General features: G+C 37.2%; 4 protein-coding genes across 5 annotated transcripts in view; all 4 read right to left on the bottom strand.

The window, feature by feature from the left end:
- The window catches only part of si:dkey-225f5.4 (ZW10 interactor), a 19253-nt gene extending 15646 nt beyond the window's left edge, over positions 1 to 3607 (bottom strand). Inside the window, exons 1-5 of the mRNA XM_056234682.1 lie at positions 3555 to 3607; positions 2808 to 2904; positions 1266 to 1389; positions 1024 to 1181; positions 713 to 769 (exon numbers count right to left, since the gene is read on the bottom strand). Coding sequence (XP_056090657.1) covers positions 713 to 769; positions 1024 to 1181; positions 1266 to 1389; positions 2808 to 2904; positions 3555 to 3577 — 459 coding nt within the window. The 5' untranslated portion in view covers positions 3578 to 3607. The remainder of the gene's footprint in view (positions 1 to 712; positions 770 to 1023; positions 1182 to 1265; positions 1390 to 2807; positions 2905 to 3554) is intronic.
- A 6634-nt stretch (positions 3608 to 10241) lies between these two features.
- igf2bp1 (insulin-like growth factor 2 mRNA binding protein 1) lies at positions 10242 to 41373 on the bottom strand. 2 transcript variants are annotated; one of them, XM_056234634.1, is made up of 15 exons: positions 40713 to 41373; positions 39393 to 39453; positions 18373 to 18421; positions 16289 to 16340; positions 16032 to 16095; positions 15115 to 15402; positions 14767 to 14901; positions 13213 to 13335; positions 12960 to 13095; positions 12722 to 12838; positions 12437 to 12553; positions 11971 to 12045; positions 11722 to 11853; positions 10712 to 10825; positions 10242 to 10535 (listed from the first exon to the last, which is right to left on the bottom strand). In XM_056234634.1, the coding sequence occupies exons 1-15, from the start codon at positions 40885 to 40887 to the stop codon at positions 10389 to 10391; spliced, it is 1785 nt and encodes a 594-aa protein (XP_056090609.1). In that variant the 5' UTR covers positions 40888 to 41373; the 3' UTR covers positions 10242 to 10388. The 2 variants fall into 2 exon arrangements, with proteins under 2 accessions (XP_056090609.1, XP_056090608.1); XM_056234633.1 differs by having other exon boundaries at positions 12722 to 12844; positions 40713 to 41370.
- An 8970-nt stretch (positions 41374 to 50343) lies between these two features.
- ube2z (ubiquitin-conjugating enzyme E2Z) lies at positions 50344 to 60294 on the bottom strand. The gene is made up of 7 exons (XM_056234623.1): positions 59561 to 60294; positions 58580 to 58652; positions 57497 to 57684; positions 54189 to 54300; positions 53983 to 54095; positions 53562 to 53652; positions 50344 to 52184 (listed from the first exon to the last, which is right to left on the bottom strand). The coding sequence occupies exons 1-7, from the start codon at positions 59953 to 59955 to the stop codon at positions 52008 to 52010; spliced, it is 1149 nt and encodes a 382-aa protein (XP_056090598.1). The 5' UTR covers positions 59956 to 60294; the 3' UTR covers positions 50344 to 52007.
- Positions 60295 to 61707: 1413 nt separating this feature from the next.
- Positions 61708 to 64470, bottom strand: atp5mc1 (ATP synthase membrane subunit c locus 1). The gene is made up of 5 exons (XM_056234672.1): positions 64345 to 64470; positions 62967 to 63014; positions 62390 to 62464; positions 62110 to 62297; positions 61708 to 62029 (listed from the first exon to the last, which is right to left on the bottom strand). The coding sequence occupies exons 2-5, from the start codon at positions 63003 to 63005 to the stop codon at positions 61915 to 61917; spliced, it is 417 nt and encodes a 138-aa protein (XP_056090647.1). The 5' UTR covers positions 63006 to 63014; positions 64345 to 64470; the 3' UTR covers positions 61708 to 61914.
- Between the last annotated feature and the right edge of the window lie 7619 nt (positions 64471 to 72089).

Below are 72089 nucleotides of genomic sequence, written 5' to 3' on the forward strand. Positions count from 1 at the left end.
CGTAAAAATGTTTACTTGCTAGCTAAAATATTACGGGGCCTTTCCCCCACAAAAACAGCCTTATGCTTCTTCATTCTAAACTTTTCTTCACAGGTTCAAGGAGAGTGATCATTTATGCAAAAAATCAGAGATGAAGAGTATAAGTGTGATGATATGACTTAAAATTTGTCTTATTGTTTATTGTTATGATTATGGGTAATCAGAATGATAAAAAGCGGGAATTTGTTGTGGAAATTTTAATAGTCATTGATCCCTAACAGATATCATAAGAGAGAGAACCTATTCAATGTGTAAAATATAGATGATTCAAAGAATGTCACATGTGTGTCTCTCACTTGTAGTGAGAGAAGATTCTGTTTATGTACCTGGGGAGGCAGAAGAGGGAGACACTCCAGAGAACAGACGAACAAGGACCTCTGACCTAGATGTCAGAAGGCCATTTTGGTGCAGGGGGGCTTATGGGCCAACTAGTGACGTCTATGGAAAACTACTGGGAGGAAGGCTCTGGGGGGAAGAAGGCCTTGAAACTAAGATAAAAGCTAGTTCAGTCTGTCTGGGGGTGGGTCACTCTTCTGCACAGGGTAACAACTGTGTATTAGACTGCTCCTATTCTTGCAAGAATAAATACTTCTATTTTATATAATTTGACTCTGACTGTCTCTTACGCAGTGATGTTTGCTTGAGATGAATTTTTGCCACAACAATGCCTTACCTCAGCTCTCTGATTTTGTTTAGCTGTGATTCTCTCCTTCTCTTTGCACTCGTCCTTCTAAACGAGAACGAGATTTAATGTACAATACAACAGTATGAGAATGCAAGTATGAAGCTCCATGTATAGCTGCATAAAACCACATCATAAAAGTGGTCTCTCATTCTATCATTGCGTTTTTAAGGGCAACAACAATCAGCCAAAAAAATTGGCTTTTAATCAGATGAATCTAAAATCTAAATCAAATTAGTTTGATAAATCAGATAAAAAGCCATTTTTCTTCATGTATTGATGAAATAAAGAAGTCTGATTACCTTTATCTGTAGAGTGGACAGTAGAGTCTCCAGTTTCTGCCGTTTACCCTGAAGCTCTTCCATGCGGACCTGGAAAGCACTGATCAGCCCTTCCACCTCCTGAACTCTCTCCTGATATTCTGCTTTTAAAGCCTTCCATGCAGAACGAGCTTCATTACCTGTGCACCCAAATCAAGGCATAATTTCACTGCTTTGTTTAGCAATAAACAGTCGTGTACAATTATCCATGATGTGTGTGTTACCTGGGTTTTGGGGACATGGCTCATTCAGCAGCTGATCCACTGACTCCAGACCTGCCAGCAGCTGGATCATGTCATGGACCACACACAGCTGCCTGAATATATGCTTCTGTTTTCGCCTGCAGTCCTACGCACACAAACAAATGCCTTAAAGTCAGCATGAAACGCAAGTTGTGACAGTCTTTTCTTCCTTGTTGTGATGTATATGCGAGTGGTAAGGCAAGAAAACAGGAACAATTTAGGGTGAGACTTGATTTTGTCCATCTGGAATTGATTGGATGGTTGTAGTTCATTGCTGTGATGTCATGTGAGTGACAGGTTGCCCCGCCCTCGCGTCAGTAAACACGTCATCAGAGAAAAGAGATGTCATTGCAAACGGAAGGGAAATTTGTTTTGTTTAAAGATTACAGGGGCAGATGAATTTAACAAAACAGTAATTTGCATGAGTAAATCATTTAGAATAAATACTGCAATATTCCATAAAAAAAAGAAAAAGAATTGACCCTACGATAAGCCCCGCCCTCCCTAGTTACTGTTTCTACGCCTGTCAAGTTTTTGTGCCTGGCACGTCTATTACAGTGTGTATGCACCGGTGTCAGATATTCCCAATGAGATAATTAGTAATTTTTGGCGAACATGTGAAATATCTGAGAGAGCAAGACAAAAGGGACTGCAGTATGCATTCGAGGGATATATATTCACGACATAGTATGCAACCGATTAGAGAATAATTTCATAAAAATTTAAGCTAGCTAAAGCCTATAGTCCCAGCGCAAGGCCTCATACGCTGACCATTCAAATGGGAAACACACAAATTGAGGAACAGCTATGTTCGTGCACAGCAGGGTAAGTGATGTGAAAATAATCTAATAATTATAAATCAAACAGGAAATAAATCTTGTGGAATAACACCGGGAGAGCCGCGGTCGGATTGGGTTAAAGTTAACGTTACTCAGTCAGGGGTAGTAGGCTGTCGATTAACAAAATGCCGAAATGTATTTTAAAGTATGTCAGTGAGCCTCCATCTTGTCTTTAATCATCTTATTTTACGTTAAAATATATGCATTATGAACAAAGAACCGTCATTATTTCCAACTTCCAAGCAATAGGTGTTTTTGTTAATCCTGTGGACATGTAGTTGTGAATGGGGTCTCACACACTGCTTGATCCACGCCCGGCATTTCTCCCTTCGGCTTTTAGATTTTCGGGAAGGAAAAAAATTTCACTCCCCCGTCCAAACTTTTAGGATACCGGGTATCAGATTTGCACAATCCATACGCACAACGCTTCGGCATGTTTCCCTTGCTCGAAAGCTTGCCAGACCTCCCGCGCCTAGTTACGGTTGCTAAGACACGATTGGCCAGTGGTGGTTTTCGGGCGTGGCTTAGCGAAGGGTCAATTGTCTACATACTGATTTCATGGTGACTTTAAAACATCAATATTTTATTACATAATTTGAAGGAAATCCTATATTATTTTTTCATAGCAGTGTTTTTTTAAGGGACATCATCGTCATAAACTGCAGTTACATAAATAAAAATTTACCATCAGATAAGGAGCCATAATTTCTCCCTCTCCTGTTTCCTGCAGTTCGGTGGTGTTGCATGATTTCAAGAAGGAAGGGTCAGTCCTTTCCAGAAGTCTGAAATCAGAGACTATTATTTATTCATATACTGTCTTTAAAAACTACCATGGAAAAGGTTTTGATATGCATGAATTAGCAAATCCCAAAGGAAACTTTACTTTAAAAAAAAGAAAGAAACCAAACCCTGTATACACAATTAATTATCAATTAACTTAAGTGGACATGCATTTAGGGTTGTCACTCTCGTGCACATATATTGTCTTACATAATGAAGGAAATTATTTAATTCATCAAAATGATCTTGTGAAAGTTCCTCAGTGTATTTCAAATAGTGACGTAGCAACGAATTTACGCTGTCACAAACATGATACAGAGTTATGAGAACGGGTGGTTTGGATGCAAAACCAAACCCTGAATGGTTAACAGTGATTTAAATATCTACGTAATGACGGCAGCGGCTAATACTAACTTAAATGGCCATCGTTTCACTGTAACAAAAATACCTGAAAACTAACGTTACAATTACAACGGTGACTTTGTAAGAAAGACACATTTTCAGGCCTTTGTACTTTCACCACACACATAAAACCATTTTCAAGTAAACCCTTGATTCCTATAGCATCAGCGTAATTTAAAAAAGTATAAAACACCGTAACATTAGTTCTAATAAACGCCGTTTTCCTTATAGTTTGTAAGATAATACTCACGCTTCGCCTCTCACCGTCGCCATTTGTGTTTTGAAACTTACCCGCCTAACGCTGATTGGTCAGAACTGCGAGGCTTCCTCACAAACGTCAACCAATCATTGTCCATGAATGAACCACGTAGGCCTACTTGAATCATAGACTGTAAAAAATGGTGGTTTATATATATCTATGGAATGTACAGCCAAAAAACAATACATTAGTGTATTTACAATATAGCCTAATCATAACATGAAATACATATTTTTCATTTTGTACATTATATTTAGTCTATTTGTAGTATCAAAACAAAAACGTTTCTGGGTTGTGTTACGTCTTTTACATTGATTTAGCCTATTTAAATAAAGACTTAAAGAAATACAATTTTAATGCGTATAGCAATATGTAGAATATATCAAAAGCTTTGTCATTTAGTAGCTAAAGAAAGTTAAGCATTTCTATTTCAGTCGCTCATCATTACGATTTTTTAGCTGAATAAAACTTGAAAAATTAATAGGCTAAAATGTATAGATGCTGGACAAAAAAATTATACCCTTTAAATAATGAATTCTACTCCACGATTAAACCGGGGGAGAGCACATTTCCGTTCTTACTGGATTAAGGCTCATGTTTTAATTGCAAAACTTCCAAAAGGTATTAAGATTATTAGTATTATAATTATGAAGAATATTAGCCTATATAAGTTTTCTATCGTCAATGCCTGTCTCATTTTTCAGATTAATAGGAGACCATAGCTGTCAGACTCCTAATAGTGGGAACCCGTAGCCTATATGCTTTTCAGCAACATTTATACAATAAAACAATTCTTTAAAAAAAGTAATGAAAAATGCAATAAATGTAACAAATGTTATTATTTTTAAAATATCACAATTTCCCCTGATTTCAAAAAAAAAAAAATCCTTATTCCTTATTCTGAGAACACCTCAGTATAAATCTGTGTTGTCTCTATTATGTTAAGATGCTTACTCAACTATGAAAAAAATATGATATGGTAGTTTGGATGCCAGAATTCTGTCAAATTTATCTATAAGAGCTTTTTAAAACTAAAATACAACATCATAGAGAAAATTTGTGCAATTGGACCAACAATGGATTAATTACAACAAATCCTGTTCTAAATAATCTACATTGATTCTATGATGACCCAATTTCTGAGAAAAATTAGCTGCATTTATGTCAATTTTATACCTCAACCTTAGCATTAACATTAATTCTCTGCTTTTTTGTATTGTGTTCTTCTATAAATTCAAGTGTCAAACTGTAATTTAAATCTTTTATGGACAAAACTGTCTCTAGTCTATTCAGCTTTATAACCTCCTTTACATCAAACGGTATGTTTTTATAAAATATGACAGACAAAGCTAGATGTGCCCAAGTGAACACAAACACAGTCCAGGCACAAGAGGACACCAGTTTACTCATCTTTTATTGTCACATTCATATCTATGCTCTGTATTCTTTACAAGGAGTTCAAACAATAGTGGATGAGAATCAAAGAACATCAGGCAGGCAGAGGCTGAAAGTCCCGATAATGTCTGTGGCACCTGCTGTGAGAAGGGTGAAGGGATAAAAGGTAGTCTCCTTCCTCTCTCATCCCCCTAAAATGTGCCCTATTTAATTCAACCAACCTTCACTCTCTCCTGTTGCATTATTACAGGTGAAATGAAACAATAAAAATGAAAACGATTTCAACATCATGCTGCTCTGTGTGGCCTGAAAAGATACTATGTTGCGGTTCACAGAGAAAAAGAGAGCAGATTCTATTGCAAACATAAGAGATACAATCCTATGTCATTTCTTAAAAAGCCATCAGAAATATAAATCAAATAGAAAGATGAATTTGTAAGTTAAAAAAAAAGTCAGTTTAATAATAATGGGAAAAAAAGAGACTGGATAGTGAAATTGACATTTTTATGTTATTTCCCCTCCCACATATCTATTCCATTTCCAAATTCATCCTGAACAATTTCAAAAACAACTGAAGAAAAATCATCTTTGGAAGTAAAAGACTCCTATCATTATGGAGATGTTGCTACCCAGTTGCTTAAGTAATTTATTATTATTATTGATTCATTAAGCCTAACATTTTCAAAATTAACTTTTTGTGTCCTTTTTTAAATTTTATGTCATGTCCTATATGTTTGTCTTTATTCTAAGAGGTAGATCAACCAAAAAAGAAATTCAAAACACATGGTTACAGGCCTTTTGATTCAGGCCGTGAAATCATAAAATGATTAGGACAGAAAGTTAGTAGAAGCTCCGGGCAGAATTGCCATTTTATTGCTGATTTAAATCTAGTTTCAGCAACAACAAAAAAAGAAAAGAAAGTGAAGTGAAGCTGTTTTTAAGACCAGCTAAACAGGAAGGATTGTTCTTGGGGTCAAGGCTGCATGGCGTGGAGGTAGTGGTGGTGCCATCGAGGTGGGAAAGGACACAGAGAAGATAGCGCAACAGGCACAATTGTGTGTTTCGTCTACACCGAAATCCTCAGTCACTCTACGAATGCTGGCCGAGTTACATCTGTGCCATGATGTGGGGAGAATTCTAACTAACCTTAATTGTGCACTAACCGAATTTCACAGGTTCCTCCTCCTCCCGAGCAAACCATCACACCACACATCCGTTTCCCGTCCTGCCACCTCGCCCAGCTCGAAGCTCGAGTAGTAGGCTATTCTATCCAAACGTCTACAGAAATGAAAAGCTCAAAATAAATTAAAACTCAAAAGTAAAATGTAACATGCACTTTCGCTCTCGTCTGCTTGATAAAAACAATCTTATGGCTAAGTCTTGAGGTAGCGTTCCTAGTTATGTGAGGTTTGAGTCGTCATCTGTAGCACCCAAATGTTTTCCTCAAGGAGAGGCCAGAAACTAACACGGTGAGATACAACAGTGGCATGCAACGTCGATATGATAATCACACCAAACTATAAGCTGCGCTTCAACCTGTGGTCTACATGTAAATCTATGCACTGCAATGCAACTTTTCCCAGTGGACACTTAACAGTCCGTGTGACAAACAACAGCCATTCGTTTGACTCGTCACAGAATTGCATAAGTTAACAACATACTATCTTTTTTCCCAAGCTCAAGTATGCTAGCGAAACGGTTCTACTGCTTGTTCAGGCCCTCGCCACCAACAACAACAACGTGTGGAGGACCTCGAAATAAAAAGGATAGAAGAAAACATTTCCAAGTGCCAAACAGGAAGTCGACTCGCGGTACTCAGGGAACCGTGTATCTCATATATAGCACTGCATCCATTCCTGACTGCATACAGTCTTAATTAGTTCCTTTTTTCTGGAGTAGTACAACAACAAAACACAAAGAGAACCCCAGTTTGGCACAGGTATTACATGAAGAATGAATCATTTGTTAGTATTTCAAATGAACTAGTACTCTGGATTATAGCTAGGTTTCTCCTTGATCAAACTACATAAATGGAGACAATTTGAGAGAAGAAAATTGAATGAGTAAAAATAAATCGCAAAGAAATTCAACATCAAACGACTGAACAGAATGAAGAAAACGGTCACAAACGAGGCCAGCGTGAGAGAGGGCGTTCTATTCCAGAACTAATGTCTCTTTTGAATCGGATACTACTAACGCAAAACAAAAATGAGCGGATGAAGGTAGCGAGTGGTGAGTGGGGGTTGGGGTTGAAGAAGAAGGGGACAAATGTGACATCTAAAACCTTTACAAAATGTCCACTGAATTTGTCCAGGGCATCTCCATATCATCGCTTATACCTTTCACCCAAAGAATAATAATAATAATAAAAAAGACAAAATAATAAAAATGCTATTACAATAACATATCTACTATTTCGTTGTTGTTTTTTTAAACTATGTTAGTTCTTGGAGATCTGCGGTTATGTTAATAATTCTCGCTCACATATATATATTTTTTTTTTGTCTTTTATTGATGAAACAGTTCGCAACCAGATGTCATGTCCAAATAAAGCTTGCTGTCTAAAAGAAAAACAAAAAGGTAAAAACAAAAAGGCTGCTGCAGTCTGAACAGAGCAGAAGTGTGTGAGTGTGTCTTGGTGTCTGACAGAAACCTATGGGCTGGAACAGGACAGACGCTTCTTTCCTGCCTGAAGAGCAGTATGTATTGACAAGTCATTGACAAGTTCAATCCTCAAGCAGAAATTAGAAGACTAGTGTGAAAAAGGGAAGCTTTTGTAAAACAAAAACAAAAAACTAAATTAAAGACCTTGATCTGTTAAAGCACATGAACATGCTGGCAAACCCTTCGCTTTGAATTGAATGGAACCTGAAAGAACGCGGTCTGGCAGTGTCCATCCATCTTTAACGGCTAAAAGTCTTTCCTTCCTTTATCCAATTAGTATTTTATTCTAAAAAAATACAAACAATTATTCCCCCCCCCCCCCCCCCCCCCCCCCCATTATTTACAGGTTTAAATTTGAGAGATGTGAATGCTTTTATTTTTATTGATTTATTTTTTTCAATATTTTTTGCCTCCCGTTTTTCAAAAGGTACCTTTTGTTCTCAGTCAGTTTTTAAAAAATGAGTATGACCGAGGCCATAGTGTTTTTCTATGTGTCTGCCTTTTTAAAACACCCAAACCACTTCCCCAACAAAAAAAAGATTTAACACTCAAACTCAATTAGTAAACGCACTCACGCACACTTGCACAGGACAATGGAGAAGGACGAGACTCCATCCAAAAGAAAAAAAGAAAAGATGTTAAATGGTTCACATTCAGTGTCTTCGGGCCGATGATGGTCGACATGCTTTCGTTTTTTAAGCATGGCGAGTAAGTCAAGCCCTTTCAAGTAAGCCAACCAATGATGTCAAAGTCCTTTAGTGCAGAATGAACAAGATCACACCACAGGTGCAAAAATAAAATGGCACAAGTTAGGAAAAAGGCCATTGTTTTGTTTTCTACAGTCAGCTTGTACAACAAACATACGCATTAGCGTCAATTTAATTCCTGTGGTTTGGCAACGTTCATTATGCACCAGTACGAGATGGTAAGATCCGTCCTACGTCCCATTGGCCAGTGATTTCAAGTGTGACTCTTCAAGGACCCCCAGGCTGGCCTAAAGGCTGCGAGACTCACAAAACAATTCATCATTTTTCCTAGGAGTCCTTCTGAGCTCAGGTGAGGAAAAAAAAAAATCTCAATTACACTCTCCCAAACACGCATACCAAAAAAGAAAAATAATGGGAAAAAATTCAAAATATTTCTTCCTTAAAAAAATAAAAATATTCAAGACTATCAGCTTTTATATAAAACACCAGCAAGCAAAAAAGGGGGGGGGGGGGGGGGAAATAAAAAAGAAAAAGAAAAAATAAGAACAAAATTAGGAATACTGAGGTAACAATACCCTGAGGTAGTTTTTTTGTTTTTACTTAATTCATTTTATCTAATCTGTTCTAGGTTCAGTGAGAAAAGCCAAGACCCTGGCAACCTCATCGGCAAAAGTCGAACAAAGTGGGCGAGAGAGAGAGAGAGAGCACAGAAACCATATTGCTGTCCCCTGTTCTTGACCTTTAACCTTAAGGCAGGTTTGTGGAGGCTGTACCCTGTCAATCAAACCTGGCATTCAGGACGACTGTCCTCAGTTGATTCGGTCTCGGCATATTTTTACAGCATATTTATTCTCAGGAAAAACAGAACACCACGTCTGAAGGCCAGGTTTACAGATGACAAATGCTTTTTAAAAAAGCGAATACGTAAATCACACATTCCTAAAAGCGAAACATGCTTTTAAAAAAGATGCTCTAAGTCTCGTTTTCTGAAATTACGGTACGCTCCATTTCTTCGTCTGCCTGCTCCAATGCAATGAGGGGCCAGGTTAACTCACATATCATATATATATAATATATATAAAATATGCCGTTTGGGTGTGGGCGGCGCTGCAGCGATCATCGCTGGCGTGGTTTAGGGCGGGATTGTTGGGCATCCGCACATCAAAGCTGAGCCACTGCAATACAACTGCAGAGGTCACCTTTAGCCCACACGCTTACTGAACTCTCGCCGCACGTCCCGCCGGTCAAACGGCACGCGGCCTGAAAGGGAAGCCTCCGAAAAATGCCGCAACCCTCTCAAACCAGCTGCGCGATTGCAGACGGTTAAACGTGCAGCGTCTCAACTCAAAGTCATGAAGATTATATTTACAACCTCATTTTTTTTCATCTTTTTTTCATCTCGTCACCCCCACAGTTTAGCGTGGGGGACTTCAAGAGCAGTGTTAACAACTTTGGCCCCTCCCCTCATCTCTGATAGGTAGGGAGAAGTCACCTGATTGGTGACCACACCCACTAATAAATTGGACTGGTTCTCTGCTCTCTTTCTCTCTCCCATCTCTACCTCACTGCATTTCATTAATAATACCTCTGAATAAACATTTCTATACATATATCTCTATCTTTAAAAAAAAAAACAGTTAAAATTTTTGAAGTGACTGCTGATGGCTGAGGGTCCTATGTAGCTGAACTTTTGCGGGACCTTCATTATGCCTTATTCCTAATAAGCGGCTATGTATAAAAGCTCTCACCAGAGGGCGCTCCGCTCTGACGGACCACCTCGCCATCCTCAGTCACTCCACCTGGCCTGGCATCTGGTCTCTGTTTTCTAGTTATCTCTCTTCTTTAGAAAAATCACTCTTTTTTTCTTGTTCATTTTCACTAAACTTGTGTCCCTCTTTCTCTCTCAGGCATGTTTTTTTTTTTTTTTTTTTGTCTTTTTAATTTCCTCTCAGTTTGCTCCTCGTTTCTCCCTGTCTACCGCTGGGTCTGTGTCACTCTCTCTCTCTCAGTCAGTCCGCTCGTTTGTCTGTCCGTCTGACTGGGTAGCGGCCCCGGCCTCTCACTTCCTCCTGGGTTCTTGTGCCAGTCCCTGCGGGGACCCCGGCTCAGTCACGACCTGCGGATGGGGCCCCTGCTGGCCTCCCATACCTCCTTTCTGCTGCTGCTTGACTTGTGTCAAAATGTCCCTGATCTTCCTCTGTGCCAACTAGAGAGGAAACAACAACAACAACAAAAACAGCATTTTAGCACGGTCTGCTGTACCATGTGCCAAGTTTCTGTAACATTCTAGCCAAATAAAATGTCAACCAAGCTCTTTGGGGGTTCACTCCTAAATAAGTGAAGTACATTTGTGCAGAGAATACAGAAAGATAAGCCACTAACCTGACTAGCGTAAAAGTGGCCGATGATTTTGACGATGACCTGGTCTTGTTCATCAGGGGTTTGCTCTCGGGGAACCACTACTTCAGCAGCGGTGAGGTTCTGCAGCTCATTCACCTGACCAATGAAATCAGCCGCAGTCTTGATCAGTACTGCATTCCATCATTTTTTTCTTTTAATTACTAAAGTTCTCATATATACATTTTTCCTTAATTTGATGCGTTTAAATGACATTATTTATATATATACTGTATATATATATATTCCTATACTTCAATATTTTTTAAAGAAATTAAAATGTATTCAGCAAAGATGCATTAAATTGATCAAAACTGAGAGTAAATCCATTTATGTTAAGATCTGAATTTGTATTTTGCAAATGAATCCTTTTCTTTTGAACTTTCTTTTCCATTTTATTCTTCCTAAGAGCCTTGTATCAAATTTATCAGTTTCCGCACAAAAATAAGCAACAAAACCGTTTTCAACATTGATAATGATAATAATAAATGTTTCTTGAGCAGGAAAGCAGCATATTTGAATTATTTCATTAGGATCATATGCCACTGTAGACTGGAGTAATGATGCTTTGACATCAGAGGAATACACACACATTTACATAAATACAGGACCCTTTAATTATTCATATTTCTTGATAAAATAGGCAGAAGTTAAAAGCTGAGATTTAAAAGTAACAAAGCACAAAGCTCTTTATGATTATTAGAAGGGAGGTGAGGTACAAATAATGTTTGATGTATTGAAAAAATGTGAAACTGGCAACCCTGTCTTGGACTTCTTGATTCATCGGGTTAAACATATGTAATTATACACCAAGTAAAATCAGCCACCACATACTGTCTGCCACCAATATATTGTGCACCCCTAATAAGCAATTTTCTCTGTAATAATCGGTCTCCACCATTTCGTTTCATGAAGTAACTTTATGGACACTCTTCCTCTAAGGAGTTGTCATCCTCTGACATCTATCAGCAATATGTTAATGATGTCTGACTTACAGTTTTCCCGCCCTTTCCGATGACCCTTCCTGCTGCTGCAGCTGCTACTTTGATGTGCGTCTCCAACTTCACCTCCTCTTTGGGGCCAAAGAAGTTCTCCTCCTTCAGCTTACCGTATATTCTGCCTTGAGCCTAAAACACACAGGGCTTGTTAAATGACTTGTGTATCTACTGACGGTCTTCCTGACAACAAATTCATTTCAAAAATTTGATCTGAAATGACTTTGCAAACCATGCATTCATGCAAACCTTGAATTGGGCCTCAGGAGGCCCTGTCACGATGACCATTCGCATTTTCGAGTCTGGAGCCTCTGCTGGTGCAATCTAAGGAAAAATGCATTTGAGATGTCCTTCAGGAAAAGGGAACATAAACCTCAATATTTTAAATGACATAACACAATATTTGATCTGAGATGACCCGTGACCACAAAAATATTAAGCCACACAACTGTTTTCAACATTGATGATAATAAGAATTGTTTTTTGAGCAGAATACAAACAATTACCCCCCCCCCCCCCCCCCCCCCCCCCCCCCACCCACCCACCCACCCATTGTTCCGTTGAACAAATTATTTACAGGTTTAAATTTGAGAGATGTGAATGCTTTCATTTTATTGATTTTTAAAATATATATATTTTTTGGCACCCATTTTTCAAAAGGTACCTTTTGGGAACCCAAAGAGATCAAACCACAATGCATTTTCATAAAAGTTACCTTAATAGATGCTCCAGCAAAACGGCTTAGCTGCTTGATATGCTGCCCCTTCTTGCCAATAAGGGCTCCCACGGCTTGGGCTGGGATGTACACGTGGACGGTCTCCTGTTCAGCGGCCTGTAGGGAGACACAAAAATAACTATCACATCGCACCATATGGTGAACAGCCCCGATAAAGACCTGTGCTCACAGACCATAATAAAGTAAAGATGCCACAAGAGGCCTTATGTGACACCAGTATCTATGATTTTTAAAACGAATGAATAATGAGAAAATTGGTCGTACCCCCATAGGGCCATAGGGAGGACCAGGCACAGAGTTTCCGAGGGAAGGAGGCGGCATGGCCGAGGACGGCGGGAAGAGGCCAATGGCTCCCAGGTTTAGTCCAGGGATCAGGTGAGTCTGTTGCTGGATGAAAAGGCAATGCAGATTCAGATTAGGCTTCAAATTCATGTTTCGTGGCCAAGTAAGTTACACTTACAAAGAAATACACTTTTTTTTTTTTTATCTTACGAAAACTCACATTCATTGCAGCGATGTCATTGTCATATGCCTCTCGCACTTTCTTCATGATCTCCTGTTCCGCCAGGCAGCAGGCTTCGATCGAGCCCTTCACTGTAATGGTCCTCTCTGGGTTATAAAGGGTCAGATCCTGCAGTCTGCAGTGAGAGACATTCAGAATATAAATGCTACCAATCGTGTTAAGGCAGCTCAGTATAAAATTAGGCCGCTGGTTGGTTCCTTTCATTTTTTTATTGTGTCCTTTCATTGCTTACGGTGAAATTGTGATCTTGGTATCAGTGTCTTGTTCCACTTTCTTCAGGTTGCGTCCCTCTTTGCCGATCAAACGGCCAACAAAGTTGTTGTGAGCAAGAACCTTCAGAGGCACCTCATCAGCACTACCAGAAATTAATGAAGATTGTTAACAAAGATCTGAGAGCAGACATGAATCAACACTGACAACTGTAGGATTTGAGGGAAATTAAATTTTTTAAAGACCCCCTGTGGTCAAAATCAAGTTTTTAAAATGTTGTTTATATGTCTATGTGGTGTTTTTAATATGCTTTAAGACAAACCATGTGCAAATTCATAAGTCAACACCATTACTGGAGTATTTTCTCTTTAAAACTGTGATCTAAAGACGCGGTTTGAAATCGCTGGTGTTTCTGACGTCACAAACTACCTTGTAACCAAACACCATGAACAATCAACATACTGGCGGGCTTTAGCATTTCATTAACAATGACCGCTCTGAAGCTGGGGAGTCTCCAGCCAGATTATCACGGTATATTTTTCTGTTGATATGATAAATCGGGTACATTTAGCAATATAGCGGGTGCATTATGTATATGATGTTACGATGTTATGTTATGATGAACTGTCTTTCTCCACTGACGTTCTGAGTTGTTCAAAGCATTTCTACCGATGCCGATTGTTAGAAGGCAGCTGCCTGACTCGGAGATGGCGAACGGGAACATGGTTTGTGTAACATTACCAACACATTATTAGCTGTTTGATAACACAGTCAAGCAAAAGGCTAATAATATTAATTAGCGTTATTTGTCCAACGTTGTTGAGAGCGATACATAAAACGCATTATCATTCTGATACATCGACTTGTAGACGAGTGGAGGCGGGGATCATTTGCATATTCATGGGTCAACATATACTAAATAAAGCAATGGTGTAGTTATATTCAAGCTATTTTAGGCATGAATGCACTTTTTTTCACAGTAAAAAACTTTTAAATGTGTAATTTTGGTGATCAAAAAGATGAGTTTTAAAGGATAAAATTATTGACCACATGGGGGACTTTAAATGTTTTTAAAAGTCTCTTATGCTCACCATTTATTTGATCAAAAGTACAGTAAAAACAGTAATTTGGTGAAATGTTACAATTTAAAATAACTTTTCCATTTTAAAAAATGTGATGTATTCCTCTGAAGCCAATGCTGTTTTTTCCAGCATCATTACTCCAGTCTTCAGTGTCACATGATCCTTCAGAAATCATTCTAATATGATGATTTGCTGCTCAAGAAACATTTATATTATCAATGTTTAAAAGAGTTGTGCTGTTTAATATTTATGTGAAAACTGATACATTTTTTCAGGGGTCTTTGATGAATAGAAAGTTCAAAAGAACAGCATTTATTTGAAATATAAATATTTTGTAACAATATATAAAAGTCTTTACTGTCAGTTTTAATCAATTGATTTTTTTTAAAGACCCCAAACTTGTGAATGGTAGTGTATACTGCACTTGCAATGAAAGGTGTAAGGAATCACTGTTCTGGACTTGACTTGGAGTGTGTAAACTTATCATCACTCACGTTTTGGTGTCCTTGGCCTCCTGGTTCATGATTTCCAGGATCATGCGGCAGGCAGATGAACAGCCCTCTGGGGTAGAATGGATACTTATGGGCTTTTCGGCGGCACCTGCGTTCTCTTTACGATGCACATCAATCCTAAGAGATGAGAGGAGAAGAGAGGGATGTGTTGTAAATGTTATGCATCAAACAGTGAATAAAACCTACAAAGGCACAAGCAAAATCAAAAAACATCTTAAAAAAATCACACAGGTTTGGAGCGCCATGAGGGTGAACTCTTCTTTTAAATTAGTGTCTGTTCCATTCCATTAAACATTTACCATAAAATCACACTTTGAGTCAATCACTCACTTGCTCTGAGTTTGCTTGGTGATGTTACGGATGGTGGCGCCCTCCTTGCCAATGATGGCACCCACGTATTGCGTGGGCACCAGAAGCCTGAGAGGGATGTCAGCGTGCTGATGTTTGGAGGGGATTCCCGAACCAGGCGACATCTGGCGGTTTCCTCGTGGACCGTATCCAGGGCGACGGCCATTGTCTGGGCCTCGTTGAGAGTCGACCTCAGAGTTCTCGTCGGGGATGTATGACACACGCAGGGCGTTGTTCTCAAATTGGTAACCGTTGAGCTTCTGAATAGCTCTTTGGGACGAAATGCATAAATAATATTCATGAATGCAGGGTTTATAGTAACGGACAGTCTTTTTGGAGAAAATGTCACTGTGGTGTGGATGAATGCTAACTGATTAAATCCACAAAGATTAAATCATATGGATAATTTCACAGTTCAATAGAAGTGATTTGCCTTAAAGGTTAAGAAACATCATGAATTAGTCCGATGAAGAATCCAGGCTGACACGTCTTATATTTAGCCAGTAGGTGTCACCCTCAAACAACAAAATCTCTCAATGAGAGGGCGTGTGGTGGTTTAATTAGATATTACACAAAAGACAAGTCATTTATAAAGCTTAAATGAGTAACTTTTGTGTTAAAATACTTTTTTATCCCATCTTACAGTCATGTCATTTTTTTTTTTTTTGGGGGGGTGTTCTAAAAATTGAAAACAGTGGTGCTTTCAAAACTTTGAGAAACATTGAGAATCATTGGTTGAGACATTATCTCAACCAATGGTGTGAGTTTGGGGAGGGGCTATCTGTTTGTCCGACCAATGGCAGACAGGAAAATCTATTTTGCCACTCTATTTGGTGACACTAGTGGAAAAATTCCACACTTAAGCTTTAAATTAAGGTTGCAGGGCAAAGTACACTCACTGTCTAGCATGCTCCCGTGTCCCATATGTGACGTTCACAACCGCAGTCTCGCTCTCTGTATTCACTATGGGGGAAAAAAGAACAGAGAGAGAAGCAGAGTGTAAACTACTTACTGATACTGTAAAATAATTAGCAACATGCCCAAGTGTTCATTATGAACTAGTCTGTCACAGTAATACAAATTGTAGTTTTATTTCATTAGTATTCCCTTCAATGTCCATACTCCAAAACAAATGACACTCCAGGTATTAACTTACCTTGTTCACAGTTCTCTACAGTTCCATACTGGGCAAGCAGACCATCAAGAACCTACAATGGATAAAACGGAACAAAATGAACGCAAGGAAAAATTACTGTATTTTTGTCTTGTTTTTCAGTAATAAAAAAAAAAAAAAGTCTGTCAAATAAATTAAAACATTTATTTTGGAAGCAAAATTACTTAATTGTGATACATTTTTCAGAAAAGAAGCCCTAAGATGTTAAGTGAGTGTATGCTTCAAACAAGAAAAACTATCTGTCAATGAGATAAGAAAAATAAACAATTCAAAGGGAAACCAGGATTATTTTTGTGCAATTTTTTCCTTCTCAAATAAATGTATCTTGATTTTAGAAAATAGATATTTGTAATGGTTTTCAGGAAGGCTCCAACTGATTGGTTTCACAAAAGAAATAGAGACTCAAATTTCTTACATCCGCCCTGTTTTCTACCAGTGTATAGTTTGTTTAATGAAGCTACACTCTTAAAAACAAAAGGTTCTTTAATGACATCTGGTTCCATGAAGAACAGTCGAAAAAGTTCTTTAGATTATTAAAAGAAAAAAAAATGGTTCTTTTAAGAACTGTTCTTTGACAGTTTGTTTGGGGGATCAAAATGGGTTCTTCTATGGTATCTCTGTGAAAACCCCCTTTTGTATCCTTTAATTTTTAAGAGTGTAGCCAAGAGGACGAGCCATCTGTAGTTTAAAACGGGTTTTAAACTATCAGGACCTCCCAGAATTCTCAAACTCATATTAAAACTTGTCTCATCCCAAACGAAAATAATCAGGTATGTGATTTTGTGTATGATAATAACAGGCTTAAGTTCCATACAGAACTTAACATCTGTCAAACAGGACTACACCAAACCCAGTTGGCATCAGATTGTTTTTTGCCACCGGGGTTTAGCCTCCTAGTGGCTGACATTGGCACAAGTGGCTGGCAGAAGTGGGGACTGCTGGAGACGTGCCAAGAAAGACCCCGCCCCGCAAGAACAACAGTCAGGCAGTACAACAACCATCAGATAAAACACGCACTGTGCCACACCCACGCGCGCACACACACACACACACACACAGTATGTTGATGGTGTAATCTCATAATCACACACAGATCCACTAACCTGAATGACATGGGTAAAACTCTGAGTTTAAACCAACACAGGGCACTGCCCTTGCCAGAACATGTATAGGGAAAGTTCAAACGTCGCTATTCAGAGTCAGAAATCTGCACCACAGTGACAGAATTGCACAGATGATATAATTATTAAGATGCAGTTTTGTCCACATAAGTATTAGAACATTTACATTTTAAAAAGGCTGTTTCAGGTTTCTTTTTGGAAGAGGGTGATGATATTGAAACACTTTCTCGTATTCCAACAGAATGTGCAGAGACAGCGATTTTCTTGTTTTAAGCATAAACTCAACTTAATTTGACATTATTAATTTTTTTGCAGAAAACAAAACTGAACATCTTAAGTCATTTACCTTCTCAAGTAAATGTACAAAATCTTAAAATGCTTTCTCGTATTCTGGCAGTATGTGCAGACAGGTATAAGTAAGCCATTTGTAGCCTAATTTTCCATAAAACTCTGTAAACTTTTTGGTAACTCTGTAAAAACCTCAGATTAAAACTAGTCTCAAACTAAATTAACAGCCATGTATTTTGTGTATGATATTGATAACAGGACTAATTTCATCATAGCATAGAAAACATGGCTCTCAGATTTGTTTGAGCATCCCAACCAGCACAAAATGGCATAATTGGTTTGTGGTGAGATTATGTTTGTCTGACCAATGTAAAATAAAATGTTGAAATTTCTGTTTGGTGACGTGAGTGTTGCAGAAACGACTAGACATTTGCGTTGTTGTACATGCTTTTTTTTTAGGTCAAACTTAAGATACTGTCTGAAACTATGAATGGAGAAAAGCACGCCATTTTTTCTAGGATTAGGATTAATCTATGTCTGGAAAAACATCCTTAAGAGCCACCCTGGCTAAATTTGGGTGAAGAGCATCATTGTGTCGATTAAGAAAAACTGAGAAGGTTTTACGCTCAGAACAGACATGGACACACCCAGACTCACCTCCCACTGTAGGTGTGGTGGAATGTTTCTGATCTGGAGTTTTCTGGTCCTGCAGAGAAAGAAATGAAATGAAAACGAGGTTTAGTAAAGGTTCCCATCACAAATTTTGCTTGATGAAACAAGTGTTATCAATATATCCAATACAAATTGTCAGGAGTGGTCACAGCCACAGACATTTTCAACAAAAACTGCTCTCAAGTTTACACCCACAATCACATTAAAACTAATTACACTAATGACATCTGGTGATTCAACGTCATCCAAATTCTGATTTACGCTGGCGGTTACCATTCAGAAAGGTCCCGGTCTTGTCTACGTCTAAATGATGTGGCAAGAGAAGCATGGAAAGGTGAAAGTCAAAGTCAGAACAGGGATAAATTCATCTGAACAGTAACTTCCATCAAAAAGGGTACTTAATTTTAGCTCTGACATTAATACTTTTATCCTTACACATGCCATAAGAGTGAGCAGAAATAAATCAAGTTCTTTTTTAACATTGCAAATTTTGTGCTTAAAAATTAGTTTTTTCATTTGAAGGTATTGATTAACTTTAGATGCATCAATCGAAGAAAAGAAAAATTCTAGTTTAAAACACTAGTATCATCTCAAAATCGAGGACAGAACATGTAAGGTCAATGAAAATATCTCAAAGTGATCTGATTCGGGAATCTCTTATTCTTTCTAGTTGGGTTGATTAAACATTATAAAGATGCTTGGGAGGCATTCTGTCCTGCTCGACGTTTGTGGAAATGAGGCGGAATGAGCAGAGAAGAGAGAGAGAAGAGACTGAATGTGTATATTGAAACTAGACACTGATGTAGTTCAATGCCAGCTGCCCCGGAAGCTTCCAAAATCATTGGTCGAGAAAGAGAGAGAGAAAAAGAAAGAAGTGCAAGTAACTAAAGCAATGTCAAAGCAAAGCAATGAATAAAAAGATGCAGATGGATTAAAAAAAAAAGGAAAAACAAGTGAATCAACTATAAAGTCCAATTGAGAATTGCAGCATGGCACTGCTCCATCACCATTACAATGGCACAGTTAAGAGACGACTGTTATCCAGATAACCTACACATACTGGAACACTCTGGAACCTCTAGGGGGCGTAGCAGAAACCTTCTGATGCAATGCATGCGTTTAGGATGAAGGAGGGAAATGAGTGTCAGGGGTTATTTGGGAGGGGCCTGAAACTCTGTTCTGGTGACTGAGACCAGAAACCCTAAAGACCTCTGAACTCTGCAAGGTTGACGCCCACTGGTTGACAAGCAAAGAAAATGGCGCTGTTTGCTCACTTTCTACCTCCCTTCATGCAAATGGCGGCAAAACAGCCAATCAGGGAAAAAAGAATCATGCAAGGGTGTTTCACACCACACAGACCAGCAATGTGAGCGTGGCCAGGCCACACGAAACCAAATGAAATCATGTATCGTCCAATTTATTTATATATATATATATAAAAAGGCCATTCCTTGGAGCACTTGCTTAAGATATTAGAGTATGTACTTTCTTCTTTTGTTGGCTTCCAATATCATTCACAGTTCAAGATGAAAGCAACATGTCTTCCAGTGTGTTTCAAGTAAATTAATAGCAGAAAAGCACCTAAAGATACAACAAATGTTAACAAAAGGCAAAGGCCACACAAACACCACCAATCTGTTCGCTCACCCACTGATCAATCACCTCGTTCCCCGAACCCATCCCCCAACCCGATGCTTCCGCATCCCACCCAGACTCACCACATACCCGCAACAGAGTTTTTCATCCCCACCCCCACTGCTGAAAAACATCCTTCTTCTTTGACACCTTTGAATCCATTTAAACCCATCATGTCACATCCCACCAAGTCTCTGACCAATCTGATTGGTCAACGGAATGGAAATCACGGCCACATGAAAGAAGCGAAGAGGACTGACACCCCTTTCAGTCTCTTTTCTATTGTTTAGAGATGAAAACATTTCTGAATTGACCTGTAGTGCTTCAGGCCTTACGACCAGCCATGGAGCAGTGGATGATGGGACACTAACCACAAATCTGTTAACATGCTCAAATTCTCCAGAAAGAGTTGCATGGGATTTTTCTGTATTTTATGGCGTGGCAAATTAAAGCTATGTTTAGATTTGGCTTTAGTTAAAACAGGAATCTCAACACGCATTGAAACAGAAATTTCAAATCACACAGCACTACAAAGACGATCAAAATGCGAATAAAAAGACCAAATAACAAGAACAGAAAAGAACAAGGATAGAAAAGATCGGAAGAAAAAAAAGAGATTCACCCCCTACAAGGGTCAAAGGTGAGGGCCCAATAGGCAAGCGAATAGCACTGGGGGAGTGTGTGTGTGTGTGTTAGGGTTGGTATGTGGTATTATCCTTTAGGAGAGCGTCAGCAGTGCATAACTGAAGTTTACTCATATCTTGAACTTGTAAATGTGAAACAAAAAGTATAGACATGCCTATGGCTTGAGATAAGATTCTAATTAAATGGGGGAGGGGAAGAAAAAGTGGCAAAAATTTCCGTCACGTGACCTTTCTCAACTAAGTATTGAGAGAGGTCACATGTAAACCAAAACGTATGCTACTTTTTCATTAAAGCAGTGTTTTATCTTGCAATTGGTGGTTCCCCTTTATTGTTACTTAGAGTGTGCAGCCTTTTTTGAAGCATTTCCCTAATTAGACTCATTTGGACACTTTTTAAGGCGAGGTGAGTTCCTGGCTTTTCTTGAGACAAGATTCACCAAAGACTATAGCAGAAGCTTGCAATAATGTATAGCAGTAGTAGGTTTAATCAATAATCATATATTATTATTATTATTATTATCATATTAAAAAAATCCACAATTGTTTGGTCTTTTAGTAAATAGATCTGAAATTCATACTAGCTGGAGCATCTAGCAAAACTCTATCCGTTCCACACACACACACACACACACACGGTAGCACATGATCAAAAAAAACATTAAGGGGAAAAAACTATAGGTCTTGACACAGTTAAGCACATTCAGTTCCTCCATACCGCACAAACAAGCTTAAACACACAAACACATTTACTTCACATTCTAAATGAGGCCACACCATACACTTCTATTCTAAAGTTTGGGATCAGTAAGACTTTTTTCACTTTAAGAAATTAATACTTGTATTCACCAAGGACGCATTAAATTGATCAAAAGTGTTATACATTTGAAAATATTAATTTTAAATAAAAGCTGTTCTCTTGAACTTTCTATTCAAAGAATCTTGGAAAAAAAAAGATTCCATAGAAAAAAAAAGATTCCATAAAAATATTAAGCAGCACAACTGTTTTCAACATTGATAATAATAGATAAATGTTTAAGCATCCAATCAGCATATTAGAATGATTTTTGTGACACTGAAAACTGGAGTAATGATGCTGAAAATTCAGCTTTAAAAATAAGTTACATTTTACTAACATAGAAACGTTACTTTAAATTGTAATATTTTTTCAAATAAATGCAGCCTTGATTAACATAAGAGACTTCTTTTAAAACATTTAAAAATCTTACTGACCCCAAATGTTTGAATGGTAGTGAAAATAATTTATATTTGATTATAGCTATAATATAAATTTATTTTATAATTTTAAATATTAGAGCTGTATATTTTTGCTATAATATATAAGGCTACTATATAACTTAATTTACATTTAATAAATGTAATTTCATCATTACTAATTCAAAAAATTTCAAGTTTAGTGTAATTTTCACATCAATCATTTAAATAAAAATAAAAAAACTTAGGCTAATTATGCCTAGATGTGGATTATAAATACACATATAAAGCAGGTGCACCTCCACCACCCTCTTCACTAAACATTAATAAGACCTCCAGCATATCCAGATGCATGATGGGCCAGTCTCAGCTGGCTTGGAGGAATCAGCAGGGCCATCTTCATCAGATGGAGACACATCTTATCTTATATTCAAAAACACACTCCGAATCCCTGGAATATCAAACACACACACACACATACACACTAAACTCACCTGCCTGCTGACAATCTTTTACATGCACCTTAGGGTTAGTTTGTCTTATTTGATAAATCAACAAAATGTATAACATATTTTACTGTCGTATCCAAACTTTTAGATACCACAGTAAAATATGTTAGCCTATACATTTTTATACATAAAAATGATCAAGCGATAAGTGTGTACATATACAAAACACACTCACAACACTCAACATTTAAAACAAACAACCCTATAGTGCAGAGAACAAATGTTTCGCTGACATTAATTAAACACACAGGCAGACTCCTACACCGTAAGCACTACACAGGTGCATGCAAACCTAGGTCTGTGTGAAAAGCGCTAAAATCCACCAAATCACTTTTGATGAGCATAGGCCTGTCAAAGAAGACGACACAAATCTGGAAGACAAATGCATGTTGTTGTGTCTGCTCTACAAATCTTACCATGCAATCATCTTAAAAGCTTTAGACACTAGGAATCTTTTTCTGTCAACTGTGTGTGAGGGATTTTTTTTTTTAAACAGAGGAACACTAGTTGGAGGAAGGAGCTGGGAGAAATTAAGAAATCATTGAAGACATGCACAAGGGTTTGAACTAAATACAGCGAACTACATTTTTTTTTAAACTAACAACTTCGGAGATTTAATAGAGACAAAAACATGAGGTTGATTTGTAGTTTACAATACTTCAGATACGTGTACATTTAGGTCAATGTATCCATTTCAAAGTGCAAGAACATAGTCATAATTGACATTTAATTATTGCACTTAAAGCTACAAAAATGTAGTGATCTAACAGAAATTAATTAACCAATTCCAGACCCACTGTATGAGAGGTCCAACAGGAAACCAAGCACACAGGAAGTCAAAAGAAATCACCCCTTAGAAGTCAAAACCCTCGTTGAGCAACTTCCTGTCTTGCTTTCAGCCATTTCCATCTCAGCCAATCAGAGGTGAAGTTGATAAAGAAAAGGAAAAAACGGGGGAAGATAAGCAGAGAAAGAAAGAAAGAAAGAAAGAAAGAAAGAAAGAAAGAAAGAAAGAAAGAAAGAAAGAAAGAAAGAAAGAAAGAAAGAAAGAAAGAAAGAAAGAAAGAAAGAAAGAAAGAAAGAAAGAAAGAAAGAAAGAAAGAAAGAAAGAAAGAAAGAAAGAAAAAAGAGAAATAATATGCACAAAGACACTTAAATCACTCACATCCTTAACCCCTCCTCCACCATTCATTCATTCACCACACACACACACACACACACACACACACACAAAGTCTTCTAGGCAAGTTTTTAACCCATCTAATCTAAACTACACATACATTGTTGACCAGTAAAATCAACCTAACTTACCAGCTAAACTGTCCACATATTCAAGTAGCAAAATATCAACTTACATGAAATGAATCTGAAATAAAATGGCATCCCAGATTCTTTCTAAAAGTTTTGCTAGAACTTTATTAAACATAAAACTAAAAACTAAAAGACTTATTAAAACCTCCAATTTGGGCTTAAAATACTGCTGGTCTGAAAACAAGGTCACACTCCACCGAATTGTATATATTATTTTTTAATATGGTAAAAACTAGGTAAGCATTTCAAAGGGAAGGGGTCCATTTTCTTGCTTAAATTAACTACATTTTTTAGTCGCATGTTTTAACCATTTTCAAACAAAATGATAATATATATATATATTTAAATATACTTTTTCTATATTCAAATAATAATTTAAACAAAATATAATCTTATTTTACTTTAAATAACTATTGTATTGTAAAAATCTAACATGCATTCTCCTGACAGCAAAAAAATATATTCTATACTGAAGATAATGAAGTAAAACAATTATATACAGCAATAACTGAAATTACACAATGCTAAACCTTTTTTTCTTCTTCAACATGACACACTGTGGTTTTACAGAGGTACGACATGAAACAGAACTTCAGTCAGTAAACTGCCAGTGAAGCTTCATACAGCAAGGCCTCTGCAGCCAACACTGAAAATGGCGGGTAAGTGTGGGAGGGGAAGGGGCGGATCCTAAGTTCCACACACCTCCCTTTCCCGCTCTTTGCGCAACAACCAGTCCGCGGAGGGACGTTGTAAGCTGCTTAAGGTCTAGATGGACGTGGTGGAGGTTCCTCAAGTCAATGAAAACATCCTCGTAATAAAGTTAAGGACAAGGATCAGAGTTCAGTTTGTTGGCTGTGTAGAGAGCCATTGGAGATACCCTCTCGCCCGGGGGACCAGATGCGGTGGTTCCAGGCATTGAATGGAACAGCAAGGGTTAAGCCATAAATCAAAGTGGTGTAGAGAGTAGCAGAGATGGTGAGACAACTTTACCAGAAATAACAGACATCCCATCCCCCCTTTTTCCTGCTTTCTTCTCACTCTGTTTCTCTTTCCCTCTTTCTACACTCCTCCCTGTGGAGCTTTCTGCTCTGCATTACCTGATAGGCCTTCCCACCCCCTCACCGCTCTGCTTTTTTCCCCTTGCCCTATTTCTCCGAGAGGTGAAAGGTCACTCCCCAAGCTTAGCAATCAACACATGCTGATGCAACCCGTAACATACCAGAAGAAGAAAGCAAAAGGGGGCGATATATTGCTTACTGCCGGCCCCAGCAATACAGTCGTATAACAATGAAAGCCATAAAAATAAATCTCCCGCCTCTAGCCATTGAACATGGGTGATGGCCAGTAGCATGGCAGTGGTGACACAGTCTGTTTTAAACCAAAACTGAGACTTGAGCCTCATACTGAAAAGACAAAGTTACTGATGTATTTTAATTTTTCCTCTCAATTAAATAGCTGCTCAAAAAGAATAAAACATTTCCTCTAAAAGTTTTTTTGTTTTTAAAATCAGGAAATATGATCAGAATATGAAGCAAGCACTAGCAGGAGAAAGTGTATTCATATTCAACTACAAATACATCACATTATAAAGAGATACATCCATAAATAAATGAATGCAAATAGATGCAGTCTGAAAACAATGACAACGATTTGGTGACACATTTACTAAGAATAGAAATCTATCTGTTGCCATTCAAACCATTAAAATGTAACAGGAGAGAAGAGGACGTTGGCATTGTCCTAAATTGATCTAAGACAAATTCTGGACTCTCATAGACGCAATAGAGTGGAGTATGTACATTTTTCACAGTCCATGCAAAAGTGTCTTTTTGACAAACACAAAGATTCGAGAAGCTGCAAGGTATGTTAAGTTCAAACCTTCATGGACACACAGACATCTAAACAGTTGCAAGAACGTAAGAGAGAGGCCAAATGTTTTACTATTAGATGTATAAATTTAATCAGAATTGTACAAATATTATTCAAGCAATGAAGGAGGAAAAAAGAAAGAGACAACTAAAATGTACTGCTTTCATCAGAACCTACATCACAAGATTGCCATTCTCCACATAGGCCTATACCAGGCTGTGGTAATAATAAGGTGCAACTGATGTTAAAAAAAGAACAGAGAAACAAACTAAATGCGATGACACATAAACAGTATAATACCTTTGCAAAGTTTAGTCTGAAGCTTATAGGCTTCTTTAATGAAATAGAAGATTCATAGTTTACGGCACATGTTCTACTCGGCGCATGGACTAATTTAATTTAATTTTTATTAAATCCTGTTGAACTCACAGAGAAGTGGATAATTGCAATTAAAAAAATATTATACACAATATTTAAGACTGCACTTATTGTCATAAGCAAAAAGCATTTGAATGCTATAGTGGAAAATGATTCAAATCTGCTAAAAATGCATGAATTACCATACCATTTTCACATTTTTGTGCGCATTATGTATATACCAAACTGTTGAAAGAAAGATGATTAAAAAAAATATAGTTCTTATATATAAGTTCAGAATCATTAGGCAAATATAAATCACTGAAAGTAAATCCAAATCATTTGAAAATGTATTTAGAATGTAGTAGTACTAAAATTATTTTTTACGTGCATGAGTTTAACAGGATAGATTCTATAGGGAAACCACTCTGCTTTCTACTGCAAACTTGTAAGCATGTCAAAGTATGCAAGGAGCGACATGCTCAGCTGAGGAATGCAATGCCTCTGAAACGGCAGCCGTTGGGGGTGAAGCGAAGAGAACCTGAGGTCCTTTCCTGCACATTATCATGTGAAACACCCCTCCCTCTCATCCGTCATCCTCTCTCTCTCTCTTTCTCTCTCTCTCTCTCTCTCTCTCTCTCTCTCTCTCGGCCATTTGAGTGAGAAGAGGAGCCATGGGGAATGGAGAGCAAGAGAGAGAGACAGAGAGAGATTTCATCTCATTGACAAAGAGTTTTTTCTCCAAGTAGTTCTCAACCTTGCATCTCAACCTTTGACCCCAATGTGGATTAGGAACGCTTTGGCCGGGACTTTAAAAAGAGCCATAGGGCAGGGCAGGGCAGGGCAGAGGACTGAGGTTACTAGCAAACAATTGAACTTTTCAAAGAGGCCGCAGATTATGCTGAGGTATAGCGGCTCTTTTAAAAGGTGTTTGGGGGGGGGGACAGAACATAAAAAAGAAAAGATTAAAATCTTTATTAAATTGTGGTGCATTGAAATTGACAAACTTGGAAATCAAAATATTTTTTAAAAATTAGCACAGAACAGGCCCATGGGCAAGTAAACAGGCTTGTTGAAAAAGGGGCGTTGCCTGAATCATTACTCATCATCAGCAATGACAGAAGGCACTGTCTAAATGTTTTATTAGTTGAACACACTAACATAATTGTTGCAAATAATCCTTACTCAACTTGTACGATACTATTTACGTAAACTGTGCGTGGCATAGCCTATCTCGGCTATTCAGAGAAAATACGCACACGAGTGTGCGTCTTTCTGAAAACTCCATGTAGCCTACAGGCATTTTCCCCTATACGTCGGTGGGGTTGGTTCGGGGGGTGGTATGTGAGAAACAACTGTAGACAGTAACAACTCAGGGATCCGTTTAGTTTACAAAGGCAATATGCCCTTAGTTTTGGGTCAAAGTTCACGCTTGGCTCTGCTGTGTCCTACTCAGCGTGCAGAAGATGGATGAAGCGTTTGTGCGCCTCCATTTTGTGACTCAGGAGTAGCAAGAGCACGGGACAGCATGACTGACGAAACTGAAGGAAGAGAAATGCATTGAGCTCATTATGACCAAATACATTTGTATTATTAATATTAATTAGATCCACATTTAAAGTTATTTTACAATGAACAATCGCAAGATATAAGTATAAAAAAAGATGACGCTACACTAACGAGGCATAATCTGACAAACATCACAACAGGCTGCAAAGGACTTCTGTAGGCTACCTTAATCGATTTTGTAAGCTAATCAACGATATAAATTATCCTGACACTCCAGTGTTGAATACAGTTTACCTAAAATCTGTATAAAATTATTCCTCCCTCTCCTCGTCTCGTGTGTTCGCGGTTTCATGAGAGCCAAGTGAACACAGGAAGAAACACGCTTGTTCAGCCTGAAAAGTCACATTTGAGCTGCTTTTGGAAAATACACATGCTCAATTTAATCAAATAATCACATTTGTTAATTGATTTTCAAAGTGTGTCTGTCTCATGCTGTTTCGTTTAAGTTAACCTACTGCCACTCACTCGCGGTGGCGGAAAAATAACTTAAAAACAGCTCTAAAGTCAATAAAGCAGTTCTCTCAGTCTATAGCTATTTAAATGGGTCATATTTCATTATACACTATGTGACTTACATTTTAAAGTGTTAATAATGTCAAATAATAATAAAAAAAGCAGTGTGCATAATTCTTAAAATATTTTACACAGGCTACAAGACAAATAAGACTTTACGAAAACATAACTATCAAGGGTACAGGTTTATTAGCCTATACCTAGTTAATATGTTGGATTTTGCGCGAAGAGTGTGTTTCAACAAAAAACTTCTTTTTTTTTTACCAGACGGCTTTAATTAAATATATAAAAACAGTTTAGCTCAATAAAGACAAAAATGAGATGTCATGACAAAACAATCTTTAACTGTATAATAGGCTATACACAAATGCTTTACATGTGAATCATGAAGCACGTAGCAGGGCTGCATAATACACGAAAGCATACACGCCTTTTAAGACAAGGTCTTTTGTTGTATGGTTAAGCATTTACGCTACCCAATGCGCACAGGTAGACTACGAGACATTTAAGTCAAGCAACACATACAGGCTAATTTGTTTCTCTCATCACAGCAGGCTACAAAACCAGCCGGACATTTTATCTGAGAATAACGTGGGCCTGGATATATCCATCTCAACCATGTGTATCTACGTTCAGCCATCTTCCACTGACAACGCCCAATTTACCACAATGTGAACCTCAGTCACATGGGCAGGCGCAGAATGTGCTAGAAAACTATAGGTAGCCTAACATATAGGAGCCGGATTACCATCCATGTCAGAGCGAAATGTGGTGTGTCGTAAGCATGGTATTGCAAAAATGCATAAATTGTGCAAACATGCATAAATAGCAAAAAAAAAAAAAAAAAGGGCAGGTGTAGCTAATGTTGCCATTTTATTTAATGAAATCATACTCCCATCTGAAACTACATTGTACCGTTGTAGTGTCCGCTGTTATGTAAATGCAATGGGAGATCAACGTGCATATGAATTGCATTACAGTTCATGCAACAATAAAGTGCACTATTCCGCGTTAAACGGCAATAACCAGCGAATTTATTGCAGCCACATCGAACTGTGATGGATCTGTGCCTGCCTGCAGTGCAGCAGAAGCAAACGCTCGCGCTTCCGGATCACTCGCCTTTACGGTGGCTTCAGCTTCTCGCAGGCAGTGAGGGGGAGACCTGCCTTCATTCATAAAGTCACCGGGCTACTCGAGAGTACTACAGCGTCGTGAAAGAGGCGGTGCGCGGAGTCACTGTACCGCCCACCCCGTAGCAACGGAGGGGGTTGGTCGAGAAGAGGAGAGCTGCACGTTGACGAGGAAATGGGGTGTGTGTAACGGAACAGAAACTGTCTCTTACAGATCCGAGCTGTGCATCCACGCTATAAGTGCCACAATGCAGTGCACCTGACTCAGCAAGGTTTAATAACGATTTTGTCACGATTGGCATTGCTTCCAGTGCTGTCCTCTTTAAGAGCACATGCTTGTTATTAAAGTAGCCTATGGATTTACCGTGCTCTACCATAAAGATTCGCAAATGATTAGTTTCCATCATGTTCTGGTCATTAAACACGCTATAAAAAGCATGGCAATAATTTACAATAAATTATTTCGTTATGATTATGAAATGAACATGATTATTTGCATCTAGGCTAAGACTGTAAATAATTTATTCTTTCATACTCGAAGTATCTATAGAGTTGCGAGCTGTCATATGATAGCTATTTCACATTCTTGTGAAAAGTCAGATAATTTGACTCACTGGAGAAAAAAAGTCTACTTATCTAAAAGATTGCAAGATGTGAATGAACATGCCCCGTGTATGGAAACGTCTGATATTATCTTATAGGTTACATACATTTCATAGCCATTTTCCAAGGCCTACTCATTTTCGACCTGAATAAAGCAGCGTTTTTGGTTTATATTTCGTATTATAGTCAAACAAAACATCATGTTTCGTCACATGTGTCGTCACATCTCTAGAAGTTTTTCTTGATCCCACATTTGGTAAGCTATTATTATAAACATGAACGAAAATCAGCATTGTTTATGGAAATGTCGCCATCATATATAAAACAAGACTTTCTTGTTTTGTATGGCTAAAACTGAATCTCAGTATGAAGACAAAAAAAAAAAAAACATTTCCCACTTCATCTTTATAAACTGAACAAACAAACCCTGCATCATTTATTATAGACACAGTTTGCAAATTTACGTTCTTTTCAAAGTCTCTGAATTATTTTAATTAAAAGAAATAAAACCAAAAAAAGAGAGAAAAATACATAAGACAGACAAGGTGTTTCTTTTAATAAATATATGTAATCAAATGCACATGGTTACTTTTGTTAATCTTCCTATACATTTTATTTAAACTAAGCATTTTCAAAATGTCCTAATTTACAATTAATCTAACATTGTCTAACAAATTAAAAAAGTAAATTCACAAAAATGTTCATTGCTCATAATTATTTCATTTGTTGAACTGTTAGAAACAAATTTACAAGTGTGCACTTTGCACTGCAATGCATGGTAGCAACAGTTTTGCTTTGAATGTAAATTAATTTAACAGATTTGTTCAATTAAAACAAACAAAATAATTAAACATTAAACTTAAGGAACATTAAATGAAATAAAACCATACAAAGTAGCCAATAAACCAATTTTAATAAAAAAAAGATACTAAGGACTCTGAAATGTTGTCTTAAAGTTTATTTTATTAATGCAGTTTAAATACAAGAGCTAAAAATCCAAAATATCTCTCTGACACTTACTCTTTCAGGATTTTTCCACAGACAGTAGTTTAACATGTTTCAAGGGGGGAAAAGAATTACCATACTAAATATAAGGTTCCAAAACAATGATTTACCACTCTAAATAAAATGCAACAATTTGTAGCTATAATAAATAATAATAATGTCTAATAAATTGTTTTCTTGTTTTTTCCCCATACAAGTCATAACTATGAAACACTTTGGCATCCTTAAGTTCTCAACTTCAAAGACCCTCTTCTTTGCTAAGCATGAGGTCATTTTTTCATTTGCTTCTTTTACATTCACCTAACTCTGAAAGTGAACCTCTAGTGAATGGAAGCAACTGACAACATTCCCTTCTCACTGGTGTCTTCACTATCTTTCCTTTCTACCTTCTTCCATTTACTTAAAATCATTAATGAATAGAAATTGCTGTTTGTATAAAACTTTTTTTTTTAGGGGGGTGTTCTTCAAAAGGGTTAAAAAATAAGTAGTAAAATGCTCAGTAGTCCACAGAACAGGGGCCTCATGAGTAAACACAGATACTGTGGGGAAATCAAAACAAAGTTGTCATAAGAAAACAAGTCTAAACAATAAGCTACACAAAGTAACAAATTCAACATGTGACCAATTTATTTCCTAAACACCATACTACTATATTAAACAGTATTATATAATCTAGAAAAAAAGAACAGCATATTTTTAAAACTAACTGGACAGAGAAAATAGCATGGCATCCACAAAACATTTTTTTTTTTGCAAGAGACTTCAAATTTGAAATCAATTCCAGGTCAGCTCTATTTCACAACACCCTAAGTTGTATCTGAATGGACAGCTTGATTGCACTGAAATTATCAGTTTGACTGCATTGAGTTATCAATTTTCATAAAGTCCACTGAAATGTTGCTCTGACTATCACATCAATGTCCAAATGAGAAGCACTATCAGCCAGCTTATCTGAAAATATTAGTCAACTATACATACACACACACTGCTCTCCTCCACCTGAGAAGGATACGCTCTACACTGCATGTTTCTGTATTAAGGGGGAGGTATAACTCCATGTAGTCTAAGGGGGGTATTGGCAGCCCTTCCCCCTCTCTATGCTTTTAAAATGTGTGTGTGTGTGTGTGTGTGTGTGTGTGTGTGTGTGTGTGTGTGTGTGTGTGTGTGTGTGTGTGTGTGTGTGTGTGTGTGTGTGTGTGTGTGTGAAGGAAGGATAGCATGACCATACCAGCACATGCCTGTTATGAGGTCATGTGATCTAGAGGTTCCATTTTAAGTGATTTGGACTAAGAAGGGAATTGCAAAGTGGAGGAAGAGAGGGGGGAGGAAGAGGAATATAGAGAAATAGAGAGAAAGTAGCATAAAAAAAAGAGAAGAACTGTGTTGACTGATCTCTATGGCCTCACGGAGGGGAAAAGGGTGAACACGCCATAGATTCTCTGCCACTTTCATGCTTCCACACCTATGGCGAATTTTTATGGTGAATAGCAAAATGAAAAAAAATTACACAACTGCAAACTTTTGTTCATTTTTTAGATTAAAATTTGACCCCTATAGCTCTAAAACTGGTAATAGCATTCAACTAATAAATTCTTCAGCTAATGGAGGGGCAACGATATGGACTGAAAATAATATTAACATCAAAATCAAAACTTAGAGTTCGGACTAATTCCATTTCAAAGCAAACAAACATTAAGGTCGCGACTCGCGAGGTAAAAGAAGTAGCGACAGATCTTTTCTTCCATATTGTGATGTACATACAAGTGTAATGGTTTATCGCAAAAGAGAAAAAAAAATAGGACGGGGACTATTTATCTATCCATTGATATGGATTTTGAGATTTTGGGAACTAAGGCGTTCAAGCATACCAAATGATTGGAGAAGAAATAGATGGTGTATTTTCATTTCACGCTGACTTCAAGAGTAGAATTCAGTTCACAGAATGTTCTGTTTATTAGGTGTGAACAGCTAGCAATGGCAGGTCAGCATCAAATTAATATAGTTTTACTGGCACACTGCTCTCTAGAACATACATTATATACATGCATACATTATGTAAACGCATACATTATTTATACGTACAAAGACAGAGGGAAGATAGTCACTAAAGAGAAAATAAGCTACATTTTCCCTGATCTAATATGTGGTCTAATGCTCTTGTGATGATTAATACTGAAGTAATGTGATTCTGTAGGACTTGACTCATATCCTCATTTTAAAATTTTCTGGGATTTTTCTCATTTTGAATTATTAATGAAACAGAGAGAAAGAGTTTTTAAATTTTCTGTTGCCGTTACGTTGCAATGTACAAAAACAAATGGAACCTAATAGGATATTAATTTAGTTCATAATTATTTGTAGGTCCAAGAAACAATTATTTGCTTGATCAGTTCACTAAAAGAGTAAAGCTATTAATAGGAGCATGCATGACAGAAAAGTTGTTGTTTTTTTTAGTGCTGGAAGCTGACAACTTCACAAGAAATTATTAGAAGCCACATTGAAGCCACAGAAATGCAACAAGCCTAGTTTTCCCCATCCTATGACGGTTACCAGTTTACTTCTATTATAACACAATTCCACAGAAATTATGCTATAAATGTAAGGCCATGTTTCAGTAACAGGAGAAAAAAATAATTTTTTAATAAAAAAAAAGATGAAGACATTTCTTGAGCGTGCTGTTAAACTAACATTTTAAAAGCGCACAAAGTGAGAGGAAACCCAACAACTAGCTATTATCTTTTATCATTTTCACCTAAGTTTTAACACAAATCATTCAAATATATAGAGGTTAAATATAAAAAATATTGTCTAAATAATATGTAGAATAACAATCATTTTAATTGCTGTGCTTGTGCATTAATTTGTTTCACCCAAGCGGGATCAGGAGCACAAATAGCACAGGAATTTAAGCCAGCAGCATTTTAACACACATCCTGCAGAAGAACAATGTGCAAAATAGCTTCATTATTTACAGTGCAACAAAACCAATTTGGAACACACTTCACTTAGGCTATTTCGCTCTTAAACAAGCAGACCATATATTTAAATATGCAATGAGAACTTGAATGAATATTAATCAGTTCAAGGCGCTTGTGTCAACATTCTGTCAACATCATATGTACTATGACCCCAGGCATTCAATACACGTTCATTGGTCCATTTTGGGGGGGAAGGGAAGGGAAGAAAAATGTAAAGAATTCGAGGACCCCAACCAGTGTTTATGATGGCGACGCCTTCAGAACGGCCAGTTCAACGGAGAAATAAAGAGTAATGGGGGGGGGGGGGGGGTGTCAAACAGGGGGCCCATACTTCAGAGGGCTAAACCACCATGAAGTTTTTTTTCCCCTTGGGAAACACCCCTAGTCTCACATCTCTCCCACACACACACCAAAAAACAAAAATACAGAGCCACATGCATAGACTGCATGGCACACTGCACCGTTCTGTAGAAAAAAAATGCACGCTGAAAATTCAAAACAAGACAAACACAAAAGGGTTCTTTTGTTTGCTCCTACAGAAGTCAAATTTATTCCATTTTTACAATTTAAATAAATATGTAAATGCTCAAATTCTGTTCCAAGTATAACATAATTAACATTTTACATTTTAAACATGCTGTAAAAAACGAAATAAATCATTTGAATCCGGCAAGACCCTGAAACCCGTCCCACAGCAACTTGGGCAGCCATGCTGCAAAATGGCGCCAACCATTGATTTGAACTTCAAGCCAAGTCCCATCCACCTGTTCACGCTGCCTCGTGACAGCAAGACTCTGCGGTTAATATATTCATCTCCGAACAAATGTTGTCAAATGGAAAGTGAGGGAGAAAATGTTCTTATGCTCCATTACTAGTTCCTTGACGTTCGAGTTAACAAGAACCAGCTCTTACTTACTCTATCCAAATCCTTTCTCAACACAGGCGCTTTTACAGATAAGAAATGCTTATTGGGAGAAATCTCTCAATACAAACACTCACTTTCATTGCCTATTTTAACCCCATTACACAAAATCATCTAATTTCTGACTAAAAGCCATTGGGTGTGCTTGTGCTACTGAATGAATAGTCCAAAGATGAGGTAAAGGGACTTCGATCCTTTTCAAATAACACAGCACAGATGGTTCAAAACTGGGAAAGGGGGAGAGAAGAGGACACATTAGTAAGGGGTTAAAATGGGAGGGGTGCTCTTAAAGGCACAGCACATACTTAACCTTCACATTTTTAGTATGTCTACGTGCCATGAGCATTTTCCTTTGTCCCTCATTCTCCATCTCTCTTTTCTCTTTTCTCTGTTCAAAACAACAGCCGTTTTGAGAGAATCGCTCTCCGTAACGGCAGAAAAAGGGAAGCCCACAAGGAAGTGCTGCTGTGCATTCCCTCCTCAATCCCCACCCCCTCTTCTCCTCTTCTCTTCTTATCTACTCTCTTTTTTCCTCCTCTCCTCCCTCTTCCTGCTCAGGCAAGCCCTGCAAGTAGGACGTCATATGACCAAACTGACAAGCATTTGACTGCACATTCTGAATCTGCAACCCTGCAAATGTGGGAATCAATCAAAAATGCATGTCTTGCAGCATAAAGAGAGACAGCATATGCAACACAGAGGGACAAAGAGAGGGAAAGAGCAAAAGAAAGAGACAGACAGAGCATAAGTGCAAGCCAGGAAAAGAAAAGGGAAAAAACAGCACGCAAGCAAGCACGCTGCTGGGAGAGAGAGAGTGAGGAAGAATGAGAACGAGGTTGCCTCGCGTGCAGCACCGTCAACGGCTTCTGAGAAACTGCACACAGGTGTTCCTGGCCCCCGATTGGTCGCACCTCCTTCTCCGTAAAAACCCCTCCCCCTGCCTTCTGTAGTACTACGATCACAAGCGGAGATGGAGAGAAAAGGACAGAGAGAAGAGGAGGGAGGGAGCCAGCGAGAGAACGAGTGAGGGAGAGAGAGGACAGATCAGGCAAGTGTGGCTTCAGACTGCCTGAGCATGCAATCGCAACACGCTCTTTTATTTACCCGGCCAAACGCTGTGATTCGATTCAAATCCGAAGCTCTCTTTTTTCCCCCCCTTTCTCGCTAAATCCACTTTGCAAAGGTCTGTTGAGACGTAGCTTCTTGCACAAATCCTTACTTGGGAGCTGCTTTTTCAAAACTGCTAATATTTCAAAGAGAAGATATCCTGCTGTAAGCCTGTAGTTTTTTCCTCCAGTTAAATCAACCAAAGAATTTGTTAGATACTGGGTGCATTACTTTGTATTTAAAGAAAAACAACAACCACCACATAAAACAGGCTATTTACAGCACTCCCCTGCAAGACAGCAGACAATCCATTTTTTGTTCTTTAAAATGATAAGTTTGTTCTAATTTAATCAAAGTAGGAGTGACAGCAAACATGGGCCATGGTAAATGTTATTGTCTAGCTTTCTCCAATTTTAAGCACCTGAAAGAAAAATCAGCAGAGTTTTACTGTACGGTTATAATACGGAACATCATGTGATCAAAAACATCCCAACAGGGAGAACCTACCAACGCTAGAGTTACACACACACACTTCAACAGGTCTTTCCGATCCTATTTATCAATTAACCTAAAGAAAGTTATAGTTCTACAGGCGTCAGTAACTCATTTTGTTTTTCCTACTACTCACAAACACACATAAAATCAGATGTGCAGCATTGTTTCAGACTGCCGTTTTGAAAATAATAATTCACTTTTCACAGTTTTTGTTTTGTTTTAATAGTATATTTAAAATACACATTTCGGTTGCAGTTCTATGCCAACAATTTATGAAATTGCATCATACTGGCCTCTTGCACTACTTCTCTCTGCTGCATTGTTTAGTACACAAAATATTTACCAGTGCCAAAATTTGTCAATATACATCCTTGTTCTGTTGCTATGAGAATTTTTTCAAGGCAGCAAAACGCATGTTGCTTTCTGGATCTTGATATATAGGTGTTTACAAGGGGAAGGGAACGTGCAGAGTTACATTTGGAAGAAGGGGGAAGGGCAATTGTTACACTTTTAACACCCGGTATTGTCATAAAGGTGTGGCTCTTCCCCCTTGTCTAAAAATCCCTCCTGCCTAAGAACTTCAAAAGTGGCCCATCAACCCATTGCAAATGGCCCCGTCACACCAATGCAACATTACATAAAGCAGGGAGAAACTCAAGGCGTGAGACATGGAGCCGCCCACACAGCTCTATGCACAAAACATTATGGCTTACTCACCACTACAACCTCTATGGTCTTCACTGTATTCTTTGCTCACATTTAACTTCAGTTTTACCAACAAATACCTTACTTTAAACAACCAGATAAAAATGCTCTTAATACCAGCTATTGGTGGCCTTGATGTTTTGACAAGCATTAAATATTTGCAACAATAAGATGTCTTCAACAAAATACATTTCTGATTTTATGTATGAGCACTTACATAAGACAGACCCCATGTTACCAAACACAAGGGGTGTGCACAATAGGAAAGGATCTGCTCTGACCCCCTACCCCTCCCCTCCCCTCCCCAAATCTTGTTACTTATCCTGCATTCACACTTCTCCAAACCAACAAATGAAACTTATAGCAGTTGAAAATGTGAATGCACAAATGTGTAAGAAAAAAAACTGATTTGGTCAGAGTAGCAATTTCACCAGCACATAAGCATACAAAACAAAGGGTCAAAGCAACATATATGCTGACTTGGGGGTGTGCATTGCTTTTTAAAGCCACACACCTCAGAGGCCAGCCCCACAATAAGGTTTATCAAGATGGCGACGAGTTAACAGTTCCACTCTAATTAACAGTTCTCATTCATTTTCCACAACTCTGTGTTTGTGTGTGTGTGTGTGTTCTGGTTACTTGGAATTTTTTTTAAAAATCAAAAGAACCACACAGCGTCTCACTAAGGCAGACTATACGAATTCTAAAATTAGCATACACACACAGGGGGAAAAAAGTCCCTTAAGTATAAACGTAAATGGCAAAATATGGGAGTTTAAGAGCAAAACGTGTTTTGGCTAAAATATATCACCTACCAATTATATCCAGGATCATCTCATGGATTAGTAAACTGTTTTACATGGCACTATCAAATGAACACGTATAGGATATGTATTTGCACCCATTCATATGAATATCCCAGTGCTTTCAAACGGAGCCTGCGACAGAGGGATACATTGTGCGCCATTTTCTCAATTGCTGACGTTGGTTAGCTACTCTTCACATTAATGGCGACCACGTGTCATACTATAAGTGTAACGTTGGCCTCCCAACACTAATCACAACGTAGCCTATGCCATCAAGGTCCATTTAAAACATATATTCGTTACACAATTTTTAAAAAGTGCGCTTGATCAGTATACATTTGGATACACATTCTGCGTCTGCGCCACACATATACACACACACACAAAAAATCAAAAACAGCTATTTTATACATATGGTGTAATATCAGGACTTCCGTAACTGTTGCAACGCATGTCATACGTTTTCTCACAACACGCCTATCTGCAGTAACTGATTTATAGCTAAAATACGTAAACATGGGGAACACAAACAAAGCGCTGGTTCAACTCTCCAATAAGCGGTCCCTCAAAACAACATAGGCAACATTTATAAACTGTACCTACCACACAATTTTCAAAACATATGAGAAAACGAGTTAAACATTACATTTAACATATATTATTTAGCACAAATCATTGTCCTCACATGATGCAACGTTTTAAAGCACTATACCCGCGAATTACGCCAGGTGTAGTTTGCACGTTTAAGAAAAATCCGTTTAGGGTGTAAAGGGGGAAGAAGGAGAGTTGATTTGGGTGTGGACGAAAGAGGGGAGACCTTTTTGTTCCACATTAACAGTCTTCTGCGCGCCATGCAAGCTCCCAGAGCACAGATAAATATATTTCTGAAGTTTATTTTAATTTCAAACAACAAACGTTGTGCCAAACATTCAGATTTACTCATAACTATTGTCAGTGATGCGGATAGATGATCGTTTAGGCAACAATTCTTTAAAACTGTCCAGTTTATGTTACACACATTGCTTTGTTTCTCCTGCTCTGACCTGAAGCGTCGTTCCATATGAAGTCTTTCCTTTAAATATCCGCACAAAAGTAACAGCAACGACGGTGTTCCAAAATAATAGCAGCTTCTAAACCACAGCGGGCTAGAAAACTAAATCTGAGTAGCATGAACAGTTTAAACGAATCCAGCACCGAGGCCTAGGCCTTGTAGTAGGCCGAGGCCTAATCAACACAGGGAACAAGTGATTGAAATGACACGGAGAACAGCATTGTATAATGTTTCACAAATATACACGCATTTGCCTAACGGATGAGACGAGTGTTATATAGCGCTGTAGTAACTATGTAACAGCACGTGGTGTAACGCTAAGAGCATATGCCACTTGAACACCCAAGCACTAGGCTATAACATCCATCACGTGAAGAGAAACAAAGAATATTCTCATATAGAAAGATATAGCCTACTCTCAAAAAGTACCCGCAACTTAACTGTTTCAATCAAACAGATCCACAATGTAAGCACACAGCGAGATCCTGGTGACAGTAGCCTACACATAGTTGTACTACCGCCACGACATACATTCAGCTTTTACATACAGTATGCAAACAATTGTTGAATGAGAAAGCAAATACCTCTGCTTTTTAGGGACAGAATGTTCGACCTCAATTCGTTTGCCGTGAAGTTCCACTTTACCTGAAAAAGGGAAACAAATTATTATTTTTCTATTTTTTTTTAACCAACTAACAAATGATGTCATGCACCAGCTTACTTAAAAGGCCCTCATAATCAAAGTCGACTTTAAAAAATACGTTGCATTAAAAGATTAAATGTGTGCCTTAAATATTTTTATATATACCCTATGCTTCGTTATAGCCTATTGTCTGTTACTTTCCTGTGTGAAGAGAACGGTATTTATTACTGTAGGCCTACAACTTGCATTGCGAATAGCCTAATGAGCGTTCGAGGTTGCAAAGGGTAGGCCTACGTGTTATTAAAAAGTAATTAAACAAATATTTTATTGTTTTTTGGTTGGCACTGGTTAAGTGACAGAATTCGTAGGACGCTTTCAAGGGTCACTGCTCAGGGCTACACAAACTATTTGCATCAACTGTGTATGACAGAATCCATAGGCTATGTGTAGCCTATTATCTGTCTAGTTGAGACCTAAGAGGTATATAGCGATTCAAAGAACAGCTGAAGATGAATTAATCTTGACCGTGACTTCTTGTGGTTGAAATAGTTTTAACTGGATCCTTATCGGCATGGCGACCTTCGTGCTATAGAGCACACGTCACATGCTACATATGTGGAGAAGCGAGGAGATACATATTTTGTGGACTGTAGGACAGATGCAGTGAAATTGTATTGTTGAAGTCAGCATACAAGAATGCTATAAGGTCGGATATATAAAAGACACGAAAGTATCCCTCAATATTGTGCCTGTTAACTGAATAGGGGCTTCAGGAAACATGTTACATTTTAGCTCCACTGGCCTATTAGCCAAAAGGGGGAGGGGTGAGACCTGATTCTATAGCTGTGCCGGGTAGGCTGGACTAAACCTAAAGACTGAGTTTAGGAGAACTACGTCCTACAGCTTACAACCACAACGACGCTAAATGTAGGCTAGTCTACAGTTCTTTATCAGGGTAAAATGTAAAGCACGTTTTAAACCTGTCAGAGCAAAAAAAGTAAGTCGTGGTTGATGTGTGCATGAATGCTTTCAGTGTCTGCAAACACTCTGCACTTAAAAAGTTCACTATCTCAGGCACCTTTGCACTATAGAGCCTTACATTGCCCTGACTTAAATGGCAAAACAGAAGCATCAATTCACTTTCACAATATTCTCGAAATCTTTAGTAAAACAGTAGAATTTGAATTATAAACAACCCAAACGCTCATGGGAGGTTAACAAGAGTCATTAAAGAAAGGCCCATTAAATTCAATTAACTCACCAGAAAATGTTTCAATCGCTTTCATTGCCCATTGGTCGTCCGGGCAATCAACAAACGCATAGCCAGTTTTCATGAGAAACTGTCCAGAGTATGGAATCTTGTAATCTTCAAAGGTTTTAACCAAGTCTTCTGCGGTCACGTTTTCATTGAGATTTCCAATATATAGCTTGTTCATCGTGGAAAGACTGTAATGCTCCCCCCAAAAAAATAGAAATGAAAATAAAACTTTCCGTCAAAACGTTCTTATTTTTGAAAAAGGACCAAGACACCCGCAGATATATAATATCGTGCAAATGTCAACCGGTTGGAATTAAAAACGTGTAGAGAGAAAAAAATAAAACAGCAAGACAATCCAAAATAAAAAGGGGAAAGTTCGACTAACAGTAACGTTGTAGTCTGATTAAGTCCTGCAGGCGAGTGGTAAATATTCTTCACTGTAGCAACCTTCGAATTCCCAGCACGCTGTAGAAATGATAACAGTTTGAATTAAGCTGATGTTTGTTACGATGGAATAGTGGTGCGAGTAGCCTATATATATAGCGGGATCGGGAGAAATTCTTTCCTCTCGCTGCCCCTCAACCTAAAGCTGTACCCTGCACTGTCACACGGATCCTACCGCTTGGCGATGGCACCGCCTCTAAAAACCGAGTCGAATTTACTAATTTTTTTTGTTTGCAAAGAAGAAACCACGTGGTCTCAGAGTAGCTAGAGAAAGGGGCCGGTCCTCCGCTCTCTCTCTCTCGTGCGCGCGCTCTCCCTCTCTCTCAAGCTGGCTGTGCTTGGAAAGACAGGAACATTCTCTGTACATTGCACCGTATATCCTCTCTGCATGCATTTCTTACAGATATACACACTAGCCCACACATGCTCCAGATTTACTTATGAGCTTTATGTCACGAGAACTGCTTTTCTTTTAACCTTTTGCTTCTACATTCATCAGAACTCTTCGGATTCCACTGAGACATAATTTGCAGGACAAAGGGCCATTTAGTGTAATTTTACATTTTGTGCGAGTTTATGTGCAAATAAAACCCCTATGTGATGTTGCTCGGCTAGCTTTGATAGTAGCCTAACCCTTTTCATACTCGCTTGCTAGTCTGCAGTCTCGTGACTGAAGTTGATCACGAAACACGTAGGCTATTTCTAATACTAAAACCAATAGCCTTTATGTACATGACATTGTTAGCTGTGGGTCACGACCAGGGCGGTGAAGTAAAATATTTAATTAGAGTAGTTTTACAACCAAAGTTTATGGCAAACATTTTTGAGGTGGAGTAAATTCGAAGCAGTAACAAACATATTCAATGCATGGTTTTATTGAAACACTGCTGTATCCTTTTTAATTCGGCTCTTGGGAACTTGGCCGAGCGGGTAACGCAGAATCCAGTTTTACTTAAACAGGTCAGCTCCAAAACTAGAGAGATACTCATTTCGACTGAGATCTCGAAAGTTCTCGTGCTCACCTCCATGTTGCGCCAAACCGAGACATTAGAAGGTCCAACAACTGATTCAAAATGGGGGTGTTGTTGAGACAGCAGGGCCTAGAGTCGAGGATACCGCCTACCAACAGGAAGCGAGCAACTGTTGCTTTACCTATTGTCTGTACTCTGTACACCCCGTGTATATGATGTCTCATTGCTAGGCTTTTTTCAGCTATATACTCAGGTCAGAAAAATCCGACCTCAAATCCCCATTCAAATGAGTTAAACGCAAATCAGATGGGAATTTCAAGCGGTTACTTTGTTACGTGTCTCTGAAATTGTACACGTGGCGGCAGTACCGGCTCACTGTGAGAAAATGGCTTCCCGTCCATTACAACAAGAATGATGAATGATTCACGTCTGGCAGGCAGTCTACAATAGTCCATAACTGGTGCATAATGACGAGTATTTTGACCAACACTGAAACAAGGAGCAGATTCTGCATAAAACCTTCTTCTGTCCCTCGAGCTACGCGCATGTTTAAATCACTCATGGCGTGGCCATTCCGTAAGGAAGCACGTACAACTTGGGCGCAAGGTTTCAAGGATGATTGCGATGAGTTGACAAAAGAGGCGAATTTGTATGCATGTCTGAACTGTTTAACACGTCTGTAGTGACTAGTGATATATCAGCGTTTTTATTGTCTGGATAAATAGCCTATGCCCTAATGCGCACACAAGAATCTCGCGCAAGCTTACCTGCAATCAATGTAAATAAAGACTGCATCGTGCAAAAATGTTCCAGATTATTATGCTCTCTATTTTTTATACGTAGCCAGCCTACATCCACCACAATTCATAAACGCACACGCTTTGTCGTGCATAGGGCCATGCTTCAGTCTATCAGCAAACGTATGTGAATTTTAACGGACTAAGCATTCAGCTACATATCATGCTGATGTCTCTGTTGTAACACCATCTGACATGCAAGGTAGAACTATTAATAAATATAGGGGTCACTCTTTTGATGGCCTCTGTCTAAACAGCTAGAAGCTGCATTTTTGTGGATGTACAGAGTTAGCTTTAAAGTTATTAGGTCAAATCCATGTGTTGGCCATTTTCTTTTAATTGCGACAGTAGCTAAGCAATACTGCAGTTATCATATCTTGCATTGCATATGGATTTCTTTTTATGGTCCTGTGTGTTACATTCTGCAAAGAGAAACTGTTGCAAGGGGGTGCAGTTTGTGGTCCTGTGAAGGAATTGGTGTGATTTGAGATTGTGACCTGACCACACACTGTGAGGGGGATGAGGGATGGCTGGTGTGGGGGTAGGGCATCTCTTTTCTGGGTGAGGGGGACCACAGGCATGGAGCTCATCCAGGACAAGGACTTTCGAGTTTGATGGTGCATCAATGAAAACTGTCTCTTGATATTCTTTACAAAATGCAGTTCATTTGACACAATTATTGTTTTATTTATAACAGCTGTTTTAAGGTATATGATCAAGTGCTTTGTTTTCACTTGCATCATGTTGTTCATAAAAACACTCTGGTTCTTGCTCTGAGGAACAACAAAGCATGGTGGGAAGGAAGTTCTGAAAAGAAGTATGACTAAGAATAGTGTGAATACCGGTATGTTTATTTACCATTTACATGTTATTCAACTGATTTCAGTAACTTTATGTTACTTTTTGGAGAAAGTAATGAGCAGTGTAACTTAATTTCATAAAGACACAAAATAATACATATACCAATAAATAAAGTTCAATGCGGAAAAAAAAGAAGAATTTAGTATTGGTTGTCTGATTGGCACATGCCTATAAGGAAACATGTCAAAGGAAGACTGTAGCTGGAAAACATAGACAGTTCATTATTATTTACGTTATCAGTGGAAATGTAATCAGCCTTTTTACGGAAAGAAAAAAGTAAGAAATGTTAAAAAAAAAGTTGCCCATAACCAATGGAAGACCTTGTGTCATTGAAAATGCAGTTTAGGGACAGAAATACAACATTATTGCATGTAACTACTTTCATTTTATTGCAGAATTATTATAAAATAAAATTAGTCTCAAAGTTTTTCTACAACCTAAAGTCGATCTTTTCTATCACAGGAAGGTCATATTTGTTCAACTCACATGATCAGCTGAAGACTTTTGCAGAAGAAGGTCTAACAGTGAAAGAAGTTTGAGACTTCATTACTTCATGGTTTCCCTGAATTTTTCCATAACTGTTTGGTTGCTTCTTTTGTTATCCATGCTTGCATCTATGCAGTTCTCCTCGTGGAAGAAAACGATAATAGATCATTATTAACTTTTCAGACTTTTTATCAATTATTAAATAGATTAAATGTAATAATACATTGATTGAAGAAGATATAGCTGCTTAACATAAATCATTTTAAATTGATCTGACTTTTGTAAATTGTAAATGAATAGCCTAATTACATTTTTGGAAAAATAACACATGGATAATAAATATTTTTTTGATGTGGAATATAGCCTAGTTTAAACCTATACTTCAAATTAAGCATTTAAAAAGAGATAATTTTATCCCTTTTAAATGTCTGAAATTGTAGTTAAAATTCATGCATGCTGTACAAATATTAATAAAAATGTTACAAAAAGTAATCAAAACATGAAGATTTCAGTCTTAGTTTAAGGAGTCATGACTGCACAAAAATAACAACAGCATCAAAGCTGATTCAAAGTTTTCAAAGTTTGAAATTAGGTTTTCTCTCTCTTGGAATAATACAAATAATGTTTTATATTTTAACAACTTGTTAGAAAGCAGATTGGATTATTTAAACACTTGATAAGAGTGATGTAATTTCTGCCCTCTTGGAGGAAGTTGAGAATGATTGGCAGTTCGCTTTCATTTCCCATGATGCCACTCAAATGATGTGAGACCCTCTCTGCTGTCTTAGCAATAACACAATATAATCTGGATTTGTAAAACCCTGTAAATCCAGCTTTATTAATCTAAGCAGTAAGCCACAATGAAGAAATACGTTTAGGTGTTGTTTCCAACTCCTAAAACAGTTTTGTAGCATATCTATACACTGTGAATTTAGAATTAATTGTTTCAAACGGTCTTCACTTTTATTTCTAAAATATGTATAAATAAATATCTAAAAATGTGCCCAGTTTTAGCCCATCTAAAGAGATTTAAAAAAAAAAAGAGATGTCTTTTAAACAGTAAGCAAATGTATATCCAATCCACAAAGAGACTTGTGGGTTCATAAAAATATGTTTGATTGAGAAAGCTGAGTGCAAATAAATGAATACTATTTATTTACATTATATTAAAAGCAGTTTCATTTTATATGCAATTTCAATGTTAAAAAAATGGAAGTATTAATATAATCCAACCCCTCACAAAAAAGCAAGTTTCTATAGTTTATTTTATTCTAATATAAATTTAATCTAATCTTACAATGAAATAAATCACTAAAGTTTGATCAAATAAGACATATTTTTCTAACAAATACACAGTGTGCAAGTTAAGAGTACAACAACATATTTGAAGCCTATAGGAAGAGTAATTTCCAACTACAACAAAGTAGTTTATAGCACAACATATAAGCAATTTTAACTATTTAAATATGTAGGCTAATTAACACGCACGTTTAAAATGAATAATTAGCACAATTAAAAATACCACTGCAAGTTTAATCATGCAAGCTTTTTTTGAAAAATAAAGCTTTGATAACAGGTTTAAAAACTGAGTGAATTTGACTTACAATAAGAAAGAAAGAAAGAAAGAAAGAAAGAAAGAAAGAAAGAAAGAAAGAAAGAAAGAAAGAAAGAAAGAAATGGAATGATCATCAGGTTCAATGCACGCGCTGTTGTTGAAGTACCTGACTGATTCATATCATCAGTTCCTCTACTGTGTTTAACTTCTCGAAGATAATACATTGAATATTCGATATCCGTTTTGTAACGACAAAGAAACAGTTTTAATGATCAGTAACTTGAAGCATATATGCGATTTCCCACAAAATGGAGAGGGTGGAGGGTGTGTCCAATCAGAACAGTGCTTGGCCTCTAAGCTGGTGACGTGCATAACACACCCCTGCGCGCGTGCAACGTGAACAACAATTACACTCAACACCAGTTTTTGTATTTCCTTCGTCCGTATAACTTAGCATATCATTCGGTTCACGTTTATCAAAGTATGTTTTTGTCAACAAATCTGAAGAAATTATACAGTACTACTGAGCATATGGACACAATAAGCAATTTTGCCCCTTTAATAAATGTCAAATGAGACTGATTTAGGCTACATGTAGCGAGAGCGCGAGCGTTGGAAAAAAAGCTTTCAACGTTGGTTGGCTCTCATATCAGAGATCTAATATAGTCTATCAACTGTTGTATCGACAGCTCTCCGTATAAATTTGTCAAAAAAACAAAGTATGTTTAACGCTCAAAACCGTAAATAGACCGATACCTATATGATTTTGGTGTTTGAAGTAGGCTATATGTTATGCCCACTAAGGCAATGACTTGCACGTGGCTGCTTCCACCAAGTGGGCATTTTGAGATAATGCAATTCCAAAAAACTGAGACTCTCAGATAATTGAACACTATAGAAAGTGTTCATTTAAAGTACACATTATCATGTATTTCTTGCAGTTGTTTACATGACCACATGAAGCTCCATTAACTGAATTAATTTATGATGAGACAATTCATGTAATCAGATTTCCAGCGAACAACAGTGACATTTTCTTTAGCAACATTATGGGAGAAAATCCCAAATGACTGATAAATAGGCTACTGTATAGGCTACGTCTTCGGTTACGAATCATAGTGAATTTCGTTGACTTGAAATTTTTGCCAGACTGATGTCACTTGCGATGTTAAAACGGTGTTGTTCACCAGACATTTCATTCATAATATGTCACTTATACGACAGTTGTGTTGCACAAGAGTTACACATAACTGATGCTCAAAGTTCGTGTAGGCTGTATTGAATTTATTTATATGGTCATGTGTACAAATGATAACTGACAAAGACATAGCGATTTAAAGAAATTTTACATAGCGATTTTCAACGCGAGAAAACAGAAAAAATAACTGAACCAACGAAGTAAATCGAAATATTGTGTTATACTGTTGTGAGCTTAATTCTTATATTATTTTCTAGCATAGCTACGCATTAGATTCGGAATCTTTTCACCATTGCTATTTGGGCTGCTCGAAGTACATGTTTAAAGACAACAAATAACAAAGACTAAAAAAGGATGAGTAGCCTATGGCATATTTAATAATAGCCTATAGGCTACATTGTGAGGTAAATAAGTCACGTTGGATTATCTTAACCCAGACCGTGAACAAGACCAATCAAATTGTTTCTTTTTAACGAGCTAATCAATTGTTTTGGAGGTGCAAAGTCAATCAGTTACAACAATCAAGACGTTTACCTCTTTATAATAATTTTATGAATTCAATAAACAGTTTGCTATAACGAAAAACTAGTCAAATAGAATTTGATGCAGTTAAATAAGTTTTCTAAAGTGAATAATTGATCTTAGAAAAATAAAGCGTTTTCATAAATGAACGAATAAGTGTAAAACTCAAACTGTTCACAGGGCATTTTCAGTGCAATATAGCCTACATGCTGTGGTTCAGATAACGCCTTATTATCGCACAAACAATTAATTGCCATAATTCTTTAAATGTACGAAGCATAAAAACCATAAAGACACCCCCAATATCTAACCTCACGACTTCCTCTGAGAACTTCCTTTATAACGGAACTGCTGTTTGTTAGTTAGGCTATGTGTGCCATAAAATTGGGGTTTTCCGCCCATCGCGAGGCCTTTTGTTGTCATGTTTAACTTTCTTATTGGTGTATCGCATGCGTTTGTTGTTGAAGCCATTGGTTCGTTTGCTTACAATTTCTGATTGCTTAAAACTACGCAGATAGTGACGTCATGAAACGTTAACTTTTATCGCCCCTCCCCATGGAGTTCCAATGTTGTCGTGGGAAAAGAAAAGTTAGTCACTATTCATGAGGCAGTAGCTAAATGTGGCAAAACCAAAGACACACACAATACATTACACTTATGATGTAGGCTATAGGTGAACGATTTAATATTGCCTATATAATTAAGATGAGTGACGTCATCACGAAAGCATATGTGGGTCTCCTTTTGAATGGAAACGAATTTAAAACCGAAGGAATTCAATTAAGGGCTGAAGGTCCACGGTGTCTGACATACGAATCTTGTAAACACAATGTGTTTCTGTTTACCAAAGATCTTTTGAGAACTAATAAGCTCAATTATTTAGCAACAGGAGTAGTAATCACAATTACTACACAACAAGTGTTCCTGTGTTCAGTTATGTGCATTACAACTTACAGTATTCATGCTAGAGAACAACTGCTTCACTTTCACAGTTCACTAGAAGAGATGTTTTACCAAGGAGGGCACAGCAAATTATTAAAGGAAAATTATAATTTTTTAAGAGTTTTTAAGTGATTACTCAGGAGATGCTGAAGATATATTTAAGAGCCGAACATTTCCACACTGTAAAAAAATAATTTACATGATTTGTCAAAAAATAACATTGAGTTTCTGTTGATTACACAAATCTTCTTCATTTTATTAACTAATTTTTTATTTATTTCAATGAACTTACAATTTTAAACAACCAGACAACTTACTTTTTAAGTTAAACCAACAATAATTTGTACAGTGACCAAGACAATTTTAATCTTAGTCAAACAGCTTGTCAAATCTGAAGCTGCTCTTATAGTCAAGAGTTTAATGTCTTCTGATGTATAATGGGGAGAGGATATAAAAACAGCATGGTGACATTTCAAACCACAACAGAGACAGTCTTTCTCAATTTTTTTTTTAATGCATTAGGCTACATTACATTGCACATATATTCACATAGGTTTACAAACTGATATAACTGATAACTGATAGATATAACTGTTTGACATAACTTCAGGATTCATATAAAGTTGTCTCTATAAAAGCACATCTAACAATTTAGCCAAACATCATCAAGAATTCAGAATTTTGGCAGTAATCCCAATCTTTCTCACGTGATAATCAATAATCAACAGGTTTTTCAATTCGAGCCAGTTGGATTGTGCTCTGTGGTGACAAAAACTACGCACGACTGCCCCCTAATGACCGCTCAACAATACTGTAGTAGTGGCCCCTGGACGAGGTAAGACGATTGTACTTACATTAAAAGTGCTCATTTATGGGATAATTTTTTTTTTTATATCGTAAGATTGCTGAGATTTTAAAAGAACATTAGGAATATTCTTGTGCCCTGAAACTAAAATGTAGTCTAACTCATTTTTTTGTGTTGATCTGATGTGCACTAAACAGATCACCTCAAGACATTTAAATTAAAATCCTAATTGTCCAAATCAGTCACAGTCCAAATTTTTTTTAGAACTATGAATACGTGAATATTTCCCCACAAAAAAACTTAGCATAAAGCTGATTGTTGATTGCTGATTGTGAAAGTTAAGAGCAAGGGATATTTCAACGTGCCATATTTGTGACCTAAAAACACCAAAACCTGATCAAAAATTTGAAACAAAATGCTGTGAGTTATTATATTATATAATTATATTATATATATTATGCTCACCAAGGCTGTATTTATTTAACCAGAAATATAGTAAAACAATAATATATTAAATATTATTACAATTAACTGTTTCAATATCTTGCAAAATGTAATGTATTCCTGTAATGGCAAAGCTGAATTATCAGCATCATTACTCATGATCCTTCAGAAATCCTTCTTATAGGATGATTTGCTGCTCAGGAAACATTTCTGATTATTATCAGTGTTGAAAACAGTTGTGCTGCTTAATATTTTTGTGGAAACCGTAATACAGTTTTTTTTGTGACCCCAAACGTTTGAGAATATATTTTTTATTTAATGTTAAATTCCTAACAGTTTAAATGTACTGTAATTACAGAGTGGTCTTTTTTTTTTTTTAAATTACTATGAAAATCCCACATAGTCAAATGAATCAGTTTGACCATAGAATGCATTTATTTTTATAACTTTTATAATTAAAGAAAGAAAAAAAAAACTCAGAAAATCTCAACATGTAAAATTAAGAGAATTATGAGTGAAATATCATGTGTGAAATATAATATACACTCCCTCTGCCATTTTGAATGATTAAAATAGTATGTCAAACAAACAAAAGCAATCAAAGAGAGGTAATCAGAATCAATTTTATATATATTTTTCCTTATAGTTGCAATTGATTGATACATTAATTATTTACATAATTCATTCTCAATTCGCTAACAAGGGAAAAGCATTAATACATCACAAAGTCAAACTCACAGTTAAGGAACTGTTTCCTGTTGCAGGGCGTTCTAGAAGAGACACATAGACTTAAGAGTCAAGCAACCTAACAGTGCTGTTTTATCAACATATGATGTCCTAGACCAGAATATATTCTCTCGCTCAAGAGAAATCAGAATGATAGCACATGCAAAAACCTCAGAACTGTACTTGGCCCAACTGAAAAAGTAAAACTTTGCTAAAGGAGTTTTTTTGTGTGTGTGGTTAATCACTCAGTATAGGTCTTAAATGTAGTCTGCTTTTCCATGGATAGAACGCGTTATAAATTTACATGTACACAGAAAAGTAAAGGCTGCCATTTTGGTTGCGTTCAGCATGCTGTGGGAAACTATATGCCTGCTATTTAAAGGGATGGATTTCAATAGATTGTTGCAAAATATTTCGGTGCACTCTCATGAAAACTAATCGGAGCATAGATAGAACCATGGTGTCAAGAAATGGTTGAATATGATCCAATTCCTCTTCTCCAAATCTGAACTAGGCAGCTTCATCCCGTTGCATATGATGACACAAGTGACCACAGTATCCCCGGTAAAGAGAAGGACAGTTGTAGCAGTATCGAGGGACACTTTGAGCAGAGGCTGGGGTGGAACTGCTGTGAAATTACAACAAAAAGCATGAAAAAGTATGTTTCTGTCTATTCAGGATTATTCCCAGAACAGAGGTCTCTTTTGACACTCAACAGCTTCACAATTAGACAGACTTAAGTTCACCAAACGAAACCGACACTCAAAAGGCAACCTTTCCCACGAGTGCTTGGCAGGCTGTTACTTTAACCAGTTCAATAGCATTTTAACAACATTGAACATTAAAATAAAAGTTCTCTATATAGTCATATGTACATTTCTTTAAAGTTGCATCCGTTTTTCTTGCTCTTAAAGTGTGGTGTTCAATTCATTAAGAATTTGTATCTCAATTTATGATCATACTATTTTTTTTAATGATTTCATTAGTGAAAAACAAACATTTTGATTAGACTATAAGGAAACAGTGGAACAAAAAAGAAATGTGTGCATTTGCAAGTAAACTGGTTTGTTTAAAGAGTGATTTTATTATCATGATGAATTATTTGTCTTCATACGACTTCTTTTTTTTTCTGTTTAGCTCTACAATGGATGCAGCAAGAGACAGAGAAAAATGGACTCGAAAGGTAGAGGCTGTGTTGACCTGCTGAGGAGCCGGCGTATACATCTCTGTCACTTACAAATGTACACACGCACGCATACATCTATATGCAAGGCCCTCATTCCCCCTCCTGCCCTGCCTGAACCTCTTCTCCATCAGGGAAAATTTTTTTTTTACAGCAAAACAAAAGGCAGTCATTGGCCAGCACACAAGGAGCAAGAGCAAAAATATTAACCAATCAGAAGAAACAGAATCTCTGTTCTCCGTGAGCAGATTCTCCAGGTTTTTTTTCCGGCTCTTCGTGCATCTGTGCTCACTTGAGGAGTCCGGAGCTGCAGGTAAAGGGAAACGATCTAACCTTTGCTCGCTTTGCACCCCTAGAGGGCACTCTAAGGCTGTGAGCTGCCTTGACTGTCCGGGTCGGTGCCGGACGAGCTGGTGTCCGAGTCAGAGTCGCCGTCGTTGTCCTCTGGCGGGCACTTTTCCCGCAATCGCCTCTGGATGGCTCTGAGACGGGTCAACAGACCCTGGTAGTCAAAACGACCTCTCTTCTCCCCAAAAGGATCCTGCAAGAAATGCATACATTTGACGGGGAACAAAAGGGAAGGAACAAAACGTTTAGGATATTAAACTACACTCAGGTGCCAACTATAAAGGTTTGTATATATATATATATATATATATATATATATATATACAGTGGGGCACCTGTTTGACCAGCCTTGTACAGGTCTACAATTTTATCTGATGTCCTTACACAGCTCTCTGGTCTTGGCCATTGTGGAGAGGTTGGAGTCCGTTTGACTGAGTGTGTGGACAGGTGTCTTTTATACAAGTAACGGGTTCAAACAGGTGCAGTTAATACAGGTAATGAGTGGAGAACAGGAGGGCTTCTTAAAGAGAAACTAACAGGTCTGTGAGAGCCGGAATTCTTACTGGTTGGTAGGTGATCAAATACTTATGTCATGCAATAAAATGCAAATGCTATGTAAGTGGGAAAACCTGCAAAATCGGCAGTGTATCAAATACTTGTTCTCCCCACTGTATATATATACACACCATAATTCAAAAGTTTGGGGTCAATGCTCCTATTTTTGGGAAAGAAATTAATACTTTTATTTATCAAGGACGCATTAAAGTGATCAAAAGTGCCAGTAAAGGCATTTTTAATTTGACAAATAATGCTGTTTAAAAAAAAAAAAGTTCTATTCATCAAAGAATCCTTAAAAAAAAAAATGGTAAAAAATATTAATCATGATAATAATATTAATCAGAAATGTCTCTTGATTTATTTATTTAAATAAATTTTTTTTAATATAATTTATTATTTTAATATAATTTATTGTTTAATACACACACTTCTTACCGATCCAAAACTATATAACTATATTATTTGTATAATATATATATATATATATATATATATATATATATATATATATATATATATATAAATAAATAAAACAGCACAAAACCATAACACTATAGAAAAAGTAAGCACAAATCAAACACAAGACAATACAATTTAACCACGGTCTGTACAACAGTTCCACAACAGTCGTGTGTGACATGACTACAAAATGCCTGAATACTGATTCATAGCAGGACAATTCACTTGAGGACAATAACAACTCTGGAAATCCCACAGAAATGGCTGCAGGCGAATGGAAGCTGCACTTAGTGATTCAGCTAAACTCAAGTACTCTTAACTAGGAGTTGTGGCAGTACGTCAGATTCTTTGTTCTTGTTGGTCTTCTGTAAATGCTGACATGAATGACTCACCACAGCTAATAGGAACATGTGTAATATCATATTCATAACACATGCATACGGTATCACATAAATGTTTGCATAAGGTTGTATTTCTAATGTTATGATGACAATCGAAATGACAAATCCACAACGTGAAAATGTAGCAAAGTACATTTACAAACAGTCATCACCTGCATGTTCTGCCCTTGGAGGTGCAGACGTTCTTTGCAGACCCCCTCATAGAAATCATAGTACTCCAGGAAGGACTTCTCCATCACGCTCCTAGGAACAGAAAAAACGATGCGTTTAATAAATAGTTGATCGGTCTGTGTTTTAACGCCATGCAAGCTTCCTTGGCTATTTTCATGGCGACTAAGTTATAAAAAAAACAATATAAGTTTAAAAAATGTGCTTTAGATAAAAACTCTAAAATGGATTCAGGGCTGACTATTTAAAAAAGACTTATGTTTTTTGTTTTTTTGATGAGTTATATAATTTCCTAAGAAAACTTAAACCATTTAATAAATTACAATACTAATAAATAGTACAGTACGGCCTACAAGCCTTTTTAGGACCATGATTATGCGAAATGGCTGAGGGATCATCACTCACCACAAGGCCTCGGGACACGGCACTTTACCCTCTAGCATATCGCACACAGCAACTCGCATGGTCTCGTGACGGATACACTCGTTGTAGTTTTTGCTGTCACCTGGGTGCCTTTCCTAGCAAACAGACGAATAAACCATAGCATTCACTGAACCAAATAAAGCACAGCACAGGGACCTTCTAAAGCAAGAATGTGGGAGCAGTCGTACCTGCTCAAAGCCTGGCTCATTGTGGTAAGGGTTCTCTGTCATTAGGGACTGTATGGATATGAGAACAGAGGAGATGCTCTGGGCGGGACTCCACGCTGGACCAGTCCAAGTGCTGTAGAAAGAAACAGCTAGGATCTGAGTAAAAGCCCATTCATACCAAGAACGATAACTATAAAGCTAACTATATTAGCGTCTACTAAGGGTAACAGTACATTGATATGGATCGATATTGAATAAATTACTAACACATATATATATGTAAAAAAACAACAACAATACCCATATATTTGTAAGAGACACCTTTACTGTATACACATAACCGCCAAAGCGCACATTCTTCTTTATACTCATCTGTACCGTCTGCATGTGTGCCAGATCAGGGGCGGCGTTTGCGTATGGTTGCCATACCCTAGCAGTCAGAGTTCAGATAAAACATCAGCTAATGATAATGCTCGGTAAAGATTTTAGGAGGGCTTTAACCCCCTAAATTTCCACCCAGTCCCCCCAAAAATGTGTGTTTCATTAATCACCTGTCACCTTTAAAAGTGTATAGGCTACTCCTTCCAGTATTATCTCCGCAGCGTCAGCGCCAGAACAAAAGCAGATGACGACAACGAACGTGTGTGCATTTATTGATAGATCGTTGATATATATGCATCTGTGTAGTTATTTGTTTGTCATAATAAATAAAGTTTACATAATATGATGCTGGAGCAGCAAATCAACACGGTTACCCACTGTAAAATCGGGCTTTATTTATTTATGAAATTCCTTTCATCCAAACGGCATAAGACTTTGTGGCTTTTCCTACTCTTGCTATAGCCTACTTCATACTTCCGTGCAATAAAATTGCTAAAAAAATATTATAATATTAATTTGATAATAAATCCGAAGGCAAAACACGCGTTAGGTCTATAAGTGACGTTCAAGATGAGCGCTGCTCTTATGATCTTAACGCCGACTTCTTTGATTGGTTGTAATGCTGTTCACTGTGAGTTTTAATTAATAGTGTAATAGAGTTACATAGTATAGTACATTGTGTTTAATTTGTCGTTTAACAAATACATTAGGGGGATCTAATGTATGTTGTTAGTGGCGAGAATATTCACGTGAATACATGCATAGATCCGACTTTTATTTCCATGTAGCTACTTAAATGGTCCAGTGGCAAAACTTTCGCCAAGCGTGTCAGAGGTTCTGGGTTCTATTCCGCACTAAGCAGTATAGTTTTTTTCCCCCCCTCATCAAAACCAATTGTTTATTAGTGGTTGTAGGCATGCAGGGACACGTTTTTTTTTGTGCATTATGTTTTGTGATTTCACCATAACGAATAGAGAGTCTCCACAACGGATTGAAGCGCGTCCGTGTGAAGACTGTGCGCGAGTCACAACAGAACAATATCCGTGCCACTGATGATAGCAGCGGCAACGAGCACTTTAGTGACTTGATTTAAAAAACAACACATTTCAGCACTAGATCGCCTTATTTAACAAACGAACGAAATAAATGCTCTATTAGAGTTAACTGGAGATGTTTTATTTATTTGTATTGGTACATGATCCGTGCCGTGAGATGTTTCAAAAGTGGTGGGGACACAATCGACCCTGGCAAAAAGTGATGGGGACATGTCCCACCCGCAAATTACGCCTATCTATGTATGCCCAGAGGGAATGCCATACTCTAGGTTTTTGTGAAATGCCGCCACTGTGCCAGATCGCAATGCAAAAACAAAGCAGTACTTACTAGTAACAGCCAAAAAACAGTCTCAAATAAAAAAATTGTTTTAACAGCTTTTAGGGCTGTCACGATTCTTCGATTACATTTGAGTAGTCGATTGCGATTTGTCCGTGTTTACATACATGCAGGTTACGTGTTTCTTCCAGCATCTCCGAGCGGCTCCGTTCACATTAAATGCCGCTCCACACAAACTCTCTGCATGTGCTGTTTATTTGGGTTTGCTTATAACGTTAATCTGGGAACGCAACATGTGCCATTTCACCAGACTTGTACCTTAAATAATTTATAAACCTGCGCCAACACAGGAGAATACTTCAATATTTTGTTCATCACAATTTCAATAAAACTTTAAACCCTCGCTCTGAGTTTGCATGTTTTGATGTCCACATGTCCCTGTTCAAGAAATTACAGTGGCTGTAGCATTTCTATCGTAAAGAAGTGGCCAAATATTAAAGATTAAGTGGACATTTGAATTAAATGTTGTTTGGCCAATTTTAAACATGGATTTGATCATGCTGTATGTGATGACACCAACAATCACCTTGGCAACCTTTGCAGGCATTTGTTATATGTAATGTATGTATTGTTTATATTATGTATAAATATATTACTGTTTATGTATATGAATTTTAACAGTGTTGTTTCAATAAAACCATATGATAACTTGCTTTTGACACTTTACTTGAACCAATTGTTATTGGCTCATTGTTATTACACCTATGCATTTTAAGTCATTTTAATGGATATTTCTGGTTATTACCCCAAAATGTATGATTTATCGATTAATCGTCAAAATAATCGACTGATTACCCAAATAATTGTTACACTAACAGCTTTATTTTTCTAAATTAATGTATTTTTCTGTACCTCATTTTTAATTCCTAATAAGGATTTTCACTAGAGTTTAGACATTGCACATTGTAGCACAAAAGCCTGAAAGACTTTCTTGACTGTTGTCATGTCATAAAACTGTTATCAGATTATTGAGCTCATGTGTGACTTGATTTTCTTTCTTTCATTATACAACTATTTCAAAAAATTAAAGTGTATTTTTGTTGTTGTTGTTGTGTAATCTATTGCAATTTTTTTTTGGTGTATCTGCAAATATGCATCACTGGTTAAGAGAATCAATATGAGATCGTATCGAGACGAAACGATTTAAACTATACAGTGTTTATATCGGCTGTAAAGATATTCCTCTGGAATTGATTCCAACGATAACTATATTAGCGTCCACACCACGCTGCGGTCTACCACTTTAAATGCTTCAGCTCTATCAGTCGGGTGGATTTTTGATTGGCTGTTAATGTTTTTATCGTTTATCAACTGGAAAAAAAGAACTCCAGTGATTCCAATGATATCGATCCTCTGTGTCATTATTGTTATAGTTATGGTGTGGACTTTCTTATACTCAAAGAATTAGAATGATTATCAAAACTTTATAGTTATAGTTATAGTTATAGTTCACACCGGTAACTTTATAGTTACCTTGGTGTGAACACTTTTAGTTTCAGAGTGAAGTAAGATATCTGTGAGAATCAATCAAAGCCTAAACAAGAAATGACTCTTACCCGAGGATGCTCAGGCAAACTTTGCCGTTGCGGTAGAAGTTGGGGTTGAAACGAACGGTGTTGTGCCCTGTAGTGATTAGTTTGACGCGTGGAGGGTGGATGGGATAGTCAGGGGGACAGCGGAACAGGAAGAGGAAGAAGCCACCCTCATATGGTGTGTCGAAGGGGCCGGTGATGAGGGCGTGAATCTGTGGAGACAGGAGGAGGCTTTATATGGGAGAATAACCACAGACATGCATTCAACTACAGCAATTTCCATGAATTTTTACAGCATTAATTAATTTAGGATAATTTCTAAATATACTATTGCTGTAAATAATACTTTAACAAATGTATATACACATATATATTAGTACATTACAGTTTAAAAGTTTGGGGTCTGTAAAGTTTTTAAAATGTTTCTTAAAGAAGTCTCTGTTATGCTCATAAAAGCTTCATTTATGTGATCAAAATACAGTAATATTTATAAAGGTTATTACAATTTACTTTTTTTTTTCAATTTGAATATAATTTAAACTAATTTATTCCTGTGAGGTCAAAGCTGAATTTTTAGCATCATTACTCACATGATCCTTGAGAAATCATTCTAATATGATGATTTGCTACTTAAGAAACATTTCTTATTATTATCATCAATGCTGAATACAGTTGTGCTGATTCCTATTTATGCGGAAACGGTGATGCATTTTTTTCAAGATTCTTTGATGAATATAAAGTTCAAAAGAACAGCATTTATTTGGACTATATTCCTTTTGTAACAATGTAGAAGAATTTACTTTAATGCATCTTTGCCGAATAAAAGTATATAAAAAAAAACAGTTAGAACACTAGTGTAAATGTAGAAATGAACATTAACCTAGAATAATAAATGCTGTAAAAGTATTGTTCATTGTTATTTCATGAAACCTAATGCACTAACTGTGCACGTGCAATCAAAGCCTTCTTTGTTCAGTAAGAATATAACAATAGAAGGAAGGATAGAGGGAGGGAACACAGATGTTGCTGAAATATCACCATAATTGTGAGGGACTTTTCCCTCACAATTATGGTGATATTTCAGCAACATCTGTTGCTGATGCTTACCTTGGTCATGTCGTGAGGATCAGGAACCACAAACATACCCGGAGGAGGTTCTTTATAGATGGACATGATGTCTCTAAAGGAAAAAAAAATGTGTTTAGAATCGTTAAAAACAGAGGCATCACTCACATGAAGAAATATCAGTGGCAGTGTGCGCCATTTTTGTCAAAGCTCAAGGAGGAAGCAGAAGCCACACAGTACACACACCCTGATCCTGCCAAGAAAATCCTCAGACCACTGAATGCCTGTAATACAGAGCCAAACTACACAAACACAACTGACTCATTGTAACTGAGCGTTTTCATTTTCGTGTCCACATTTCCATTATTAGTCCGCTGGGGACGTCTGATCAAGGCCAAAGTCACTGAGAGTGGCAACATTGTTGTGCCTTATAAAAGGCAGTCGCCTATGACAGGTTAATCTGCAGACACAATTGTAACATTTGGATGGAAGAGGTTTGAGAATGCCAGGCTAGTAGAGATTGACTGGTCATTAGTTTGAACAACATAAAGGCTATATATATATATATATACATATTACCAATAATCAATAACTAAAAAAAGGTTCTACTGATAGGAAACACCATCATTTGGTGGATGTCTGTTACCAAACTACACAATTACAGGACAGTGCCTTCATCAGAAAATAATAATGCTCACAGGTGAGTAAAGTAAGTGCATATTGTTAACAAACTTTGTATGCTTAATTCTCAAGCAAGAATTGCGTACCGAAGATGAAAACAAATTAAAACAACTTTGCATTCATGTAATGATGGTCGTTGTTTTTGGTTCAATATTAAATATTAATTAGACTACAAAAATATAAATCGGCTCATTCAGCATTCTGACATAGGCTACTTCCTTTCACCATATGATATGTTTGGCTTAGAAAGTAAATTCAACTGTTTGCACGCAGGCTAACTTTAAAAAGTTGTCTTACACTTCCCAAAACAAATACAGATCCTATAGGATAGTGCAAAATTACCTTTTTATCCGGAGTATACACTGCTGAGACGCCTTCTCGTTGTCCCAGTCGGTGCTTAACGTGGGATCCCAGGAGGTGGCGTGAATTTGGGATAGGAGGCCCGCTCCGGCCGGGACTCCTGATCCGATACCGGGCGGCAGGGATGGAGGAAGGGCCCCGGGGACCGTGGAGTCGAGCGCATGGGTCAGCAGACCGAGTCCGCTCTCCACGGCCGGACTGATGGTGTGCGGGATCCCGGGAGCGACCACGGACAGGCCGGTCTCTGCCAGAGGCGGGGGGGACGCTGATGAATGCCCCGGTACAGAATTACCCAAACTCGCGGAGAACTGCGCTCCGTGGCCCTGCACCGTCCCCACCGAACCGTTGGCCTTCTCCTCCCCAACGCTATCCGCCATCGTCGATGAGAGCGAAGCAGCCGCGAACTGTTTGATCAGCTGTCAGATCAGTCAGTTTCTTCTGCGGTTTCTGTTTCTCCTCGCTCGGAGGCAAGTGGAGGAGTGCAGGAAGAGAGAAATGACTCCTACATATTCTCCCGTTTCCCTCTACCGATCTCAACTAGAACACCCCGTGTCGACAGCAGCGCTGATTTTAATGTATCAGTCGAATTAGCTGAGCATTTAACATTCACATTAATGAATAACTGAGTTTAAGGTCTAAACGCACGTAAACGTAGTTTGCCCTCGCTCGGCCTGGCCTGTTTATCAATGTTGTTTCATTTCTCTTCACTTCCTTCTCATTCAAGAAGGAAGCAGCGCCATCTAGCGGTGCACTCCTGGAGGAGATTCGAGCTGAATGGGAGTTGTAAGGGATTTAAACGATTCTGGTTCCATTAAATACTCTTTTAGTGCATTTATTGAATACATATTTGGATAATATACATGTAAATTCATATTAAATTATATCTGGTTATAAGAAAACTCAAAATGTGTTTTAAAAGTTCAGTAAGCGAGTAGTAGACCTGGGAGTCGGACATTTTTGGTCGCACTGATTCGCTAAAATGAATCGTTTCATAAGAGTCATTCGTTAGGGAATCGGACTACATTGGTCACGCTGCATGTTTTTGATTCACTAAAAAAAGAACCGGCTCAGAACCGAGTCAATATTCGATCAGAGGCCGGACTTCTCAAAGAGGTGCTCACTGCAGAGAGGCAAATAAAAACCAGCACCCCCTCTCTGGACGGCATGGGTTGAACTTGACATTGACCTTGTCCAGCTCCATGAAAATGCACCACGGATTTACTACAAAAAAAAAAGACCAAAAACAACCACCTTGTATTGAGGTTAAACCATGGTTCTACACATTTACCACAGTTTAACTATAGTATTTAGTAAAACTGTGGTTTTACAAATGTTAATCAATCTGCCAAAAAAACAAAAACTATGGTTACTACACTTTTCCTATAATAAAACCATGTATAAATTTTGTAAGGGTTATGGGTAGTAGAGTTAGGATGTAGTTGGACCTTCTAGCTCCACCCACAGTGGAGAAATGGGACCTTCAATTGGTATGCACATTCTCTCTAACTGGTTCTCAGTTTGTGGTGCACTCATGTAAAACAAGTTAAAATCAATATTCTCATGTATAATAGAAAGGTTATCAGATTAATTAAATTGTAGTTGTGTTACAAAAATACATGACTGAAACCGTTGATCAAAGACGCATTACAGAAGCAAGTAGTACAAAAGCTCACAGAAGGCAACTATGCATAACACAAATTACACATTTCCCTCACCTCCACTAACTATGCTGGGGAAAAAACCCCACTTAAAGCAGCTTCGGTTGGGTTGTTAAACTTTTTCAGAAGCACTAACTCACGGGCCAAGCTGGTGCAGAGGTGGTTTAAACTGGGAAGCAGAACATTGTTAAACACTTGCCTATTTGTGTGCGTGTCTCAATATTGCATATAAGTAGGTTCATAGTGAGCTAGTAAATGATAGGTGCATAAATTGGAAACCTAAAACTTAATTTGAGGTACATTTAAATAAAATGTTAGTGCAATGTAAATCTCTACAAGGAGTCAGAAGATTTAGATTGAGTGACAAAGTCAGTCAACCCAAATCCAATATGGTTTTCAAAAAACACCAGGCTAGTCTACCTTCCCTCAGACTCTACATTCTTATAGCAGAAAACCACCCACAAAAGCAGACAGATTTCAACCATTTATTCAGATGGTCTTATGTGAAGGGAGTTCTTACATAAAACGTTCAGATAGAGAAAAACGGTACAGGGGAAACACAAAAAGGGAGAGTTTCTTGTAGTTTTGTTGGAATGGCGGTGCCACGGCCTAAGCTGCATGTCAGTTCCAATCTCCAGATCAAGGGAGTCGAACTGCTTTGAAGAAAAGACATCCAAATTACATGGCGAAAAGGATGAGGAATGCCACCATCAGACAGAACAGACCCATGGCCTCAGACAGAGCGAAGCCCAAAATGGCGTAGGAAAAGAGCTGCTGTTTCAGGGAGGGATTCCTGTAAAAGAAAACGTTATTAGGCACAAGCTACATGTATAACAAACCAATTTTAAGAGCCTAATTTTAAAGCTTGATTACCTGGCATAGCCAATAATAAGGCTGCCGAACACTGTCCCGATTCCAGCTCCGGATCCGGCCACACCCACCGTGGCAGCACCAGCACCAATGAACTTGGCCGCTGTGTCGATATCTCTGGATATAGCGCTGGTCTGGAAACCCCGGGTTAGGTTAAGAAGGGTTGCTTCGCTGACTGGCAACAGAGCTGCCTGAAAGGGAGGGCAAACAATTTAAGCATGTGCAAGAGAAGAGGCAAAGTACTCCAGAGCATTCACATAGAAGGCACTTTTTTATTTTTTACCTGTTCGGTTCTTGCTTCAGGTCTGTTGAACACGACTGAAACAGGCCGGGCCAAAACCCTGGATCCTCCACGGACCTAAAGGAAGAAAGAACAAAATTTCAGAATAAGAACTAATTTAACATCCATATGATGGCATATGCTTTCTATTACCAAAACATGTTTCAAATTCAAATATTTTATGACAGTGCAAGGATCCAGTGTACATTAATTTGACCAATTTAATTGAAATCAATCTCAAAACAATGGACACACACACAAAAAAAAGTATCTGTAATTTTCCTCTGCTCTAGCTTGTCTAATCTAGCTTTCGAATAAACCTGGTATCACACAGTATGAATATTGCTGGCTCTGTATGAGGAATTGCTTATGGTCCTCTGTTTTAAGTTGTTTTGGGTAAAAGTGAACATTTATTTGAACCATTTAAAATGCATGATTATAAACATGGTTAGAACTAATATAATTGCAGACAATCATTTCCATGGAAGAAAGAAAATACAAGACTCAAAAAAGAATGTCATCAAGGTAATTTTCTGAAACAGCCAATAGACTGTGACATTATTAGAGCTCGAATACATACCACAGCAGGTGAGGTGACAAACTTAGCACATGCGTACATGTTTGAAGCCTGTGGACAAGAAAGATGTTAGACAGGTGAAAGAAAAGAGCACCAGTGTCATCAACATACGATTTAATGCCATGCTGTGCATCACCCTCCCTAAAATTAAAGCATAGTGAAGCACAGAAGGCAACAAGAACCTGATGCACCAAGAGCGGTTTGTGGCATCAATACTGGAGTTATCAAAGATGATTATAACTCTTCTTGCAAATGAAGGGACTTCTGATTTAATTAAACCATCAGTGCATTTCCAACACCCCACAAACAGTTCAGAGAAAGCAAATATTAAATAAGCGTTTCATAATTTCTGTAGTACCCAAACGACAGATGGTCTTTAAGCATATAAGGGACCCAGACCTGCTTTGACAAGAAAACCTCCAGCCACAGTGGAGGCAAAACTTCCTTAGGCCGAGAGCACACCCCCTTTAAGTCAGTGGTCAAACATATGGCAGCATAAAGGTCATGTTGTACTACTGTACTGAAAACCGCCAACACAAGCTTTGAGGTATAGAGTCAGCCATTAAATCTGAGGTTATTAGAGCCTGATAAAACGGTCAACATTGTGACAAAAGCAGCAACTCCATCAAAATGATGTAACTTCTGTCTGCTGAGTGGAAGTTTATGCACGTTTGCTTAATTATAAATACTCATATTTACTTTGACTATTTTGACTTATTTCAGGTCACCTTTTGGACAACCGTTTGAACAGCCTGAGCACAATGCCCATGCTACTTGCCTACAAATACATAATCAAGTACAAAATGACTAATAATCGGGTCTAAGGTTAATTTAAGTTAAGGCGCAGAAAGCTCCCGCGGACGAGCTGGATAGTGAAGGTCACCAATAGCTTTGAATGGTACTTACTTGAAACAAACGCATATAACCGGCATTATAACATGGCAGCAGACAAACTGTAACTGAATGGCATTAAAGTATTAAAACCCTTGCGCTTGAAAGGCTGAGGCGCAGTGCGAGCTTTCAGGCTAATACGGGCCCAGCGCGAGTCAGACATTTTGCAAGTGTCACGAGCAATATGAGAATTAAACCTCCGTGCATTGAAAATGCAATAGTAAATCGTGAAGCGAAGGAGCTTTAGCGTTATTTACCAGTTGCTCTTCGGGTTAAGTTCTTCAGACTTGATCGCAGACTGACTCATTCATTCATTCGAAATGACTTTGACAAGCGGCTAACGAAGCATTAGCAACGCGCTTCACTGAACGGCACCGGAAAGCCGCAATTATTTTAGCCGGATCAGAAACTTCCGGACATTTTCCCATTTTTAATAAGCTAAGTTCCCCACTATGTGTCTTTAGATGAATGCAGAGATAACCTGACTTACCGATTAGATCCAGCACACAAGGGCCCGGGGTAACAGGGACAAGCTTACAGCTAAAGGCAATGAGTAGTACGCCGTGAAACTTGTCACCTTGTAATTTATAAGCTTCGGAACTACGTCCTCGTTTGTGATTGGGCAGAGCGTCAAAATTTCGTCCTCTGATTGGCTACGAGGCATGTCAATACATAATACGTACCCGATGATGTGCGTTGGCAAGAGGGCGGCCTCTCTGTGATTGGTTTAAACGATTTAAGGAAGAACGCCGGGAAGGTCAGGAATCGCATCCCGTGTCCCACGTTTCTATTGGATGCTTTGGGTGGAAATCCCGCCTTTTAGATTTTAGAGGACGGGGTGAACTGGAACACTGTATTAAATATGTAGACATTTGACATAACTCAGGGAAATGTGAGTTCTGTGGGTAGGAATACACAGTAGAACATGTCATGATATATTGTCAGAAATATAAAAGAGAAAGAAGACATTTGATCCAAAAATTAGGAGAGATGAAAATACGCTTTGATTTAATAGGTCTTCTGGGAAAATAGTCAAAACATAGGTGTTATAATGTATGGTTTCAATATCTTAGAGAAACTAATTTAAGTGAGAGGATATCGTTTTTTAAAATACAATAGTAGACATTCTGGTCCACACGCCATACCAGTTGGAGGCGGTGATGCACCAGTTCGTTGTTTGCTAACCGCCAAATAAACCCTAGAAGAAGAAGAAAATAATTGAATTTCAATAGCCGTTGAAAATCTCTAGAGGGCGATCTGTACCTTTCGAGTGAAATGTGATTAAGTAGCAGGGCAGAGCAGGGATAACTTTGCCCATTTTTACATTAAGAAATCTGTGTTTTTACAACCCTTAATCACGCCTTTTAAAGTTAGCTGGATTAAGCGATTTCTTAAAAACAACATCTATCTGGAATATTACGTTACCTCACTTTGTCTTTTCACAGGTTGGTGGTCTTCAGTTCCTTTTGCTCTCATTACCAAATTTACTTTTAAACGATTTAATTTTCATAAACAGATGCTTCTTTCTTGGAACACAACTACTCACCAAACAGGTGTTTAATCTGGAATAATACGCATATTTTGTATAAATCTACGTTTTTATTTCTTGAGAAATGGTTTTGTTATGATTTAGTTTTGGTAAGCCATCTATAACCATGAAGGTCTTATGTTGACCTATTCTGAATTTCTCTCTAAATGTAATATTCCAGTCACTCCTAAAGATTATGCTACAGGTAACGTTAGTTGTATGCTGCCCCCTCTGGTGTAAAGATGTCCTCCTCAGCTCTCTCTACATTCACACTGGATCCTGCTGATACTGTAGTTGGTTGAATCTGTTTTTCTCTCTTTCCCCCATTAGGAATAATAATCGTTGTGTTCAGACTTTGTTTCAAAGTGATAATATAGTCTCTAGTCCTGCTATTGTATTTTTCAATTTCAATTAAACAAAAATGTATTTCTGTCCTCGAAGAGATATGCCTAATTTTCCATAATAAAGATTTTTTTTTTTACATAATAACCGAAAAAGGTGTAGGCCGAAGCATTTGCTTATTATGCCCTTCCCTTTATACATATTTATCTAATGAGCGTCACTTTTTTCTCTGGATTTGATAAAAAAAAAAAAAACCAAAAACAAGACCATTTCCAAAATGTATACATAAAGGTACACATTTAAGATATTATTACAAATTTGAATTTACAGAGTGAAATACACAATTTTAATTCCTTCCTTATAACAAATTTTCCATAGGTTTGACAGATATACATCTATTTTTGTATTAGTTCTTGCCCTTATTTTTTTTTTACATAGGCTATACATTCCTCTTAGTTTATACTGACTTTCTCTTATTTCGAACAGCCTCTGAATACAATTTGGAAGTAAATTATTATATACTTTATACATTATCTGTGCAGTGTAAAACTCAACTAAATCCACAATTTTTTAAAGCTTGTAAATTAATAAATTATATATTTGATGGTTCACAATAGTCAGCCCGTTTTACAATCCTTATTGCTCTATTTTGTAACATATATATTGAATTTATATTAGTTTGATATGTATGACCCCAGACCTCCACACAATAAGTAGACTAATGTATGGAACTATGAGTGAACAATACAATACATATAATGATTTTTCATTCAAAATATGTTTTATTCTATTTAATATTGCAATGGGTTTAGACATTTCTGTTTTTACATTATTTATATGTGGTTTCCAGCATAATTAATGATCTATTATAACACCCAAAAATGTATATTCATATAGGCCTATACTCTTTCTATTTCCTCATTATTAATCCTAATTTTAGCTTTGTTATTATTACTTTGCCGATTGCTAAATATTATGAACTTTGTTTTTTTAGATATGTAAAAGTCGATTATCATTAAACCATCTTTTTAAGAACATCAATTCATTTTCCACTGTATTCAGAAGCTATTCCAAATTTTGTCATCAGCAAACAATACCATTTTTTATATTTTAGACACTTTAAAAATATCATCTACAAACAATTTGGGGCCTAACACCGAACCTTGTGGAACACCACAAGTAACTTTCATTAGATCCGATTTAATATTATTTATTTGTACAAACAAATATCATCAGTATAATTTTGGAATGGCTGTGTTGATGGTATGTTGTGAAGTAAAATTTGGAAATGTCTATAAATATTTATAAATAAATATTTAATCACAAATAAAATAAAATAAATGTATTAAAAACTCATTTATAAATATTACCCTTGCAATTACTATCTTCTAAACAGATTTAATTGTCATATTGATATCACATACATATTTTACATTTTGTGGTTTACATGCAGAAACATGCTTATTTTGTAGTTGTCCTCATTCAGCTTGTTTTTGGTCAGGTGTCTGTTGCTTTGTCATGCCCAGCTTTTTAACTGTGTTTTGAATACCTTTTGGTTATGTCTCTTAAGTTACGATAGCTACATTTAGTATCACAAATGTAAATTTGTCAATCAAGGTCAATTTTAATTATTAGTTAAGTAGATTGGTGGCTAATCTATGGTGTGTGTTTGGTATCAGTTTCTGCACAGGACCCACATTGCCACTGGCCTAAAGGAAGCTGTTACATTTGTTCAGGTAGGAACAATGCAGATTTTTTTGTAATATTGGTACTAAATTGGGCCCTAAAACCCCTCCCCAAAAATTCAAGTTTTGAAAGAGATAACTGCTTAAAATTACGTATTTAATCTTGTGACGGTTGTAAAACATTTAAAAATAAAATCAACAAAATTTGCATTTAGCAATACAGTCAAGATACTTAGTAAGGCTCAAATTATATATATATTTTTTTTACATTAAATTTATATGGGCAAATTCACGTCCGTTACAATAATGTATTCTATTACAATTGACTAGAGAAAGATTCAGATGTAACCTGGCCATGTCCCATACGTTTGAGTCTTTCTCCATTCATGTGATGTGCAGTATCTGACAGCTTCTTTTAGTGGTTGAGACTTGCATACCTTTGTCTGGTGTGAACTTCACCTTTCTCTATATAACTTTCCTTTATACTCTACCTGTGCGTCTATATCATTTTAACTGCCTGTCTGAACAAGACCTTTTATGGATTATGGGCATGATAAATCAAATCGAAATCTTTCCTTCATCTTTTGGAAAAGAAAACAAAAAATATTCTCTAACATTTTTCATCTGGTCTCCATATCTATGTATGAAACTACTGTACGAAACTCTAAAGGCTGAATTGTTTCTTGGAAACCTGCCTTCAGAAACATGTTTATGGTACACAATCACATCATTTAGAACTGATTATGATGTTGAATGAATGACAGATGAAAATGAATATGTGGTTTATTAGCCTATTTGATATCTAAATTTTTAATGCATAGATGTTCATGCGTATAAAAATTTAATTTGTGCTTTACTGCTGTCATTCATTTCAGGTTTAGTTATAGCTGACGAGTTATATCAAATTTCTCTGATTTCCATTATGTTGTGCGTATGTTAATAACTGAAATAGCCTTAGATTACACTCACACAAAGCAGCCCTTGTGTCATTGATTAAACAGAAAATGAAGCAGAACACATCCCTCAAGTATATGTGTTTCACGGCACAATAATTCATCCAAAGCTTCCACAGATTTTTAGCACGCTTTTAAGACATTAGATACAGTTTGCAATTCATCAAAGGTGTACAGCGTGAGATAAAACAAAGGTTTCTAAAAGGATTTCCTCTGAGGATTTAAACAGAAAGCGTTATTTCATAAAAGCCTTAATTTTTATGTGCACATAGAATTTACACTGATACTCCTTTAATGTTGCATCCTATTGGAATTTGAATATATCTATATATATATAAAGAATATTCCAGAAACAGAGCCTTTCTAAGAGTTTAGCCGCTCTCTCAGCAGGAGGTAGATTTGATAAGTTTTACAGATGACAGGGGGAATAAATTACTGAACTTTACAAGCTAAAGCTGGCGAGGTTTTCCACAAAGAGCCACAACTGCATGAAGCATAGGCATAGAGTTATGGGCACATTCAGAATGATATCCATAGTGATTGTAATTACACACTTCACATGTGTCAAGTGCTTTATCAACAAACATATCAATACATATACACATTTTAAAAATGAAAAAAGTCTCACTGTGTGAATAGGAGAAGGACAGTGCTGTATACCATACTTTGCCTATAGGCTAATACACTTGCTAAACCATGCAAAAGATTGTAACTGATTAACTGATTATGTTATCGTGACAAAAAACAAACAAACAAAACAAAACAACTAAACAGCCCCCCCCAAAAAATGCATTTACCACTTATTTTGTACTGGTGGATACTATGGCTCTCGTGATATTAATCTCATGATTTTTGACTGGATTTTAGAGAGCAGAATAAAATACTAAAAATATTTATACAACAGGTAGTTCTGGTTCTCAAATCTGATTGGCTGAGAGCCTTTTTCAGCCGTGCCATATTACTAAGAGGCCTATCACACGGAAACCGTTTCACAATTTGTATCATTTCGCTTGTTTTTGCCGGATCTACTCACAGGATTTCTCTTATAAACATAGAGCCTATTCGAAAATTAGTTTAGACTTGTTCGGAGCTCAAAGTCTTGCTAAGAGCCTCATGGGACTTATTTACTCGTGTGATATTGCTCATTTATACGGACTGTAGCCTATGCTTGATTCTGATTGGTAGACGACAGTTCTAAGGTTTGCGATTTTTTTTTTCCTTCAGCTAAAGTAGCCTATTTTCAAATGCCCTATAGCCTACTACAGCAAAATAATCAAAACCCGCAAAGAAATTCACCATATATAAATATATGTATTTATAACAAAACATTTCCATGTTTTTCCCAATAAGTTTTATTATCGGAAAAGTCTCTCTCTCTCTCTCTCTCTCTCTCTCTCTCTCTCTCTCTCTCTCTCTCTCTCTCTCTCTCTCTCTCTCTCTCTCTCTCTCTCTCTCTCTCTCTCTCTCTCTCTCTCTCTCTCTCTCTCTCTCTCTCTCTCTCTCTCTCTCTCTCTCTCTCTCTCTCTCTCTCTCTCTCTCACACACACAGACAGTTCCCTACTTCTGCCAGTAAGGGGTGCATCTGCAATACCATATGATTGTTGAGTGATGCACTTTGCTATAGGCTCGAAAAACATCTACAGTTTTTTACAATCGCTAGGACACATCTCTCAAGACTTAGATCACTTTTTCAGAACTCTTCACACAGTGATCACAACAGCAGTCTAGGGATAAACTGTGGATTATTCCATTCTATTCAGTAAAGACATCTTTCAATTTGAATTCTTTTCTCATAAACACAAACACCATACTTTGTAAAAATACCATATTGAAATATATTCTGAATCTAAAAAATGAAACACTATCAAAGCAATTAGATGTAACTAAACACCTACACAAGTAGTCTTTCAGTTTACCCATTCAAAAGAGTAACAATTAATAGTTTTGTACTGTACTGCAAAAATTGACCATGTAACATACTGCAGTGAACAGTAGTTTCATTCTTGTGTTGTGAAGATTTTTTTCCAAAAGAAAACATTGTACAATGCTATACCTGATGTTAGTGTTTTTATGATTGACAAAGTGTGTTTGTTGGGTGACAACCTTATGGAAAATTTAATTTATTTGAGACATGTATGAAGTGTTTTGTTTTAGTGCGTTTTGAATGTGGAATTAACTGCTGTGTGTGTCAAGCTGAAAGTTGTTAGGACTGTGTGAAGAGTTTAAAAAGCAACCTATGTATTGAGAAATGTGTCCTAGCGATTGTAAAAAACAAAACAAAAAACAAGGGCAGCAGCTTGGAGGCCTAAACATTTCCACACATGTAGATTTCTAGAACAATGTGATATTGAAGAGGTGCTGAACACAAACATTGCAGAATTTATCTCCCTAAGATCAGAGACCCTATCTATCAAAATTTTGTCCTTGAGTAAGGTACTCAATCCCTGTTTGCAGTTCCTGTATTAAACTAAATCACTTTACGAACTTCCAACAAAAAGCTTCACTAATTAACTATATGGACACAGCATGCTAATGAGTTTGACTTCATGCTTGTGGATCTGTTTGTGAATGACTGACAGCTGACACAAACAGGACATTCCAGCGAACCAAGGTTAGGTTCCCTTCAGTCCACCCTGACAGCAATTCGGAACTGCAGAGTTATGTTGAAGAGCAACTGGAGCTGCATGCATGCATCAAACACACCATACAAAGGATATTCTTATTTTATTGAATACTTAACTTTGTCACATAATTATAATACTCCTCCCATGCACCATCTTAAATATGATGAATAGCAAGACTGAATCACCCATTTGTGACTTATTAAAAAATGAACAAAACAAACCATACAAATGCAGAATGGCTAATAAATGTTTTTGTTTTCATATAAATGATCTATATTGTATGTTTACATTTAAATATATTTATATACACTAGAATATTTTTAAAAAGTAGCCTGTTTCACTACAAAAATAAGGCCTACTTCTTAATAGTTTTATTAAGAAAAGTGAAACTGCATATAAATTATTGTTAAAATGTTACTTTAATACAATTGTTTTGTTTTACTGCTTAGGCAAATTCATCACATGAAGGCAAGTGGGAAAAAAAATTTCCAGTACAGATTTTACACTTACAGTTAAGATGTAAACGATCTTATTGTGTTATTTATGCTGTGTTGCCTCTTAAGTACATTTATCAAGTACATACTTTAAGGTCTTTTGCAAACTTGAAAACAAGAAAAAAATACTAGTTATACATACATACATACAGTATATATATGTAAATGTATAGTGTTGGGATAAATACATAGGCCTACTCTGTGTCTATGTGCGTTTGCATATTGCATATCTCAAATAAGAAACAGAGTAAAAATAATTACATGAGGAAGTATCACTAGTTACAGTTAAACATTTGGGTAGTGAGAAATTTGGTCAAAGGTCAAAGAGCAGTTTTTTTCAAGGCACATATGGATTGTGGTGGCCTTAGAAAGATGATGTTGTTGGCACATGCAGCTGAGAGGCTGTTAGTAAGAGTAAAGTGGGCGTGGCTCATCTATGCAATATCACGCCCATTCATTTTGTGCTAATCTATGACCAGCACTACTTAGTAGTTTTACACTCAATTGTTTGTCACATAAAGTGCAAGACTGGTCACAAATCTGCTGCAGATGCTACTTCATTCAACACTGTACGTTCTACTCTTACATCTGGTCTTGCACTATTCCCAT

This window comes from Rhinichthys klamathensis, unplaced genomic scaffold (genome assembly GCF_029890125.1).
Source record: "Rhinichthys klamathensis goyatoka isolate OS25496 unplaced genomic scaffold, OSU_Roscu_1.1 h1tg000401l_1, whole genome shotgun sequence".
Classification (NCBI taxonomy): Eukaryota; Metazoa; Chordata; class Actinopteri; order Cypriniformes; family Leuciscidae; genus Rhinichthys; species Rhinichthys klamathensis.

What these genes read in the sequence shown, in the direction of transcription:
- igf2bp1 (XM_056234633.1), bottom strand. Translation starts at nt 40,887, where the DNA reads ATGAACAAGCTATATATTGGAAATCTCAATGAAAACGTGACCGCAGAA. An exon ending in AGCGATTGAAACATTTTCTG is followed by an intron (nt 39,454 to 40,712) that starts GTGAGTTAATTG and finishes TCCCTTTTTCAG; the next exon opens with GTAAAGTGGAACTTCACGGC. An exon ending in GAGGCCAAGGACACCAAAAC is followed by an intron (nt 13,336 to 14,766) that starts GTGAGTGATGAT and finishes AATTTCTGGTAG; the next exon opens with TGCTGATGAGGTGCCTCTGA.
- ube2z (XM_056234623.1), bottom strand. Translation starts at nt 59,955, where the DNA reads ATGGCGGATAGCGTTGGGGAGGAGAAGGCCAACGGTTCGGTGGGGACG. An exon ending in ATCCTCACGACATGACCAAG is followed by an intron (nt 57,685 to 58,579) that starts GTAAGCATCAGC and finishes CTGTCTCCACAG; the next exon opens with ATTCACGCCCTCATCACCGG. An exon ending in TCCAAGGGCAGAACATGCAG is followed by an intron (nt 52,185 to 53,561) that starts GTGATGACTGTT and finishes CATTTCTTGCAG; the next exon opens with GATCCTTTTGGGGAGAAGAG.
- atp5mc1 (XM_056234672.1), bottom strand. Translation starts at nt 63,005, where the DNA reads ATGTACGCATGTGCTAAGTTTGTCACCTCACCTGCTGTG. An exon ending in TTGTCACCTCACCTGCTGTG is followed by an intron (nt 62,465 to 62,966) that starts GTATGTATTCGA and finishes TTCTTCCTTTAG; the next exon opens with GTCCGTGGAGGATCCAGGGT. An exon ending in CTGAAGCAAGAACCGAACAG is followed by an intron (nt 62,298 to 62,389) that starts GTAAAAAATAAA and finishes CCTCCCTTTCAG; the next exon opens with GCAGCTCTGTTGCCAGTCAG.